Here is a 71,646-nt window from a genome sequence, read left to right on the forward strand (position 1 = left end):
TGAAGTACTAAAGACAAGATTTAATACAATTATGAAAAGGCAGAAACTTATAAATTCAAAATTTTAGTAACTCAGGCAGTGAAATTTCATCTTAGGCCATCCACACAAGTTTTACATAGCTCCTCTAAAAGCTGCTAAAACCACCCCCCTGCAACCCTCTTTAAAAAGAATCCCATCTTTAACACCATGTAGAGTTAATGCTGCCTTTTACTCTTCTACTTCAGCACTTGTTTCTTTGAGTGAACTGCTCTGTTTGTGGATAAATGCAGCAGCTTTTGATTCCAATTCTCCCAGCTGTTCAAATGAAGAGACACATTGATCTTGATCTTTTGTACTATGGGACAGCTTGCCCATCTTCTCCCGAATGCGTTGAGAACATCGTAGTGGGGTTACAATTTTCAGATCCTCAGCACTGGTGTCATTTGCCTCATGGTGCATCTTCACACTTAGGAAGAGAGGGGGGAAAAAAACCAAGAAATCACTAATCCTAGGCACACCATCATACATATTACCTCTGTAGCATCTAGCAGCAAGTCATGATTCCTATTCAACTCTTTCCTATTCCTATAGCCAAAGGAAGCAGTGAAACAGTCTATAGTTAAAAACCAGATGTATAACTCTTCTTAGGAAAAATATTTTCATCTAGAGGACCTCCTGAAAAATTTCCAAAGGTAGCTTTCCCCCCACATTTCATCAGGCAGGAACTATTACTCCCCCTGTAGGGATAGCAGACAGCTGCCAGGAGTCCAGCTTAAGCAGGTGCCAAAGCCGAGCACAACTTTGAGTCTATATTAAAAAAACCCTTGTGGCAAAAAAAAAAAAAAAGGAATTTAAATGTTACCTGTTTTGTCTTGATTACTACCCAGATTTTTGCCTCAAGATAATCTTTGCCGGACTGTTACATCTTCAGCAGTTCTGTGTTGTATGACATTCAACCACGTGTACATTTGAGAAGGGGAGGACTGGGGACACCTACTTTCTCTTTACCTAGCTCAGTGCAGAGCCGCTACTGGCATGTGGGCTCTGGGAGGGGATCTGAAACCTTGAATGTATTCTCTGCAGCAAAGATGTTTGATGACTCTAAAGTAAGCCATACAAAAAGCAAACCAGTTTGCTAGAGGGATTTATTTTTTAAAAAAATGCTTCTTTCTGAAGGAAGAAGGAATCCTATAAAATAAGTTAAAAGTTCTTTAACAGTCATCATTATTGTCCCCAGACACGACAAACTTTCCATAGTTACCTGAAGTAATATTACCTTTCTAAGTGTGGTGTGGTAGGTGGATTGTATCTCATGAAAGATGATGTGTCGTTCTCCTTTTCAGGAGAATGAACCATTTGGGGTGTATCTTTTACCCCACCCTCATTGTGCTCTTCTATTTCACACTTTCCTCTCTTCTTTGTACGTTCTTTAGACTTGTGCTTTTTATTCTTTTTTGGCAAGATCTCTTTGTTTGGTTTCAAGTCTAAATCAGTTTCTTCTTTTTTGATCACTTCATTGCTAGTCAACTTCTTGTCATCGGTCTCTGCTTTTTGGTCATCAGAACAGAAGTCCTTCAAGGCCTCCTGAACCTGTTCTACAGATGAATTTGGTTCCTTGCTGACGTCCATTACCTCACTTAAAGGAGCTTCTGTCACAGTTCCCACTAAAATTATCAAAGAAAGTAAAGCTGTGTTTAGTTACAAAAAGAGAAGTTTATATTTAGAGGTCTCTCAAATCTTAAAGCTTTACAGGAGAAGAGTTAAGCGTGCATTGAGTCTGAGCCACAGCAATTCAAGTTACTAATAATTATGGTCATCTTCAAGAACCTGCAACTTGAAAATTTGGGCAAAGTACATCCTGAGAAGCCATTCTTTTCCTTCCTAAGCTCAGTAGCCCTGAACAAGTACTTCACTTAGTTTCTGGGATGAAATATTTGTCAGGTTATGTTATATTGCACAGAAATGTATATGGCTAGTCTGCTTCCTTTAATTGGCACTATGCCACAACACAACTATGCACCTGTTAATGAACAAACGAATTTGTGTCAAGAAGCAATTGTGTCAGAGGCTCAAGATTTTTTTATTTTGCTCTTTATTATGCTTAAATAGCAAGACAATATTATACTTAACTCTATCAAAGGGAAGTTTGAGTATGAAACCTGCACTACTCATTTTAACATGCCCACAATTGAAAATGTCTAGTCAAGATTGTTTTCAAAGAAAACTGAATACAAAATGATCAGAGACGTGTCCATGAAATATAATTTCATGTAGGTACAAATAATAAAACAGGTAGTTTTTGTTGCCTGTCAAGCCAGACAATAAACTGGAATACAGCAGTCAGACTTACCATCCTCAGACTTGAAAAGGCTGTCAGCATTTTTCATAGTATCTATTAGCATGTGCCGTAGTTCATCTTTAGGCTAGAAAAGAGTTGTATTGTTTTAGAAGAGAAATTCAGAGTTAAACATCATTTCAGCTTATTTGGTATAACAGTTACAGGGAAAGAGGCACAGGCCAAGTCAGAAGACTTGCACTAGGGCTGTATTTAATGCCCTGAAAACATTGCGGATATTGAAGCACAGGAATTAGTTTTACTTCTATTGATGGACTTAAATTCTGTTCCGGGTTTCTAGTGATACTAGAAGTCTCAGTCCTTAATTTCTTCTAGGCAGAACATCATATAGCATTTTTATGGTACTATTACTTTCAAGAAGAAAGGTTTAAGTATCTATAGTGGTCACAGAACAAACCAAATGCAATTTTTAATCTCCCAGTAGGTCACTTGGCTTACTACCAGAGGATTTATTAGCATCAGAAAGACTTCTGTTCTATATACCGTATTTTCCTGCCTTTATGCTTGTGAATACCAAGCTTCTAGACAAGCTGCTCACCATTGCTCCTGCCAAAATGGCCTCCTCATAGACAGCAATGAGCTTTTCAAGAGGGCCCATCTGTTCAAGACGCATACAGCAGATCCAGTATTTTGCAAGCTTTTTAGCTCCAGGAATGTTCTGTGTCAGATCTTCCAACATGGCACGCACCTCGTTGCCTTGACATCCCTAAAGTCAACACAAGAGCAGAGATGTGAATGCAGTGAACATTTTGAAGTGCTGTATCTTAGCTGGGTCTGAGCCAGAAACCAAATAATTTTTTCTCTCTTTGGAGAGTAAGCCTGAAAGTTGAAGATAGCAAATAGCTCTGAGACTGACCTACGAACTTGAGAACGGTCATTCACCTATAATGAGAATTATACAGTATTGTAGTTAGAAGGGACAGTGGAATGCATAGATATTTTCACAAGTCCAAGCGAGTTTCTGCACATGCAAACTTGTTTTAGATTATTTCATAGCTACTCTCATTACATTATAGCTAATCTATAATAATTACATTGTCTAATTTAATTGTGTAGTTCAGTAAATTAGTGAAGCTTAAGTGTGAACTAATTTCTTCAGGTGTCAGCAAAAAGCTATGATATTGCTTAATTTGGGGAGCAATTAGACCCATGTCTGATTGACAGGTCCAGTATGCCCATAGGATTTGCATGTTGTAGGGACACATGATTAGCACTCGGTAAGCAAGGGACTGAATACCTGTTCAGTTAACTGCAGACATTCAGCAAGAGTCTTGTTGAGCTTTTCACTGTGTAATATATGCTGTAAAGAATCAGCAGAAGAGAACTTCTTTTCTTCACTTTTAGACTGGGTTCCCAGAAACACAGATAGAGGGGGTCTCCTCATCACTTTTCCTCTAGACGCCCTCCACTCATCCAGGCGAGCTCTGCATTAAAAATATTATCAGCTGAAGTGACAGATGTTTTTAGTCTTTACATTGACTGATACTGACATGGGAAAGTCATACAAAGACATACTTTCCAGATCGTCCTCAAGTCCTCTCCTTTTGATCCTAAAAGGAATGCTGCTGTCATTTAGACCTGCATGGAAGTTTTGGAACCATGCATATCACTATCTGATTTAGGTATCCAAATTCAGATAAAGGGCTCAAAACCCTTCAATCTCTCCCTTTACAGCAGCAACAAGACACTCAGGCTACATGACATACACACACCCTTTTTTTTCAGGGGAGGGTAAAAAATGCTTCCAATTTATTTATCTGTGCCACCCCTCTCTCTCCCCTATCCCATTTCAAAGCAAAAAACTTGAAGCTGTCTCTACAGACAAAGCACAGAGAGCAGTCCAGAACAATCCTATCACTGCTTTTAGAATCTGAAACTAGTGTAAGTCAGTCTTTACATATATATTTTGTTTCAATCCCTAGACCACCAGTTTTTAGTAAACATGGCTTTCTACAAGAAACTCTACCAAGAATATTTTAAGTTATGAATTCCATCACATAAACTGCATTCACCAAGCTGAAAAATGTAATTGCCAAGTGCTGTCCCTCAGTCCACAAACATGTTCATTTCTATACGCATCCTGCATCATCCTTTAAAGCAGCAGCATGCACGTGCAATTCACTTACAGATTTATCTGCCATGCCTAAGGCTATCACAACACTTTGCCTAAAAAAAAAAAAAAAAGAGAGTCCAAGCAATGTAAATCTTCTATTTATAACCACACAGGATGGGCTTCTAACCTGAAGAGCTGCTGCTGATTTCTCAGTATTAAGTCTACAGTTTTAGTCTGGGAATCAAGTTCAAACACTCGGTTCTCATTTTTCAGCACATCTACAGCAAGAAATAGATCATAGTAGATATTCCTGGAAGGAAGGCCCAAATACCTCCCAAGATCAAACTACAACCATGAGTAATTCAGTTACCTTCTCTCTTCTGCTGTCTCTTTCTGTAGAGCAGGTTTCCTGTTGTCATTAGTTTTAGAATCATGTCCTGATTTTGTGCTGTGAACAACAGAAATTGGTTTTGCTGAAGCTTCTGGTCTTGCAGTCACACATTTCTTCACTCCTAGAGCTCTGTGGTCAGATTTGTCAGAAGCTGCCTTCAGTGGCTGTGGCCCCCTACCACCAGTCTTTTTTTGGACTATCATTTTCTTTGGTGGTACAGTAGATGTCAGTTGCCATTTCTTCAGGCTGGAATCTGTAACTGCAGCCTTGTCAGACGGTTTGCTCTGGAATGGGAGGACACCGTTTGGTTTTGTGGAGTTAGGGTAGTTTGTGACTTTGATAACTCTACACCTGTTTGTGGACAAAGAACTTGCTGCTGGTTTGGTGGCAGAAGAAAGTAATTTCTTGTCTGGCAGAGAACCCTTTTCCCCCTCACCTTTTGGTGCTTTTCGGAAGGAGTTTATCTTGGACTGGATAACCTTGCCACGATATGTACCAAGAACTGGTTTCTTTGGGAGGCCAGTACTTGACTTCTGTTTTTCCACAATCAATTGCTTCTCTTTTGCGTTTCTTATTTGCAAGAAGGACTTGCTAAGTGACACTTGCCGAGACTTTATTTCAGTGACTTCATCCTTGGAATCATGATCTTCAGGATTGTAGTTTGTGCCTGATACAGAACTTGTCAGTGTTACTGTGGAAGAGTTTAAAATAACATTTTCTCCCAAGTTTCCACTTGACTGGTCCCACAACAGTTTGTTAGCATTCTCTTTATTTTCCTGAAATCAAAAACATATCCATGGAGATGTTAGAAGTGCATTCATGCTGCCTGTTACTTGTTTCCAAAGAGGCTTTCACTCATTTACAGGACTAGTGTGATTAACAGTAAAAGACATTTTAAAAGTATCTACAAAAGTTGTGTATATACACAGAGTAGGATATTTGTCAACTGTTACTGCAGAATTCCGATTTTTTTAAGAAAATCCAGTAAGGATTATTTAAACTCCGCCTTGGAGGTAAGAAGGCCTAACCTGAAGGCTACGCCCCTTATACAGAAACAAAACTCTTAAAGCAACTGCTGGCTTTCACCTGCTAAAAATCACCTTCCTAGGAGAGCCATAAAGTAGAAACTTGCTTTAGACAGTATATAGTCAAAAGCAGTATCTCAGTTTCCATCACTTGGCAGCAGGACCTTTCCTCCACTTAGCGAGGACAGCCTACTAACATAAGTTGGTGAGCAATGCCCTTAATGCTCTAAGCAGTACAACCATGAGCATTTTAAATCAGAAAAATGACACAAAACAATACAGGGAAAAGTTTTCCCTTGAACTCTTGATTAGGTTTAAGCATCTACTTCTGATTACATTAGATTTGCCAGCACCACCATACATTCAAGTTAGTTTTCTTAGTAATTTTAGGGTTTCTTCCAAGGAACAGTTACTGGATTTTTTTGTTAGAATAAGAGTTTTCACAAGCAGCTGGAAGGGGACACAGCCAGGACCACTAACCCAAACTAGTCAGGAGGGCTTTCCATACCATACGGCATCATGTCCAGAATATAAGGGGAGCCAGCTTGGGAGGAGCAGCAACTCAGGGACAGGCTGAGTACCCAGTAACATTGAGCAAGTTGCGCTGTATATCACCTGCTTTGTATATTATTTTGTAATCTGTTATTATTTTCCTCTTCCTTTGCTGTCCCAGTAAATTGTCCTTATCCCAAACCACAAGTTTTACATTTTTCTTGCAATTCTCCTCCTCATCCCACCGAGGGGCACAAAAGGGTAAGTGAGCAGCTGCATGGCACTGAGCTGCTGACTGGGCCTAAAACACAACAGTCCCTTTTGGCACCCAGTACGGGGCTTGAAGCATTGAGATAATGACAGATCTGACCACAGCATATGTAAACAAATTGTTATATGACCTTATTATATTAATTAAACAGATACCAGTCCGATGGTGCTTTGTTCACATGGCTGTGGTATGTAGATCCTTACTTGCTGTATGTATTGCCTGCAGGGCTGTTTATTACCTCAGGATTCTCATTTTGCTGTACTTTGTAATACTGACTTAAGATAGGATAACATCACTGACCTGACATGAGTAAAATGAAGAATTCTCTGCTCTGGCAAAAGACCTTGCTCAGATTTTAAATAACTTCCCTGAAGACTGAAAATACATCCAAGAAATTCAGAGTCTCAAGAAACATTGTTAAGTTTTAACCATTATTTCAGCAATAATGATATCCTCTGTAACCCCCTCTCCAGTCAGGTACCAGCTGAGTATCAGTATTGTCTGTTATATACAGTAAGGCAACAGCTCCCTAAAAAGCCTATATATTAAGCAGTCACTGACTAAAGTTTTAACAGACTGCACCTGCAACCTTCTAAAGCTCTGAAAATCACGTAAATTCAATACAGTTTGAGTGGAATGTTTCAGCCACAGAAACTGAGTGACATGAGTATTTCAGTGTCAGTCAAAAACTTACCATTCCTGGCTTTGGATGTGTTGATTGCTGCGTTTTGTCTTGCAGTTTATTCCTAGTCACTCTCCTAGTTCTGCTGCTGCTTAAAAAAAATAATAAATAGAAGACATCTTAAATGATTCTGCAACTTAACAGAGTATATTTTTTAGAGTAAGTTCACATGGTTCAGGACACAGTTTGCAGGCTGAATTCACACTGAAGTATTTCTATTCAGCTTGTACTCTTCCTTCAGAAAAAATACCCAAACAGCTGAGCAACCAATGGTCAGGGCCCAGGCTGTGAAACATCACTTCTTGTGCCATAGAGCTGGCCAGCAGAAGGGATGAAAAAAGAACAGACCCTATTTACTGCAGGGGCCATTTAAGGATGAGCATCGACCTGTCTGGCCTGATGCAGCTGCTACAGAAGGTCAAGTTTGTACATGCTGCAGGTGAGCAGGAAGGGGGAGTGACGCTAGGGGCTGCAGCTCAGCTAGTACAATCATCAGAGGCAAGTCTGAACAAAAATACATAGTTCCCACCCCCTGACAGGTTACAGAACCTACAGGCACCAGAGCTGGCATCAGACTACCCAGTGAGTAACCAAACCACCAAGACCAGTATTGTCTCCTAGCAACCATAAAAACATATTGACAGTTCAGAAGAAAAACATCTGTTTAAAGTTACAAATGCAAATTATTCCTCAAATGCTTCATGATGCATTATTTGAAAAGTGTAGGAGGCACCATTGGATGTTAATGTGGAATTAACATTCTAGTTACCAACTGGTATCTTTGCATTAGATGATTGCCTGGATGCTAGCTGGGTTTAAAAAGGAGATACATTAGTGAAAATAAAGATATATTAGTAACTACAGGCTGCTAGAAAAAGCAGTCCATGTCACGCAGACCTTCCTTCCCCTCTCATTTTGGCTAGTCTAGAAAGAAAATGAGCACCAAACCCAGGACACCTCCACATCACCTGTGAGAGAGTCAGCTTGGAACAGCAATAGTTTCACAGAAGGGAAATATCTGCAAAATTAAAACATTAACTACAGACTCCATGGCTCCAAACAGTGAGTGAACTGAAGACTATGAAAAGCCCTGGAATTGAATATCCAGAGAAGAAACTAAGCTAGGAAAAGTAAAGATGATCAAATGCTAATTTAACAGCATTGCTGCAATGAAAGTAGCTGGCACTGATTGTCTAACACAAAATAGCTTTCTACAACATAAAAACACTTGCCTTTGGCTACCACACAAACCAAGTCTTTGACAAATTGTTTTTGTCTTTTATGTATATTTTATATTGAAAGCTCATTGTTCCATTAGATCTCTGCTCTTGAGCACGGGACCACGCACCTCAACTACACAAAATGGTAAGCAAGGCATCCCATTTAGATGGGAACAATTTTCAGACTGGAAATTACCACTTATAAAAACATTAAGGTGACAAAGACACCATGAACTAATGTTAGAGCTAGAACCCTCTGCAGTCCTTCACACCACTGACCTCCCTAGAGAACCGTCTGTTGCTTATTGGAAGGTCTCACACTGAATGCTCAGGCTTTAAACAGCAGGAAGATTTAATTACAAGTCGATAAAAACCAGCACTACTGGAAATTACCACTTATAAAAACATTAAGGTGACAAAGACACCATGAACTAATGTTAGAGCTAGAACCCTCTGCAGTCCTTCACACCACTGACCTCCCTAGAGAACCGTCTGTTGCTTATTGGAAGGTCTCACACTGAATGCTCAGGCTTTAAACAGCAGGAAGATTTAATTACAAGTCGATAAAAACCAGCACTACTAATGGCCAATAGGTGCCCACATTCTGTTTACAGACTGTTATGCCTACCTCCTGGCCATCACATAGGCTGCTGGGGTTTAGTACAGTGCATTTGCTTTCAGCCGAAATTAATCAATTAGTGAGAATACAATGAAGCCAGATCATAGAATCATAGAATGGTCTGGGTTGGAAGGGACCCCAAGGATCATAGAGCTCCAACCCCCCTGCCACAGGCAGGGACACCAACCTCCAGGCCTGCATCTACACAAGGCTGACCAGGGCCCCATCCAACCTGGCCTTGAACACCTCCAGGGACGGAGAATCCACTACCTCTCTGGGCAGCCTGTTCCAGCACCTCACCACTCTTTCTGTAAAAAACTTCCCCCTAATATCTAATCTAAACCTTCCCTCCTTTAGCTTTAGTCCATTCCCCCTTGTCCTGCCATTATCTGCTCTTTTAAAAAGTCGAATCCCCTCCTGCCTATAAGCTCCCTTCAGGTACTGGAAGGCTGCAATGAGGTCCCCCCGCAGCCTTCTCTTCTCCAGGCTGAACAAGCCCAGTTCCCTCAGCCTCTCTTTGTAGGGCAGGTGCTCCAGCCCTCTATTCATCCTTGTGGCCCTCCTCTGAACCCTCTCCAACAGTTCCACATCCTTCTTGTATTGAGGGCCCCAGATCTGGACACAGTACTCCAGATGGGGCCTCACGAGGGCAGAGGAGAGAGGGACAATCCCCTCCCTGTCCCTGCTGGCCACTCCTCTCCTGATGGAGCCCAGGATACCATTGGCCCTACGAGCTGCAAGAGCACACTGCTGGCTCATGTCAAGCTTCTCATCCACTATAATCCCCAAGTCCTTCTCAGCAGGGCTACTCTCAAGAAGCTCTTCTCCCAGTCTGTATCTGTGTCTGGGATTCTTCCAGCCCAAGTGCAACACCTTACACTTGGCAGTGTTGAACCTCATTAGGTTCCCTCAGGCCCATCTTTCTAGCCTGTCAAGATCCCTCTGGATGGCTTCTTTTCCTTCTGGGGTGTTGACCACACCACTCAGCTTGGTGTCATCCGCAAACTTGCTGAGGGTGCACTCAATTCCATCATCGATGTCATTGATAAAGTTGTTAAAGAGCAGCGGTCCCAAGACAGACCCTTGGGGGACACCGCTTGTCACCGGCCTCCACCTGGACATAGACCCATTGACCACCACCCTTTGGCTACGGTCTGTTAACCAGTTTCTTATCCAGTGGACGGTCCACCCATCAAATCCACCTCTCTCCAATTTAGAGATAAGGATGTGGTGGGGGACTGTGTCAAAGGCCTTGCACAAGATCAAGTGGATTGTGAGCACACACAGTACAGCCCGAGTTGAAAAAGGGGGGGTAAAGAGTTATTTGTAGAAGGAAGGTTACAGAGGCAAACAGCAAAGTGACACCTAAAATAAGAGTTCTGCTATGAAGGTGTCCTGTCCCATCTCAGTCTCTAGAGGGGCAGATAATGCACTTCATGAACTGTATCTATCATTTGCTTAACAAAACCTTTCAGCATTTGCTGACAATAAAAGGACTTCAGGAAAGCCATGTGATCACTGGTCTCACTGCATGGTCTCACCTTTCAGCTGAGGTCCTCTAAAAGAAGTACTGTTTATGTCTTAGCCACCAACTATGTATGGGCCATTCCAAAGGAGAGTTTGGAGAAGAGGAGGCTGAAGGGTGACCTTATTAACGTTTACAAATATGTAAAGAGTGAGAGTCAGGAGGATGGAGTCTCTTTTCAGTGATGGCCAGCGATAGGACAAGGGGCAACGGGTGCAAGCTGGAGCACAGGAAGTTCCACGTGAATATAAGGAGGAACTTTTTCACTGTGAGGGTGACAGAGCACTGGCACAGGCTGCCCAGAGAGGCTGTGGAGTCTCCTTCTCTGGAGACATTCAGAACCGGCCTGGATGAGTTCCTGTGTGATTTAGTGTAGGTGACCCTACTCTGGCAGGGGAGTTGAACTAGATGATCTTCCAAGGTCCCTTCAAACCCCTAATATTCTGTGAATATGAGCCATAGCAGAAACACTACCTGACTGGTGCCTGGTTTTCTTCAGACAGCATGCCAGAGAATGTCTTTTTTCTTGACAGATATTCTTCAACTTTTTGTCGTCTTTGCTCTAGTGGGTTTAAAAAAAAAAAAAAGAAGACATTACATTTACAGCTAAAAGACTAATACCAGACAAACTTTGTCTTTTATAAAAAAGAAAAAGGAAGTGCAATTAGAAAAACATAAAGACATCACGAACACATCATGAAACATAGACACTGAATTAAGAAAGCCTTTAGCTTAACATTGGAGTCTCTTGATAACTTACACGTTCTCTCATTTTTTGCAAAAGCCTATATTTAACAGGAGAGTGAATGTAATTTCACAGCTGTACAAGATGGCTGTTTTGCTGCATTAAGCTAAAACAGGATTTTTGTAGTGAAAAAAAATTAGGCTCTTTATTTTACTCTCTGGATGCCTGTCCTGTATTTCACACACTTACTGTCGGTATAGCAAACACACTTTTCACTTGTGACAGTAGAAAGGTACATATAGTACACATGAAAAACACCACGCACATGAACCCACATGGCCATCTGTAAAATCATTTGCTTCTCTTCCATTGGCACTTGGGTGTTCGCACAAGTGTCAGACCAACAGGAATGGTAATAACAGCACAAAGTGATCGTGCTGAGCCAGCTGTCACTGTCTTAATACAGAAAGTCATTCCAAAACAAGGTATTATTTCCCACATTTCCACTGACTGACTGCACACCAGAGACTTCTGTCCTTCATAGATCAACAACGTAGTTCTTTTACAGAAGCCTTTTCTTATTCCAGTATGGAGCTGGTAAACTTGGCTTGCTGGAGGCAGCTGGGATAAGATGGTCCTGCCACCCAAAACAAACTCAAGCATCCAAACAGGTGCTCAAGTCAGTTAAGAGTCGAGTCTGTTTCACATGCAATGGGGTGTGACAGCAAGAAGTTAAAGTGACATCTTTGCAAAGAGATTCAGAGGGGGATTCAGGTTTTATATGCAAGTCCATTGAATGATCCTGGTTATGATGGAGGATGGGGCAGGAGTTCCAGAAGGCTGCAAAAGAGCTGTTAATCTAAATCAAAGATGTCACTGTGGTTACTTACCTCATTCTGGGTACAACTTTTTACCCTGGAGAGTATGCAATCAGGTGCTTATGTTTTTTGGGGGATTAATATTCAGATCCCCAAAGGCAGTAACAGTCTAGCAGTCTCTTCTGGATTCATTTCAGTAAAGCAGAAGAGTTCTTTAGCTTTTGTATTTTGTCTTATCCATTGTTCTTGATTCACACTTCAGAAATCTGTACGAGGTCCAGCAACACATTCCCTCAACGTTAAGACTCTTCTGCATTACTGAAATTCACTGTAGCCACAGAACCACCTCCTAGTACGGGAGGAACTGGAAAACAAGCTCTCTCTCGTGCACTGACACACCAAGGCCAAAAGACGAGGCCAGCAGAGCAGATCAAGACCCATGCTTGCTATGCTTCCCTTCGGATACGGTGCCCTTTCAGCACAGGTGTCAAAGCCCACCCTGAGAGCCAGCGCACACCCCCTGCTTCCGAAGGGGTGCGCCCTAGAGGCCTGCCCGCCGAGAGATGCCACACAGCAGCGAGCAGCTCAGCGTGCGTCCGATAGCCCCCCGGGCACCTCCCGCTTCGGGAACTCAGGTCTCACCCACGCCAAACTGCGAAGCCCCAGCAAAGCAGTTCAGCTCGCTTAACTCGCAGCAGCCAGGCCGGTCCGAAAGCGATGAGCAGGAGGGTACAGGCCTAGGTGGGATGCTCTTCAGTTAAGGCGCGCCTTTCATCGCGAAGAAAGGCTTGCACGCCGGCAGCCCTGCCTGGGCGGGCGGGAGCGCACCGACCCCAGCCCTGGCACCCAGGGTAGCGCCTCATCGACCCGCTCGCACCGGTCAGAAGCTCCATACTGGGCGCTGCCGCGGATACCACCCCGAAAGCGGAGCCGCTTGCCTTCACCTCCCGCTCCCCAGGAGGAACGGCCGGCTCCCCTCTCCCACCCGCTCCTCCCTTACCCGCCGCGGCCTCAACCGGAGCTATGCGGGGCGGCAGGGACAAACGGCCACCACAGCCAGCCCCGCGCGGCTGCGAAGGGAGAGCGGCTCAGCCCCTGGGAGCTCTGCGCCCCGGTACCCGCCCCGCAGCCTCACCTCGGTACACCGGGTCGGACCTGCGGCTAGCGGGGAGCCGGAGCGAGGAGCGCAAGGCCATAACCGCCCGGAGCACGCAGGGGGTCGAGATGGCGGTTTGAATCACCCGTCGCACAGCGCCTCGCTGATTGGCCCTGCCGCGGGACTTGAACTGGCCAATGGCGAGCGGGGGGGCGGTGCCGGGTGCGCCTGGCGCGGCGGTCGGGCCTGCAGGGGGCGCGTGGAGGTGTCGGGTGGGTGAGTGGGTGGAGCGGGCGTTGGCGCGAGAGGCGGAGCAGAGGCTCCGGCCGCCGCGGGAAGATGGCGGCTGTTCCTCGAGGGTGCCGCTAGGGGGCGCGGGACGGCCGTGGATGGGACCTGCTCTGCCGGCGGCTGCGTGTGGGGAGCGGCGGCTGCGGCCTGTTCAGCCGGCGGCGGCGGCGCGGGAGGGGAAAGGGCTGCGCGCCGGCCATGGACAGGTTCGCGTGGACCAGCGGGTTGTTGGAGCTGGGGGAGACGCTGGTGGTCCAGCAGCGCGGCGTGCGTCTCTACGACGGGGAGGAGAAGGTGATGGGAGCGGCCCTGCCTGGGGCCTGGTGGCGCGGCGGGGGGAGCCGGCGGGAGGGAGGGAAGGGGAAAGGGCCCCGTGCGGCAGGACCTGGCTATGGGTGGTACCGGGCGGAGGGGAGAGGGGAGGGTGCGAAGGGGCCCGGTCTGCAGGCGGAGCACCCATCGGAGGCGCGGGAGGACGGGTACGTTGTGCTCCAGAGTCTGGCGGGGTTTGGCTCTTTCAGGAGATCGTTGGGGAAGGGATACGATGCGGGACCGAGAAGGGCCCTGGGCGGTGTGTGCCACACGGGGGGAGAGCTGGCAGCCCTGTGGGGCCTGTGTAGCTGGTGTCTCTGTCGTGAAGCTTGATGTGCGCTGCCGGGGCTGTCACCGTCTTCCTGTCCAGGACTGAGCACTTCCCCCGCCTTCTCCACACAGCCAGCTGACCTCGTTTGGTGTCGGGTACAGGGCACGCCATACAGTACACACTGGAGTCACCCTGGGAGCTGTACAATGCCCTCTTGCTCGGGTCCCTAACGGTGCTGTCTTGACTTCTGATCATATTTGGGCCTACTCACTGCTTTCCTTCACTGCTGGAGTAACTCTCCATCTCTGTTTTTAACATGCTACACTCATAAAAAAGCTGTGAAAACCTGCCTCAAGTTTCACAAGTAGGAAGCAATTTGCTAACACAGATTTTCCACATACTGACTGCTGCCAAATCAATACAAAACTTTTTAACAGTAAGATGGATCAATGGATTTCTTTGCTTCTTTGAATAACTTTAACTTTTGTTGTCAGCAAACGGCATTCCAAAGCAAATAGCCTTGTTTAAAATATGATATTTATGAATGTTTGTGTATCTTGTACAGCACATGGTGGGAGGATCCTTCAGGATTTCCTGGGGGAAAGTTTATACAGTTGAAAAAGGAAGTTTTATATATCCATCTAATCTTTTGTACTCATTTTCTCTGTTGTTTCCAAAACTTTATTTATTGTGTTTTCTGAAAAAAAAGGGGGTTCTCAAAATATTGATTTGTTGAATCTGATTGTGGTAATGTGTAATGTTCCCAAGATCAGTATTTATGCAACTTACTGGTTAAATTTTTTTGTTGATCTGTTTTATTTTTCCTGTCTAGGTGAAATTTGATAGTGGAGTGTTACTGCTTAGTACACACAGACTAATCTGGAGGGATCAGAAGAACCATGTAAGTCCTGCTTTTGTCTCTTACACCATTCACTTACAAATTCCATAATAAGCAATAGGTAGCTTGACACAAAAAGATGGCACACAGAAGGAGATTTTTCTTTCTTTTATGTGTGTTGTGTTTTATAAGTATAATCCATTTTTGGGGCTCACAGTATAAAGAAAATTACAGACAGGAATGTTCTTTCATCCAATTCTACTTTAATAAAATACTTGTGTGAAGATGAGGAGGGATGGGAATGAGTCATATAAACATTGCTTTTCAGTGGCACAAGAATACAGGAGAAGAGTCTGGTTTGTGCACTAAAAACCACAAGTTTTGAGGCTGAAGTGGAATGTGTCAGACAAATTACAGTGTGAACTCCTCTCCCATGCTCCTTGTCTACCAAGACCTTCTCTTGCTTACTGTTTTCAAGTCCAAGTTGCCCTGTCTTCTCCCACAGTATAGTCCCAGACCATGATTTGATAATAGGTTGTGTTTGGTGGCCGTATGGTTTTGTCTTACCATCCCAACTGCCCATTCCTGTGCTGAACCATCCCTTCTATAGCCAGAACATTTGTCTGTACTGCTGTGGAGAACTGAGCTGGAGGTTAAGTGGCAGTGTCAGAACTCCTGTGTAAGTAATGCTGCTGCTGGATGCTTTGTGTCATCAGGCCACAGCCTGAGATTGCACACGAGAAGGGGGTGAGAAAGAAGACAAACACAAAGCTCTAAGCATAGACTGTGACAACAGGCACCACTTTCTTGCTGCAGTTGAAGGAGGAGTCCTCCTCAGAACCAGGGTGGATTATCTTATTTTGGACACAATCTTTTAGAAATTTAGCCCTGGAAGCCAAAGTTTTCCAAAAGCACGTGCAGATGCCAACTTTTCAAAGGCCTGTTATATCCCACTGGACTCGTTCTGCACAAGGATAGCTGAAGCACCTATTGCACCCAAAGACTATTCACTATCACACCCTTGCTCCAAAGCAGGGAGTTACTAAGAGCTTTCTGAAGGTATGGCCACCAAGAATGTTTGTAATTTGGCAAACCAATATATTTTTTCTTTAGGAATTTTTTTCAGAAACAGCAGAACTATTTTTAGTATCAAATTTCAAGTTGTTTTGGGAGCTGGTCCCCAGGATGGGGTTACTGTTGAAGAAGTCAGGTTGATTGTCTAGGTCAAGAGCTATTCTGTATAAATTAACATTTTTTTGGTCACAATCAGCCTGAAATAATTTAACTGGACTGAAGTGTCTGTGTTAATCATTTCATACTTCTTCATCAGCATCTTGTTTTGAGAGGTGGGCACATATTGCAACATGCACTGCCTTTAAGCTTCCTGCTTGGACTTTTTGCTTGCTTGGACTGACGTTAAGCATTATGTCTTCAGCAAGTCTCACAACTTCCCATACCCCTATTCTCTCCTTCCCAACAAAAGGATTACATTTGTCTCTTTTCCTCAACTTGTCCCCCTGCTCCTAGGCCACGTGGTTTCTTTTGCTTTCCAAAGATCACTGAATTTGTTAAATCAGCAAAGAAAAACCTTGGAGAATGAGAAAAAAAGTTTTACTAAAGTAACTCAGCAACGATTCTGGCAGGCTCCAGGCTTGATTAAGAGAAGGGGCAGAAACATATGGCCAGGAGATTGGCAAATATCATCCAGTTCTGATCGGGGGATATAAATATAAATAACTTTCTTAGTGTAGTAACTAGAACTGATTCTTTGTCAAGCCTTTAGGACTGAGACTTGGGGAGCACAGCGCCCTTGTATTTTCAGGATGACTTGCTGGCTAAGCTCAGCTGCAATATAACAACAGCCTTGGAACCGTTAGCCAGCTTGCCTGGAATGCACTTGTAGAGACTCCCTATGTATTGGGTACTTGTCACTAGTTTAACATACCAAACCTTTTTACACAAACAGCTGTAAACTGCAGTCAAACAGTATAGAAAGCACAGTGATTTACAAAAGGGAAAACATCCTTCTCTTAAGTTATTGCATAGCTAGATTTGTACAACCTTTCAAATCCTAAAATCAGAATCAGCCATAATGTGAGCATGAGATATTAGAAATTATCCAATAAATTCACATCTGTCTTTTTGTACCCCTTCCTCTTGCTTCTTTCACCACGAAGGAGTGATTCTAAGCCCTGGTGCTTACAGTAACCTCATAACTTTCTAACTCTGAACGAAATGAATCAATCATTTTGGCAGTGTACCTGCAATTTATAGTTGGACTCTTTTGTCATTTTCAGTATTTTTTATCATTTTTTTTTTTACAGAAGTACCATTTTGCCTGTATTTAAAGTGTCCAGCACTAAGTGGGCATTTCACAAACAGTAACCTGTCCTATGTAACAGCTGCAGAATCTGAAGCCACAGAATAATCTAGGTTGTATGAAGAGCTTTTAGAACAGGAAGAACAGACCATGATTTTTCCCAATGAGGGATTTACTCATTAGTCAGAGTTCCTGCATGTGTACCTCCCTAATCTTCAATTTAATGAGTATTTAATCATTTTATGCCAAGTGGAACAATTTTGGTGGTGGGGATGGAGAAAGCCCGGTAACAGTGTTCATTGTAAGGTGGTGTTAGGCACGCCCTCTTGGCAGATATAAGAGAGGTCCAAAGAGGGAATGTAACCCATGTTTCCTGTGTTCTGGGTGACTGTCAATCACTGTGCAGTAGACCAACATTCACCAAAGGACACTCACCAAAACAAGGCCAGGCACCTTAGATGCCTCGAATTTCTCCCTTGAGCAATTTCTCTCTCAAATGCAAATAGGAAAAGTTTAGCCTGATTAATCTCCCACAGATGGATGCAGTCTTGTTTATTGCTCTGCTTTGTTTTGTCTAAAGCACAGTCTAAAAAATGTGTGTCGAGATGCATCAACTGCTGGATTGAGTCCTTAGATGTAGGATAGATGGAGAAATTCCTATTCCTCTCAGTCTAGTTTTGCAGACATTCAACACGTAGGCTGGTGCTTTAGGATATTGGTTTAGCTCCCAAAGTAACATCAGTACGAAAATGCTAAGATCCTGTGAGCATTGTGTACCTACAGGGATGTGCTACAGTAGTGTGCAAATTTTAGTGTTTAAATTTTAAACTTAGATACTAAAGATTTGTTAAATTCCCCAGTCCTCCTGTGACACTAGCCTGAGGTGTCTAAAGTTGACACATTGACACTTGTTTTTTTTTATTATCTAGAACTCAGTTTCAACTTTGTTTCGTTTTCTACTTACATTTCTCTTTAATAGATTGTTTCTGTTGTTGCCATCGTGTTCCACTGGGAGTGCCTCAGGCAGCACCTGTAGAACGCTTGGCTTTAAAGAGTGAATAGTGAGGATGTGGCTGTAATTTCACTTGTGTTTGCATTGATTATTCCAGGAGTGCTGCATTGCTGTACCTCTGTCTCAGGTCGTCTTTATTGAAGAGCAAGCAGCTGGGATAGGAAAAAGGTATGCTGGTGGTCATTATCTTTTTCAGATGGGTCGTTTGCCCCATAGGTACCCAAGATTATGTATTAATTCATGGTAGCTTCCATTAGCAAGCCAAGTTTCCAGAGTGACAGCCACAAGGACCTGCTTTCCTCACTTCAGGTCAAATGTGGAAGAGTCATGAGAAAGCAGGGATTGATGTGATTTGTTAAATAACTGTCTTGCAATCATGAGACAAGTACATATTCTAGCTTGCTGTTCTCATTTGATTAGTCATAAATGATAACAGTGATTTTGCTGGATCTAAATTTGAAAGCTAATTTTAGTCTTTCATGCCACAGAACTGATTTGGGATAGAAACTCTGCCAGATCCCCTATTATATAACTTTAATTGACCATATGATTGATTTGGAGCATGCAAATGCTAATGATGGTTAGAGGGAACTCAAATGTTTCCACTCACTTGAATAACTAATTCGGTATGGTATGTGTATGAAGAGGTTTCACAGGAAAAAGAGGGGGGAAAATTAACTGGAGAAATACATATAGTTGACATCTGTTTGCAGCTGAAAGTCAGATGGGTAAGGTAATATGCCAGGGGTATCCAGAAGAAATCTGGTAATTCACTAATGCTGAAGAAGTCATATAAATGAAGACCTATGGAAAAAGTATCAGTAAACTGAAACAGGAATGACAGACCTGTGGTCACACCGTGACAGCAGTCTTTCATGTTCCTAAAATAACATTATCTCAAGGCTTGTTTTGGTGGTAGGTGTCATTCTAGACAGTTATTTCCATGTATCTTACCTTTGAATGTTGGTTTTGGACAAATTCACCTACAGTGTTCATGAGTGACAATACACAAGTGGAATAGATTAAACATAATATTGAGGCCTTTTGGTTTCCTGTAACAGAGATAGTGTATTTTGGCAGTGGTTATTGCAAGTCAAAAGCCAAATCAGGTGACTACTTGACAACTAGTTTATATCTCAATTAAAAAAAACTTTTAGAAATTATTGCTTGAAATGTTAGATTTTGTTCATTTTTTAAGAATTTATGGTGAGTACATTTCAAATTTGTGAGGTGTTGCTGTTTTAGAGGTTATGGTAGTTTTTATGCAAGATCATCTATAATATTGAGTCAAAATACTTAAATGATGTAAGAAGTAAAGCATCATTTTATGTACTATAGCTCTTACATGAGCTGAAGTTAATGCAGGTTTTGATTAAATGGTTAACTTTGATTTTTAGTAACAATTTTTTTTAGGTATTACAGAAAGTTACCTCTTCTCTTTCCTTAACTTTTTCTTAGTGCCAAAATAGTAGTTCATCTTCATCCTGCTTCTTCAAACAAAGAGCCTGGTCCATTCCAAAGCAGCAAATACTCCTACATCAAACTTTCTTTCAAAGAACATGGGCAGATTGAGGTAAGTTTCATACCATGCAAGCCCAGCATATCAGATCTTTGGACATGCCGTTCCTCTCTTGTTGATGTAGTGATAGTTTTCCATGATCTTTCCATGTTTACTTTTGAGGTGGAGCTTTTCTGATACATCCTTTTTGAAGACAAAACACTGTGAGCCTTCAGGGCTCTATACTTAGGTTAAGGAAGGCAAATAGAGTTCCAAAAATGTCAGGAGGCTTTGTCTTTATTTTAATAGTTTTAATATAATCTTATACTTCCTTTTTGTAATCTTTTAAATTGAACACAGGACTTTCCAAGATGACATCTCTGAAACCTGTTATATGTTTAACAGGGTGAAAAATGGTTCTTTGTAGCTAACAAAGATTGAACAGGAATCAAGCAACTGAATCCTAATAATCTCTCTAATTTTATTGCTGAATGGTTTTTTTTGTCCCAGAGGTTTGTTGCATTTTATGCTTTACAGATATTTTTAGTACCTACACCAAATCTCAAAGGCTTTGCACATTCTAAAAACACACCATGTTTTTTTAGAATAAGGCTTATCCTAAAACACAATTTGCATTCTGTGAAGAAATATTGCAGTATAAGATCCTCACGTGAAGACACTGCAAACTTTAACTGAAAAATGAAAAAAGCTCTACCTGTTCACTGAAAACAGTGCCTAGTTATAACTGAATAGGTAATTGTAACCTTATTTATTTTAATGCTTGTGTCTGAGAATCAAAATTACTATTCTTACTGGTTAAACAACGTATCCGTTACACTCCAGATCTTTTCTTTATGACTTCAGAATGCTCTCCTGTGGACTTTGAACAACCATAAGAATGGGATAAGTTTTCTTTCTGGTCAGTGATAACTACTTAACTAATGGAATGTTCCATTATTAGCAATAAACAAATCATGTAATTGATCTATGTGATTGTCTTTTCATCAATCCAATGACTACTGATATATTTTCCTTCCTTTTAAGAGCATGACTTTGAGCAAACCTTGACATTTTTAACTTTAGCATGTGTTGGAACATTCTGAACATCTGAAAAAAAACCACTGAAGTACTCAGGCAAGTTGAACTAGTAACTACATGGCTCCTCCTCTAATGCACATGTTCTTGAAGATTGGACATTAAGAGTCCAGATAATGAATGTTGTACTGTGGATGTGTTACCATGCTTTTCTTACAGTGAAGTTTGTTTCATCTACCATCAAGATGCTAAAAATACCCAGAGGTACTCTGCACAGTTCATGAAACATCTGTTGTCACTCTTTAATGTTTGCAGTTCTATAGACGGTTATCAGAAGAAATCCAACAAAGGAGATGGGAGAACATGCCTACTGGTCAGGCCATTCAAGTTAACAAGGATCCACGGGTATGTGCAGAGCTTCTTACATCCTTCTGTATGTCCCATGTCACTTTGGTTAGCTTAAGGACAGAATCCCTAAGTTATCTCTTGTCCCTTTTCTTGCTGCCCCCACATGGCATGCCTGTCTAGCCAATCCTGTGGGCATGTGTAGGAATTCAGCTTTACTTGGCCTGTTTCTTCCCTGGCACAAATTAGTTTCTCCTTTGTAGTTTTCACCTAATAGAGAACCCTGTGGCTCCACTTCTTTGAGTTTGTTTAGGCTTCAATAGTTGATAATGAGCACCATTTTTTTATGGAGTCAGACAACACACACTCACATATATAATTATACACATATTTATATGTGTAGATAAATATTTCTATCTAATTTTACTCAGCATGAGAGATACAGCAGGATTTTGGGTCTTAATAGTGATTTCTGTTCAGGGGTTTTTTGTGCCTGGAAGTCAAGTATATATCATGTAACTTGCAACTGCTTGGAACTTGTATGTTTATTTAAATGTATGTTCTAAATGGACAGTTGTTACAGAGAATCTCTTTGTCCTATGTTAGATTTCCTTCATCTGTCTGCATAATTCTAGGTTATAAACCCTGAGAAACATGTGGATGTTTCTCCCTGTGAATATGTTGAACATGTAGCACTGTGTATTAAATAGGGTCATTTAAACCTTGTTCCATGTCAAATCATGTGTGTCGTCCTTTGTAAATGTAGTACCTATAAACATAGTTGCGTTTGATGGACTAATGGGGAAGCCTGTACTCTGCATCAGGAACCACTTAATGAAAATGCCTTACCTCTGTTCTTACTCTTGACTCCCAGCAAATCATTGACAGAGGTGCTAAGCACTTAGGTACCAGTCTTTCTAAAACACTTACACATTTCCACGATGTTCATGTGGGCTTGGGAGGCTTTAATTGGGGTGAGCTGGAATGCTCAGTATGGATCAAGTTATCGAGCATCTTCATAGTTACAGCTTCAATACAATAAGCTTATTATCAGTCTACTACAATAAATTCATGTGTGCCTTACACTTCTTTTATTTTTTGACACTGGTTTAAAAAAATATTTTGAAGCAATATATGAAATACTGTATGTATGGTATCAGTTCTTTGGAGGAACATTTCCTGTCTTTTAATGTAAGTTTTTTTGCACAGAGAGGCAGATGAGAAAACTTAGCATTTCCTATTTTGATTCCTTTCATTATTTTCTTTTGCAGGCAGGAAGAATAAGGGCTGTAGGAATTGTAGGGATCGAAAGGAAATTGGAGGAAAAAAGAAAAGAGACTGACAAAAACATTTCCGAGGTAAATATTACTGAAGTTTCAGGGCCAAGCACCTGTCTGAGCTATTTACATTCATTCACACTTTCTTTTAGGAGCATCTGAGACTATTCATTGTTTCTGCTGAGAAGTCTGTTTTGATAAGGAGTGTATAATTTGCAGTTAATTACTTTGTTTAACTGTCTTTTCAATATATGTAAAGGTACATAATTTAAACAGTTCCTTTCAAGAATACTTTTCTTTGCAACTAACAGTGTGTATTTATAAAATGTATTTATAAAATTAATCTTGGTAGAATTTGAAATCTGAATTCAGTGACTTAACACCAGGAAACAGAACACAAAGGCATCTGCAGAAAGCAACTATTACGAGTCTTGGGGGGGGCTCTTCCTTTTTTTTTTTTACAGCTAATTTTTATATTAATTGAAAATTTTTTATATATTAAGAATACACTGATCCTAGTGTCTGCACATAACTGTGGTGAAGTTAGGTTTTCATCTTACAAATAGTCAGTTTTTTAGGCGTATAGTAAAATGTTCTGCAGTCCAGGCATCAGCAAGATGTTACAAGTATCTTTGCAGGAACCTGGGCTAGATGGAGACTGTCCTTTTCTCCAGAAACAGCCCAGCAGGTGAATGACAGATACCAATACAGAGGCAGTTATTGCTATATACCTGGGAGCATTATCCTCAAAAATAGTCTGGTTCTGTTTTGGTAATGGAGATTACCAGAAGAGTACTCATAATGTATATGCAAGAGATTTGGTCTTGTGGCAGAGCTTTGTGGGATTCAGTGTGCCACAGCAAAAAAGGCATTCACTGCTCTGGTATGTACAAGAAAATTACCGTTCCTCTGGAGGCCACAGGCAGTTTCACCTACTGGCAGCATGAAACTTTTTGCTTTCTGCTTGTGAGGAACGTAATGAATGAAGTTGTGTGCGTAGTTCAAAAGGTATTGTGGCTACATGCATGTGTATATAGTTCAAAAGGTATTGTCTGGTTATTTTTTCCTTTAGTAGTTTTGTGAGAGAGTGAAAGAAATCCATTTATATGTGTTGTATGAACAGAGGAAAACCATGACTTGTAAAATCCTGCCTTCCTCCAGCTTTAAATGTTATAAATGACTTAATTTAAAAAATGGTGCCCTGGCTTCCAGGAAAAGGCTTCCTGCATCTGCTGTTCCCTGCTGATAAGAATCCAGTTCTTTAGCCTTTGTTTATCTGAGGAAGTTCCTGTTAGGTGTGTGCACATTCCCCTTTGTTTCCAGGCCTGCCCTCTGTGAGTCAGGCAGAGGAGGAGTCAGACACAGCATGCTGTTTATGTAGCTAAATCAAGGGTTTTTTTGATGAATGATGTTTTCATGCAGGTTATTGAGATTAGTAATAAGCTGTAAAAGGCCTTGTTAGAAAAGTTTTTGTTGATATCATATACAAGTACAGAAGAAGGGCTTTGATTTATGCTAGAGATTGGGAAATCTATTGTAAATTTTTGAATTTGGAGATTAGGAAGTAAGAAGAAATATTCCAAAGAGAAGCTTTTGTTCTGATAGTGGTAGATTATTTTTATATGGTGGTGTGTTTTCTTTTCTCCCCTTGGAACCAAGTTTTGGTCCATGTACTTTTGGATACCTAACTTAGGTACCAAGTGTAAAAGAGATTAGACTTTTCCAGTCAGAGGAGAAATACTGGCACCATTAGGAGAGATTCAGATGAAAAGCAAATGCTCTCTCTTCCTAGAGGCATCCTTCTCTTCTTTGTGTGTTGAATCTCAGACCAATAAACTTTGAAATAAAGTACCTAAATGTAGATGGGAACAATTGGGTCTTCCTGCACAAATTCTGCTAAAATGTGTTTTTGTAGTTGAGTGTTAGTCAGAGTAAGCTGAGAATCACATAGAAGCAATGACTAGAAGCTGTAGGCAAGATGTATCTCTGGTCACTTGATATACTCTAACTAAACAAACCCTCTTGTGACTAGAAGAATTGTCTGCTGGTGTTAGGCAAGTTTTCACTGAAAAGGTTCAGGAATTTTGCTCACATCACCTGTTCAAAAAAGGTTGTTTGAGAAGGTTGGCTGCTCAGGCACAGTGTTGTGTGTTTGAGAGAAGCGGGTAAGGAGGCTGAGAGTGTGATCCTGAGAGTTGCTTTACAATGTAGTTCCATTAATACAGTTGCAAACACTTGTATATTTTTAACATTAATTTTTTAATGCTAGCTGGCTAGCATTACTAAAACTTCTGAATTTCATTAAACCTTAAGCATTTTTTAAAATATGTTTTATTTTAGTGTAAAAATACCCTTTTTTTGGTTGTTGTAGGATTGTTGTATTTGAGGCTGTAGCAGTTTACTGAGCTTAGTAGATTTGATATAATTGTGGTTCTATGGTGGATGCCCAGTTTATTTCATGTTTTTTTGTGGAGACAAAATAAAAAGTCTAGAAAAGACTAGAAAAAATGTTTGGCACAAATACTTTTTTTCCCTTTTTCTAGCCGGTGTTTTGGGTTTTAGGTCCAACAACAATAGAGTTTTCAGAGGATGCTTTTAATCTAGTTTTTATCTTAATTTATTTAAATCTGATCGTTTGTCTCATGAACCTTGTTTTCTTTTTTAAACTGTTTTTTGTTTATTATGGTACCACCACTGTCCCTATGTATGATACTTAAATGAAGAGATGTTCCCTCACATTTTCAGAGGTTTTTTTCTCTGAAGTTACAGATACATATGAAAGCACATACCCTCTTTCTTGCTTTTTGAAATGACTATTTTTTACTAGCAAATTAACATCTACTGGTGAAAGTAAAACTCATCTTGCCAGGCAGAATACACCTGTAGCTTTTCAGCTGGCTTGCTGCTGGCCAGAAACAATAGATCTCTTTGAGTGAGGGGTAACTGTTGGAAGAAAACCTACCATTTCCAACAAGAAACCTTCTCCCAGCTTTTTGGAGACCATAACAAACTTGGACAGTTTAATGTTTTCTGGGCTTCAGGATCTTATTGTTCCTTCCTACCATATGGATTTCAGAAGTACTGAACTAGTGTTCACATACTAGAAAAGCCTGCAGTTCTTTGATTCATTTCTTCATTCTTTGTTGTTTATGGATTGCACAATTAAAACCTGACATACACCAGATATATCGACCAATTATATAGAAGAGCTCACGTTATAACACACCAATCTAATGGGATAAGCAGCTCTCACCAGTAGTCTGGATGGATGGACAAAGGCAGCCCACTATATCTATGAAGCTGAACCCTGTAATTATACTGATCTGCAATATCTGCTCTTTATTTCAGGCTTTTGAGGACCTTAGCAAACTAATGGAGAAGGTATGACATGTGTCATTTATCCAGGTAGACTTATGCCTGTTTTCTCAGTTTTGAGCATGTTTTCTCTGTTAAGCTGAAAGTTGACTTACCTATGTGGCTTTCTTGATAGGCTAAGGAAATGGTGGAGTTATCCAAGTCAATAGCTAATAAGATTAAAGAAAAACAAGGTGACATCACTGAGGATGAGGTAAATTAATTTTGTTTTTAAAGTCAACAGAAACGTTGCTGTGCAATGCAAAAAGCTGTTCAATTAATACATGTAATGTTAATAAAAAACACTACATGGTTGGGTTTTTTGTGTTGTATTTCTACAGAAGGTAAAGGAAAGTTACTTATTTGGTGTTAGCTTTCCTTTTTGCCCCTTCTTAAAAGCAAAGTTTTAATGCCTTTGAGTAAATTTTTGGGGTTTTGACCAGCAGAGCTCAAAAACAAATTGTATTGAGCCTTGGCTTCTCTTTGCTAGTAACTGACTTTATTGGCAGCAAACTGAATGCATTTATTTGCCCAAACTGCCTTGTTGTAATAAAATCAAGGACACTTAAAAAACCAGAATCTTCAGTAACTGATGTGCTTTTAAACTTACTTCTTTATCTTAGACTATTAGGTTCAAGTCCTATCTCCTGAGTATGGGTATAGCTAATCCAGTTACTAGGGAAACATACGGATCTGGAACACATTACCACATGCAACTGGCGAAGCAGCTAGCTGGGATACTGCAGACACCCTTGGAGGTAAAGTACTTCATCTTGCACCAGCATCTTCCCTGTGTTGCTCTAACTGTGCCTTGGCTGTAGGACTGTGAAAGTCCTTTTCTTTTGAAAGTCTCAGATTCAGCAGTACAGCCTCTTATTAAGCAGTTACAGAAGGAATATACATGCTCTTTCTGAATAGGAAATTTTAAATGTGTGTAAGAATTTTTCTTTAGAGTAATGGTGTCTCAGCTTCTGAGTTGTGAATTCTCAGTGATATTTAGAAAATCACATTAGCAGTCTTTCTTCTGTTTGAACAGTCCTATATATGCCCTTTACCACAGAGTATTGCTTTTTTAAAGAAAGACTGAAACAATGCTGGCTTTGAAAATATTGAAAATAAAAGCAGTCAGTCTTTAAACTGCTTAAAAATGGCATATTTTGCAAATATAGCATGGAGTTGTTATATAGATTCATACTCATACCCCCATCCTTAGTAACAGCTCATCTTTTTATTTATCTGAACCTGTTAGAGAAGTGAGGATTCTCAACAAAAAGTTAGGTTTCAGGGTGAAACTTAGAAGGCCATGTGTCTAGCAAAAGGCATATATTACATTACAGTATTTTTCTGAAAGCTGTGTGCTACCTAGTATGATCAGAATGGAAAACTGAGGGTGTCTGAAAAGTAAAAGTGGTAAATTGATTGATAGGATTAATATATTTATCTTCCTTGTTCCTGTGATTTATTCTGCTTTAAAATCCAAGTGTTTCACAGTCTTTGGATGTAGTATCAGAGGCTTGCATTTTATAATTATTAGAGAAAGATATAACCTAACAACTTAGCACTCACATACACGGTATTGCCTGGGTAGTTTTTTTCATTGAAGCCCATGATTTAGCTCCTCTGTTTTACATGTTTAATTAGTCATACTGTGTTTATTAGATTAATGCCATTTCTCTTACCAGTCTTGTGCTTAACACAGGAGCGGGGAGGGATCATGTCACTCACAGAAGTGTACTGTCTGGTAAATCGTGCACGAGGATTAGAGGTGAGGATTCTTTTCTAATAAATGACTTACAAAGTTTTATAAGGTAATTAAAGAAACAGCATTAAAATGTTCCCTGCCAGTTGCTCACTCTACCTGTCTAATAGCATCAACTGATGAGCCCTTTGTTAAAATTAGGAATTTTTACCTTTTTTTCCTTTCTTCTCCTTTCTTGTAATGTTTATGCATCCTGTACAAGTTGTGAATAATACGTGCTTTTTATAATACCATATAAAAGGGAAAACCTCTCCTTATCTGGAAAGAAAACTGCAAGTACAGAGAACACTAAAGAATGGTGAATGTTAGTTCGGGATTTGTTTTCTGGTTTTTTACAAAATACGTCAATTCTTTCTGTAAATAGGGCAAGAATGATTATTATAGAACACATAGCAAGGGAACAGAAAGGGGCATAGAAGCCAAGAAAACAGACTGGACAATAGAGAGGAAGAAAATTAACAATGTTATGTAGCCTGGTGTATTTTACAGCTGTAGTTATTATAACTGTTTGTTTTGATGTTGTGCTGTATACTTGAAATGGAAGCTGCAAATAAATATGTTTTATTATTTTAATAGTTGCTGTCACCAGAAGATTTAGTAAATGCTTGTAAGATGCTGGAGTCACTGAAATTACCACTAAGGTAAGAGCTTTACAGATGGATTTATAAAACAGGGCAGTCACCAGCCAGACTGTCCTGCTTGGATGACTTAATACCTGCAGTAGATTGGTTTTTTTTTTTCCTTAAGCAAAGTCATCCTTTGCTTGAAGGATGCTGCTGCAGGCACCAGCATCCACTCCACATTAAAAGATGAATATTTAACCATGGTTCACTTTCCTGGGAAGACAATATCCTTTTCACTTCAAATAGAAATTTTTTTTTCAGACTGTGAGTAGTGTTTAACCAAGCTCAAACATATGCCCTCCCTTTTCATTCTCTTCAAATTCTGAAGATGCTTTTAAGGCTCAGTTCATTTTACAGAGCTCAGAACTTTGGGATTGGTTGTTTGGGTTTTTTTCCCCTTTTGTTATGTGGTTATAGGTGTGGATGCATCAAAAACGTGACTGTAAGTGATGTGCATAGGGTTTTTAGTTACTTTGAGTCTCTTGGTTTTAGGCTTCGGATATTTGACAGTGGTGTGATGGTGATTGAACTCCAGTCTCATAACGAAGAGGAAATGGTAGCTTCTGCTTTAGAGACAGTAAGTGTACTTCATTTCCTTCAGTGTTCTGACCATGTTGGAGAAACTTAAATACATTAGGTATAAAAACCTAAGGTACAGGATTTCCTTTTGAGATTTTGAGATACAAAATAGTCCATTTCTAAATCTTCTCACAGAAATACTTAAATAGCACTTTTCATCTTCAAAGTACTGTGCAGGCAATAATCTTAGTCATTGCGTTCTCTTTAAGGGATAAATCGCTTTTCCAAATCTTTTCAGACTTTGTTAACCTCCAACCTTCCTCCACATCTTTTGTGGTGTAGGATGAAACTCATGGCATGTATTAAGCATGAAGTGGACTTCAGACACTGTACACAACGTGCTTGAAGGCAGTGAATGCTTTAAATGTTGATATAGGCAGTTGTTTGGTTTGGGTTTATTTCATAAGCTAGCACATTTTCTGTGTAACATCTTGTGCTGCGTTTGCCACTGTGAAGAGCACTCAGGCATAGAGTAGTGCATGTAGAGTTAAGCTAGCTTCAGCAGGGGAAAAAATATAAATTGCTCAGTGTGGTAAGCCTTCATGGTCTTACTACCCCGGTCTCTAAAGTCCTGCTTTCCCATCATTATATGATGCATTTTCCTGTGTCTTTTGTGGTGGGATTTATTTTTTTGTTTGTTCACAAAGTTGAGTAAAGGCTGATTCAGTGTATCCAAAGTTAAACTCCGGAGAAGACTTTGACTTGGGCAGTCAAGAAAAAAATAGAGCTAAACCAGACACCTTTGCACTTATGATATAAAGCAGACTCTTCAGGTCTTTTTGCATGATAGTTACTGTATGGCTTTCTCTCATCAAAAAAGAGAAATGTATATAGCTGTCTGAAAGATTCAACCCTAAATTATCAAAACTAAAATGCTTAAATCTTTCAATATGCTAATCCTTTCCAGTTAGTTCCTTATATTTACAAGAAAAAACACCTCGTCCTTTTTAGGACTTTTTTTCTGATTATTTTTGGTTTCTGATTATTTTGTTGCCTTCAGTAAGAGTGCTTATCTCCTTGCAAGAAAAGGAAAAATCTTTTTTGATAACAAATGAGGTCAACTGCAACAGATGGCACATTTATTACTGAAGTGCCGCTTTCTTTTTCTTCCATAATGTGAGACTTTGACTCCGTAGAAAAATGCAAGGGGAGGCTTGGAATGAGGCAGGCTCGCCCGTAAGGGTAAGGGAAGATGAGATCAGACTTGAGGCCAAAAGCACCCTCTTCTTCATGTATTATGTACAGTAATGTGAAACTTCAGAGAAGAAGGTAAAGGAAGTCACAGGGTTTCAGAGAGGAGAGAGAGAGGGGGTTTTGAATAGCTGGCGAAGACAGGAAAGGACACGGAAGTCAAAGGAACACAAAATCACCGTTCAAGAGAGTAGTGGTTTAGGAGGAAGGATAATTAATCACCTACATGTGCATTACATTGTATAGCTGACTTCCATCCCTCAGATTTGATCACTTAGCTTCAGAAAATCTGAAATTAAGACGAATTTCATCTTGAGTTTCTGTAAAAAGACTACTACCGAGAAGGACACAGAACAGACTGCTCCCCACCCAGTTATGTGGGAAGCAGGAAATGGCAACTGCATCTGGATTTACAAGTTTGCTGGAATCTGAAGCAATGGCAAAATGAAAGAATTATTAATTTGTAGGGTAATAAAACATGTTTATTTGGGGAAAATCAATCCAGTAATAAGTCTAGACTTCATATCTAATATTTTAAACATCCACATGACCAACCTGTGTGAGAAAGTTTCATTTTATCATGTATTAACTAGTGTGGTTGGGACAATGGGGCCAAAGTTTTGAGTCTCAAGACTGAACCTGTCTTTAGTGTCAGCTGAATGCAGTGGTGACGGCTTTTACTGATCCCTCTAGTATGCTGTAACGTAGGGTGGAGTACTACGGTGTCGGCATTTTTCTGCAGGCAGTGGGGATGTTTTAAACCCCATTAAATTCTCCACTTTTATCTGAGATAACTTAAATTTCTAAATTGATGACCTGCACTGAACAGGTCTTTAATTTCCTCACTTAGGCCTCACTGTTTGCAGAATCACTTAGTGTAGTTGGGCTGTGTAAATACTGATTGTGACAGTACACTGCTGACTGAGCTATTCTGATTTTTCCACTCATTTTGTCCCAAGGCATCTTTTAAAAAACGCAGAAGGAAAGGGTACCATGTGATTTTTTTTTTTTTTTTTTTACAGACTTAACTCTTTACTGTGTTCTGGTTTTATACTTGGCAATTTTCTCAGGACACAGAAAAGGCATTTTCAAGGGGAAACACTCAAATTACTTGTACTTTTTTAAAATTCAAACTAGTTGTTGTCACAGGGGATTTGCTACCAGTTTATCACTTCACAAGTCCAGAGCTGATTCAGTCAGTGGTTGAGAGAACGTCATTGTTCTTTTGATGCCATAGTTTGTTTATTTGTGTGTGGGTTTTTTTGACAGGTGTCTGAAAAGGGTTCTCTCACAGCTGATGAGTTTGCTAAGCTGGTGGGGATGTCTGTTCTCTTAGCCAAAGAAAGGTAAGCAATAATTGCTGTGTTTAACACCGTCATTATCATGGTGTCCCCAAGTAATACAGTGTCTTCTTCTGCTTTTCTCTAGGCTGCTTCTTGCTGAAAAGATGGGCCATCTTTGCAGAGATGATTCAGTGGAAGGCTTGAGGTTCTACCCGAATTTATTTCTTACACAAAGTTAATGCAGTTTGTCTACAGATTGTTGTGTAAGAGTTGAACAAGAGGGCAGAGGGCAGAATGCTTCCAAAAACTGACTTTAAAATTTTTATTTTGTTAGTCAACTGCAACAGTGATGAACATTGCAATGCTTCACAGTTCTCAGGTATCTCAAGTGCTGAATCCTCTTACGTGGAACTGAAAGGAAATAGGAATCACTAAGTCAGAAGCATCTTAATTGTCTCAAGCCAGCTAGCTCACGTTTCAAGTTGTATTTGATGTGCTCTGTAGTTTCTCCTTTCAAGAGAAGTCAGATGAAGATTCCACACAAGCAAAAGCGGAAAGAATCTCCCTGTAGTCTGCCACAAGGGTGGGCACCCAGCAGACAGGTTACTGCATACTCCAATTTCAGCTTGTTTATGTCAGGAGCAACAAAGCAGACAGATGTATCCGTAGCGATAAGGAAAGCGACTTTGGTGTTACTGAGGTATAAGGAGCAAACCAGTGTAGAATGACCCCTTCTCCCTGAAGTGATCAACAGTTTTCTAAGAGAGGATCTTGGGGTTCTTGTACTTTGAGACAGAAAGAACCGGCTGCAGGAGAGATTAACTTGTGTGAATCTAGAGAACATGGTATTTATTTTGTCATGTCTTATTCGAGTACCTCAGCAAGAAGCATTGTTAGCTCAGACTTCCTCCCTTCTCTTTCCCTGCCATCTTCCTTCCTGTCTCATTATGTTGCACTTTGGATGCCTTTTCTCTGTCTTCTCTTTATGTAGCCGAGTGTAGTAGCTGCCTGCCGCTCTACCAGACTCAGCTCTGCTGTGCTTGGTTTTTATCTTGTACTTCTAATGAAAGATCGTTTGGTTTGTTTCATCGGCCTATTATCTGTTTTGGAGAGAGGGTTCATTTGCTTACACCTTGTATGTGAAAATTACATGCTTTCAGTATTGAAGGGAGGAAGAAGACTATCACCCTGTGTTTAATAGTCAGGAGGCAGCATACTGTTTGGTATTCCTTGCCCTGTGTTCACACTGAATGGGATTTGATAGTCTTGGTTTTCCTAACTCCAGTGGAGTTGTTACATTACTTTAAGATCTGTTGTCATGGTAATAATGGAAAGGGGTTGGTTATGATCCAGGTCGCTTAAATTTTTGGTATTTTTGAGGTGACCAGTTTTACTACATAACAACATTCAAGGTATGAGCAAGAACAACATAGGTAGCTGTTGTGTTTTTAATGGCCAAATCAACATTGCAAAAAAGGAAAAAGGGGGCTTTTAAGAACCTGAAAATATTTTCCAAACTATTTCAGTGTTACCATAGCTTAGACAAGGGTTAAGAGCCTGCCAATAAGCAGTTCAGGGCAGAGATCCCTACAGTGATGACACTTTGGGTTTATAAGATGCTCATTTAGATCCAAGGAATTGTGTTCTCTTACCCTTGTCACAAAGAAACGTTTGTGCAGTGCTTTCCTTAGGGCAGTCTTCATCTGTTTATGAAAGGTGCTACAACAGTTGTATTTGACATAGCTGAAGGAACCAGTTCTGCACTGTTCTTACTACGTTACCCATCTAGTATCACCTCTTCAGGAGCCTTATGGCTTGCTGCTTTTCTTCACCCTCCCCTCAGCCCACAGAAGAGACCCGTGCGAGGTGTGCCAAGCAGTGCACATCTAAAGAGGGACTGAGGAGGCAGCTGGTTTGTCACAGCGGTTTCTTCTGCCCGATAACCCAGACCTCAGTCAGGGGTGACCAGCGGTTTATGGGCTTGAACCTGTCCCCACAAGGTGGCATGTCTTCTGCAGAAAGAGCCAAACCAGAAAGGAAATGCCAAGTGTAAACTCTCAGCCTCCCTTGGTCCAACCCTGAGTATTTCATTATCTTAATTAAGCAATAACAATACAGCCTGTGTGGAATTATGGTACCTTCTCGAGCTTTTCTTTCTCAAGATTTTTCCTAGACTTCTTTTTTTTCTATGAGGAAGAGATCTATATGGTAGATTGTACAGCTGGTTTTGAATTTAAACATACACATGAGAGAATGACTACTAGAAAGTAATAAAAATTAAAAGATTTTCTTAAATAGACTGTTCTGTTGGTTTGTTGGGGCTTTTTCCTAAATGTTTTGGGCAGCTTCAAAATACTTCACACATCAAAATCTTGTGGTTCCATGGGGCAGGTTTATAAAGCACATCACGCTTCTGCTTTTGTACCTGAAAGGGTATAAGACAGTTTTGCTTTTAAATTAAAAGGCAGAATTAACTGTGATTGGAGTGCTCTGGTTGTGTTGCAAAGCAGCCTGTGACCCATCCCAGGCCAGAACTGCAAAACTGTAGATGCCTACAGAAGCACCGGTTTCGTGAGGGAGCCAGTCTGACTCCGAGCCAGGTGTATATCCTATGCCAGCTTTGGAAAGGCATTTGACACATGGGAATGTGTTTTCCCAGGTGAAAGCCAACAGAACTTGTGACTGATACTATGCTGAGAGCCAGCTGTCAGGAGAACAAATGGAGTGATGTATTCACAGGTGCATGGTATCATGGTAGTACCTCACACTCTCCTGAACTGTCATTGACCAGTCCCGTTTCCAGTGGTACTACCAGCAAAAACTTCACCAACTATTGAGGTAGAGAGGAGAGTGGAGGAGATGCCAACCTCACTGATCATTCTAGTTTAATAGAGAAGGTCCTGTATGAACGTAATTTCCTTTCATGTTTAGATTATTCCTAGAATATCTGTATCATGATGCATATCTCCTTTTGCCAGGGCTGCCAAATTACACAGTTTGTAACAAAGGTCTGTTTAAAAAGTGCTTGTTTACTTATGGACCAGTCTTAAATTATGATTATGTTTTTCATTTGAAAACATGGGCCTTTTTATACCTCTGACAGGAAAAGAACGCTGCTCAGGACCCTGTACATCTTTTCCGTTTCTCCTTTGCCTTTGTTTTCAGGAACATTATAGTCAGCCTATGGAAACAGGGATCTAATCTGAGCCGTATTTCTGAAGTGCATTGTTTTTCTCTGAAGCATACGTAGGTATGTGTATTTGGAAGCCTTTAGAAGTGTAGCTTTAATCACTACTGGTTGCATGTGGCAACTTCTCAACACTCAGTTCTTCTAACAGGACTTTTAGACTTTGTCCAAAGAGCCTGACTGCGCCTGTTGTAAAATCAGTGGAAATACTGTCACCAAATTCATGAGGACAGTAGTGGGAGACAGCAGAAGCCTTTTGCCAGCACCAGAAGTTTCTGTTTCCTCAAGCCTGGGGGGCTCTCATTTGCAACCAGACAATTTCAGAATGCCCACTGAAAATGCAGGAATGGCCAACTCAACTTTTATTTGTGGATTTGATAAGAAATTGGGGTTTTGGGGGGAGGAACCCCCGCTTCAGTGTCGTTTTTTCTGAGTTAGATTCACAATCTGACAATGACATTGCTTCTCCTATTCTAGCAATTCCCATTTCATCCTAATTCTCAGCGCTGCAGGCATTCACCTGAAATGCAAGACACTAGTTCCAGGTCATTTTCTGCCAGGAAGACTTCAACTATCATTTTGTTCTCCCAAGGATGAACTGCAAGTAAGAGGATATTCTGGGCATGTCTGTTGGCAACATTCACCTTTATTTTAAGGAAATGCTTACATACTTTTTGGAGCAGAAGTCCGAGTGTCATACATCCCAGGTAGTTCTCCAAGCCAGCAGGCTTGAGAGTCATTTTTCTTTGTGGTTGAGAATTATTCAAGTATTATTCAAGTACTAAACATGAAAGCAAAAACTTCAGGAGTGATTAACGAATCAATTCCAGAAAACCCCACAGCCTGCTAGCTAGCACACACTTGTAGGAGGCAGACCTGACAGAAACCATTCTGCTTCACATCTCTTCTCCACACTAAAGACCAGGGAGGATCTTGGGTCTCCAGCTTTCCCACTGGACTTTGAATGCCATGACTCCAAATTCCCACTGATGGAAGAGCACATTAAACCCTGCTCTGCCCTGCTCACAGCAACAATGGACAGCAAGGTCAAGGTAAAAGGGCTGGTACTGCTGGAACAGTCGCAGCAGTTTTGTGAATCTAGTGCTGCTTTGAGCATAAGGCCTCAGACTATTTAGATGTTTTGCATTGTTTTGTTCAATTCAAAGTATTTTATGTACTTGGAGGGTTTCACTTAGCTGATGATGAATTATCATCAAAATGATCTCACAGAGTAAGGGGCTGATATAATCTGAACACTCTTTCACTGTATTTTGTAAGTCAGCAGTCAAATGAGTACTTGTGTCCTTTCCTTCATACATGCAGAACACTCCCAGAAACTCAAAGACAGGACTCCTTACTCTCTTTTAACCAAAAAATTTGCAGGGGGATACATGCTGCACCAAGTTCTCTGGTTCTGCAGAGAACAATAAAGGCAGCGCAGTTGCACACAACCAATCTGTGTCCATTGCTGATACGGCATTTGTACTGTGGCTATTTGATGTTTCACTTCATGCAGGTAGAATTCTTTCCAAGTGTTGCCTAAATATAACAATATTTGACATGGCATATGAGAAATGTCTGTTCTTTCAGCCAAACTCAGCAGTTGTGTGTGTGTGTGTGTGGTATAATTCCCCTGAGCTTCACTTCCACATGGAATGGAGAATTTGAGGTGTGTCCATAAACTCCAAAAACACTCTGGTTTGATCCACCCATTAAATGAGAATGGCAAAACTCCCACCAACCTCAACCCCAACCTTTGTTAGCACTATCAAACGCTGACAGTTAACAGCTCTGAAAATGGGTGTGTTAGGTATGGCTGAGCCCTGACAGCAAGAAGGAAGAGCTTTAAAAGATGTTTAAGATCACAAAGTGTTTTGGTCTCTCCGGTAGAACTACTGAGCTAAGCACAACTGTTGCAGAGTGGCTGTTTCTGATCTTTCTATGTTCCTATTGTTTTTTTCAACAGTGTTTTGGGAAAGCCCGAGATAAGGATAGCTTTCCTTTATTCCACTGGGACTCAAGCTATTTATAGGTCACAAGGCCAGAAGAGACTGTTATGACCGTCTCGCTTGACCTCTTGGGTTACAGAAGCTGTAGGATTTCCCTTTCTTAGTTTGTGTTTGAAGTAGAACTGGTTTAGGAACAACAAGGGAGTGCAGCTTGTGGGAAATCCCACAGCAGCTCTTCTTGGCAAATTTTTCCAATGACTATTACCTGTTGTAAAACTGTTTTCTGTGTGGGTAATCTCTTCTGGGTTTTTTTTTCAGCTTCAGCTGCTAGTTATGGACCTGTGTTTATTAAGTCCTCCCTTATGGGCGAGTTCCCTTCATGCCAGGTGTCCTGGACTGTAACTGTTCCTTAAATGGATAAATCATCTGGAGTCCTTCTGCCCACCACATTGTCCTATTTTCTGCTCTTCCTGAGGTTTTCCATAGTTACCTAATAACCGCCTTAAACTGTGAACAGCAGCAGTGGACCAAGAAAAACTATTGTAAAAGTCCTAATTACAGAGGTAATTTGTTCCCCTGGTTTTTATACTCCCAGCCACTGCATATAGACTGCCTGCCCACGCTATCAAACGTCAGCTTGAACCTGTGTTTGTGCTCAGTTCGCTCCCCATCCACACAGCTCCCATGCAAATGTGACTTAGATGTCAGACATCTGCTGGACTCTTGTTCCTGTGGGTATCTTAAGAAAGAGGGAAAGTGGGGTGTGAGGGTGGTCTCCTCTAAAACTGCACTGGGCAAAGTGCACAGGAGCCTGGTGGGCATCCCACGCTTGGCTGTTCCAAAGCACAGAATAAAAACTACAGGCACAAACCACAGTGGCTATTAACCCACAGCAGAAATGGAAAGGTTCAAGGTTTCATCTGATGATTAAGTCTGCCCAAGGGTTTACAGGTGCTTTCCTGCAGATTTGCTTCTTCCAGAGCTGTCCTTCATGCTGTGATAGTGAGATTATTTCTCATAGTGACAGATGAATTTCACTTGATCATCTTTTCATTTTTATATGAAAGCTAACTACTCCCTCCCTGATTTTCCTACAAGTTTTGTGTTTCCTGATAGCAATTTGATCAAGATCACATTTCTTGTGCTTAGTCGTAACCGTTCAGGTGGGATAGTGGCAAAAGACTTGTAAAAGTAAAGTGACATCTTCTTCTGCTCAAAACCTGTGGCAGCAGCATGAACCAACTGATGTGACAGCAGGAGCTCAAGATTAGCTAACAGCTAACTCAGTGCACTCCCCAGATCTTTGTAAAGTAATGAGTACCCAGGAGGGAGCTGCACATCCTATAAAGCATGCCCTGCAGTCTTTGTTGCCAGATATGTAATTTGGGGGGGATTATATTAAAATACATATTGTTTGCTAAAGCCCAGCTTACTCAGAGATGCAGTTTACTCAGTGGTAGGGGCCTGCCTTCAGGGTTTACCATTCTCCCAATTTGTGTGTTACCTGAAAACTTGAGCAGAGATGATGTTACATCCTCTTTTAAGTCTCTAGGAAAAGTTTTAAATTGCTAAAGCCTAATCCATGCTTAAATCTTTAGGTAAATACATCCTGCATGAAGATGACACATGAGAATGACATTTTGAGACCAATTAGTCAACATTAATCCTTTTAATGCACGCTGTGCTCATTTTGCAGAAGTGTCCTTGGTGGAAATGTCAGGGGTTATTAAGCCAAATATTCTATGGGAACATAAAGCGTTACCACGTTATGACATTGCTACATTTACCTAAAACACCTCTGTCAAATGGCACTGTGATGGTGCTCTCCCTTTTTGTTATCAGCTTTTCCATCCCTGGGTATGGAATAAGGGCAAGGCTGACAGGTCTGTACCAGCCTGGGCTGCTCTCACTTTACAAACCAACAAAACCACTGATAACCCACACCTCAGTATTCATCCAGTGGTCTGTAACCTCTACAGCATCTTCAGACTGACTGACTGGAAAAAACAAGGTTACAAGTTGTTGGATGCAAGTTTATCCAGAGCTGCTGATCTTAAGTTAACTGGAGCTGCTCTTTACATTCTCAGACTTGCCTTAGAACTGAAAGTATTTTGTTGCCACCCTGGAATATGGCTCTGTTTTCCACCCCAAAACAGAGCAGAAATACTTGGTGAACATCTGTGTTTCTTTTGCCTTCCAAGTCACAAGTCAAATTTTTCACATAGCAGTAGATCAGTAGAATAGCTACTATTGTTTTGTTTCAAACAGATATTAAAATCAGAAGAATAACACTCGACATCTCTGGCTGCAGATCTCAACTTCTTTGCCACCTTTATGCCTACCTTTTTCCAACTTACTAATTTAATTATGCTTTACCTTTCTTCTACTTATTAATTTAAATGCCTTCTGTAGCTAAATTATCAGTATTCTTGTCACTTCTCCACACAAGACTGGAGGTTTTTTCCAGCCAGTGCAGCTTTTCTTTTTATTTTTTTTTGATAGCTTGAGAATTTTTTTTAACAATGCAGAGGTATCATTTCCAAAAGGAGACATTTTGGTTTTCCTCCCATTTCCAGCTTTCTGAAGCTTCCCCCTACACCACCAAATATTTACATTACTGGTTTTGCCCTTACCTTGTTCATCCATAACAGATGACTAGCTTGTATCCCAGCCAGCACTACTTTGGGGGGTTTCACAATTAATTCTTCTTTGCCAGTGCGGATGAGGGCAAATAGAGATTTCTCTTGCTTGAACGCTCCTCTTCCTGAGTCAGGATATTGCCACCCCTCCCATTAGGAAGCTTGAGGTCATTTTAGTATCAGCAACAGGAGGCTTTTAGCATATTTTGCACAGGCAGAAATCACACACAGTGTTGCATCTCTCCTCCCTTACGCAGCGCAGAGGGAATTTGATAGCCAGCCATTCTGCTTTCACACCTGGTGGTCTGTAGTCAATATGTGCTACTACATGATCTTGGGTTTATGCCAACAGGAAGGGAAAAAAAAAAAAAAAAAGAAGACATTTTCTTCCCAACCCAACTGTGCTGGCAGGAGAGAGAGACACAAACCGACCCACTACCTTACGCCCACTGAAAACCACTAGCACAGCCATTGTGGCTGTGGTTTGTGTCGGGTAAAATCAAGCAAATCAGTTTTAGCTCCTAGCTGGAGTCAGCGTAGCTGCTCTGACCAGTATAAGCAGGCAGCAGCTGCCCACAGCCCACCACTACACTTGAAAGTGTTTTCTGCACAGCTGGCAGCAGCTGGAAAACAGGTGATCCCAGTTTTACAGGCTGGGATGCTGTTCCCTGCCTGACCTTTTCATGGCTGCCTTTAACATTTCGGCAACACGGGTCACCTCAGCAGAGCGGCTCAGGTGGGATCCATCCGGCTAGCTGGGGTCTCTGCTCAGGTGGGATCCATCCGGCTAGCTGGGGTCTGTGATCAGGAGGGATCCATCCAGCTAGCTGGGGTCTGTGCTCAGGAGGGATCCATCGAGCTGGCTGGGGTCTGTGCTCAGGAGGGATCCATCCAGCTAGCTGGGGTCTGTGCTCAGGTGGGATCCATTCAGCTAGCTGGGGTCTGTGTTCAGGTGGGATCTGGCTGGCTGGCTGGGGTCTCTGCTCAGGTGGGATCCGTCCAGCTGGCTGGGGTCTGTGCTCAGGTGGGATCCATCCGCATGCTGCCCGCTTGTTTATCACACCGGCGGCTGGCACTACAGATCAGCAATTAAAGGTCACTCTCCCTTTGTGTCCTTCCATGTCTGAATTCATTTTGGTCTCAACATTATGGTGGTGGGCTAAATGAATGTTCAGCTGCTCCCTCTTTCTCCTGTCCCTTCTGTTATTAGTTTCTCACCCTCCAGGGAGTGCAAGGAACCTGGCATTTCATCCGCCGCTAGCCAGATGCCTCAGAGACCTGCTCCACTGAGGTATTTTAATGAAAAATATGTTCCTGATGAAATTTTGGTGGCACATTAACAAAGGCAGATCTTAGTGCTTTGCATCACAGCAGGTGTGTTATGTGCAAACATAATCCAGTGTGCTTCAAAGGGTTTAATAATGTAGCCTGTGTATTTATCCCGTGCTCATCCTCCTGTTATCTGGGGCCTTTACGATTTCTGTCATGTAATCACAGGGGCTGACTTCTGTTTTTTAATCATTACTTTTTGGACTGTGTCCCCATTCGGATATGTTGGTACAAAGGCAAGATGGGTGTAAAAGAAGGCACAGAGGGACCTGAGCTGTAGTCACGGCTTTGTTGCTGGCTTACCAATTTGAGCGTCATCTCGGTGAATCAGTTTAGTCTGGCAGAAGAATGAAGACAAAGCCTTTTTCATCAGGAATGGGAAACACAAAGACCAAAGATCACTCATAACTCATAAATTACTCTAAGGCCATTGGATCAAAGGCTCTATAAAAAGTGCAAAATACTGCACTACGAGTAAAACATCTTTCCACGTGTTCCAGACTCTTCCCTGCTGTGTGGATTTCTTTACTTTCTCCCCTGTATTAGAATGAAGGAATGACATTTTTTTCTTAGCAATTAAATTTTTAAGAAGCTGTGGTCATAGAGGCAAAAAAAGCCTGGCAAAGCACTCACTGGTACAAAGAGTTTTCAGGTGATAAATGGAGGCAGCAACTGCGACTGGAGTTTCAGTCCCAGGACTTCAGCAGGCGTTTCAAAGCAGGGAGCCATTCTCGCACTTCATCACCTCTGATCTTCCCCATCATCTGTAATCTTCATACAGCATTATTTTCTTACCACATGTGATACACTACCTGTTTCGTTCAAACCAAGCCCAGTGCCTCCACTTGTGTCAGCTGGTACCTTATGCAATCGATGTGGAAGGAGCTTCTGGCATGACTGTGTACCTGTGTGCCACAGCACCTGTACGGTGGCACTGCCTGGAGCAGAATCCTTGCTGCCAGACGAGTCACGCGGACCAAGGCCGGGCATGGGAAGCTCCTCAGTGTTCAAAGGAAGGGTTGAGCTACAGTACCATGAGGCATGGAACAGACCACATGGCTGCAGCTGTCTGCTGGCAAAACACAGTGACCTTCACTTATTAGATTGGACACACAAACACAGACACACAAACACACACAGACACACGTGTGTACCCCCTTCTCCAAAAGGTCAAACAAAATCCTACGGACAGCCAAAAACTCAGTGGAGTCAAAAAAACTGTACACATCTCTATTAAAACAAAACAGGAGTGTATTAGGAATTTGGATTGTCCAACTCCAGACACTTAAAATACAGCCTGGAAAATCTGTATGATAAATACTTACTTCACTCTTGGCAGTCCAGAATACTGTCCGAGCTCCCCAGCAAGTGTTTATCCTGCTCTCCGGAAGGTTTGTGACAGTACTGCAGATGGCAGTGTGCCTGCGAAGCGGTACCCACCGCACACCCCAGCCAGCATATGGAAAAGGGTTTTAGCGCAGGCTGATCAGAGCCGAGTGAAAGCGGGAAGGCTGGTGATGACGGCAGGTCCGGGCTCGAGTGGAAACCCTCATCAGCTGCTGGAGCTCCGTGACCTACAATCATATCGATGATGCAAATTAGCTAGGAGCAACGTTTTAGTTCAGTTTTAATTTTGGACACCAGAAGATGGTGATTACTTCCTCTTGGCCCTTTATGTTGTGCCCACGCTCGCTGTAACTGACTTAGGGAGAGCAGGAAGATTCCCTACGTGTAATGCCAGACGATTCAAATGCCCCTTCAAATCCTTTCGTAGCTTTGTGGGTGTATCCATCGGCATGTATTTAAATCACAGACTCCACAACAGGGAAATAAACTTAATCGTGGGCTGAGGTAAATGGATGAGTCTGCTGCACAAAAACAGATGGAAACTTTTCTTTTAAAGAAATCTCTCTGCCAGAGTATAGTTTTACCCAGGCTCAGCAGTCCTTGAATATAATCCATCAACACCAGGCATGACAAATACACATGCATACACAAACTTTGGCTGCAGATGGGCACATTAAGGACTCTGAACTGCTCTTCCCCACTGAAGCGACTATTTGATGCCCTTTCTTCACTGCTGTAAGTTGACTAGAAATTGGCCCCCGCTCTGGCTGTTCTCTTCCCCGTGCAGTGACAAGCGGCTCTAAGGGATGGATGCCTTCACCAACGCCCAGCAAGAGGGGCCTGCTCTTGTGGCGAGGACTGGCTGCCAACCAAGAAGGAAGCTCGAGGAGAGGGGCAAGAGGTGGGGGCAGCCACGCACCTGTGGAGAAACGGCAGTCTGGGCAGCTCTGAAAGCCTGGCCTGCCTCCGAGGGTCTCCTCAACCTCACACCGCCACTCCCCAGCTTCTTCACGACGGAAGACCATGACCACTCACCCTGGGGCAATACAAACCGCACCGCACCGGGAGCCCGCCGGGATCCGGCAGAGCCCTCACCGGGGTTGGCCGCCGGCGACTGAGCCCGGGGCGCACAGCGGGAACGATGCCTGGGCTTCTCTCCCTCCCTCTGCGGGCTGCTGTGGCCGCGTCCTGCCCGGAGGGCCATCTCCCACAGGGGCCGCCACGCCCCGGCGGCGGGGCGTGTGAGGGCGGCGCGGCCTCGGCGGGGCAAGGCAGGGCTGGGCAGGGCAGAGCCTCGCCTCGCCGCGCCTCGCCGCCAGGGGCGCGGGCTTCCCTCGCACGGCGCCCGCCGCCGCCCCGCGCCCCGCTGACAGCCGCCCTGACAGCCGCGCCGCGCCGCCATTTAACCCTCCCCCCGCCGCCGGCCGGGTCGGGCGCTGCCGCTGCCGGAGGTGAGTGAGCGCCCGCCCGCCGCTGAGGGGCAGCTCCGGCGCCGGTTCCTCCGCGGGAAGGATCACGCTTCAGCCTCGTCCCCGCGAACCCGTCCCGCCGGCGGCGCCGGTTGCGGCGGCCGCTTCGCCCGCGCAGGGCAGCGGCGTGGAGGTGAGCGCGGGCCAGGCGGAGTGGGAACCGCGTCCGCTGCCCCGCGGCTCGGCCGCAGGTTCTCCGGGCGCGGGGGCCAGGGGAGTCCCGGGCGTCGCCGAGGCACCGTCCGCGGGGACGCGGGTGGGTCACCCCGCGGCGGCGGTTGCCTCGCCTCTCCTCGCCGCGGGTGACGAGGGGCTCCAGGCGTGGGGGAGCCCCGGGCAGCCTCAGGCTCGCAGTGGGCTGGGTGGCGTCTAGCGGCGCGGACCGCGGTGGGCACAGGCTGGGGTCGCCTACGAGGGTTGGTGACAGGACGGTGCCGTGATCGCCGCAGCGCTGGTTACCCAGGCTTTTGGAAACACGCGTGTGACCTCGGGCTCTGGTTTTGTACTTGTCCCCCGCCTGCGTTTTCCCTGGGATCGCCTCTCCCCGCGAGGCAGGGACCGTCCCGCCCGGGAGCCGGGCTGTTGTCGCACTCCGGCGGTGCAGGTAGCACAGCACTGACGCGTCAGGGACCTGGCTGGTTTTGCCACTCCGAGCCTGTGGTAAGTCGGCTTAATTTTAGCGGGTGTTAGTGTGTTTAGCGAGTCCTGCTTCCAGTCAGTCGCTAGACGAGCCGAAAGCATGTGAGGGTGGGACAGACTCGGTGTAAAGCCTAGGAGGCAGCTTCCCAGTCTCTTCTTCGTGCTGATGCTTCATGATATTCCAGACCTGCTTCTCGGATGTGTTGCTGATTGTTTCAGCTGGGCAATATATGTTCCCCATGCTATGATCTTGCAGGTAAACTTCACTAAAAGGGGAATTCCAGAAACAGTGGTCGCTATATATGTAGGACACACTTTTAAATCTCGAGGGGAAAGAACGGATGACTGCATTCCATCCCTTATGCCATAAGGGGTGATCTAATACATTTAATTCTTTGCATTCATTATTTATTATTGCTTGGGCACTTTCCCAAATCTCCTTACGCTTAATAAACTTATTTTCACTGTACCTTTTCCAAAGTAAATCTCATCCGTATAATTCAGTCTACTGTAGCCCCTGAGGTTTCACCAGACGGATGCTGCTGGCCAGCTAGCTCTTGAATTGCTGAGTTGGTATCAAAAGGAGCTGAGAAATCCCAGGGTTTTGTGAGATCAGACCCCAGATGTTGATGAAAATAGGCTTTACCAGCTAATTATTGGCGCTTTTTTTTTTTCTTGCACACAGAGAATCTGGTGCTGTCAGTTTCAGCCCAGTGAATTTAGATGCATAATTTTAATAAAGCCATTATCTGATAACAATGTGAAATTGTCTGATGTGTAAATAAGAATGAAAGATGCCTTTGAGGATGTCAGCTCTAGCCCCCTGCTGTGGCAGACATCACATACGTATTTCTCCTGCTAAACTCGGTATCTTCTGAGAAGTGGCATATTTTTGGCCCTGACCACTCCGACTGGCCAGCAGTGATTAGATTTTGATAAATTGTGAGGTAGACCTGAGGTGCTCCCTTTTTAATGTCGAAGAGGGAGGATTATATGAGAAGTTCTGAAATTCCCAGCAGGTGGTAACACTTCAATAGCTGCCTAATCCCGCATTGCAATAAGCGAACTCTGGTTGAAAATAATTAATCTCCTTCCTGCCACACAGATAAAGTATCTTAAATTTGCAGAAATGTTGCAGATACACATTTCTTTTTGCTGTCAGTGCTGCCTGGTGTCCCTCAAGTGAAATGTAAGGAGGATTTAGGGACTTCCAGGCTTTTCTGTCTCTAGCCTGTTTTACTGCCAGCTTCTCATGCATAATCAGAATTGTGCAAATTTCAGGTTGCAAATATGACTGGAAAATGTTTACTAATGGGCAGTGATTACGGAAGCTGTTTTTCATAGTGGATTTTTTTCCCCTTTATGTTCTGGCATCATTTTTCTTGTTTTATTTTAAATTGCAACATAAAACTTTGTTTTTTTCTGACAGCATCACTCCAGATCCTACTGGGTCCCTGAGTCTGTTCGCGTGGGGTACATGCTGCTGTTTGGGGAGCACTGGGTGGGGGGGGAGGGGAGGACATGACAGACTGACTCAGAGAGGATCAGTCCTCAGCCTGACACCCCCCCCCCAACTTCTTCCTTCTCCCATCTTGCTCTCATGTGTGCCCTGGGTCACGGGGCTCTCTGTACTGTGGCTGGGTCCACCTTCCCCTGAAGCTGTGGGGTTTGGGGGACAAGGAGGGAGCACATGGAGAGAGATGAACGAGGACAGGCCTCTTCCTGACTCCTGAAGGAAGATGGAGCTAGGGCAGAGGAGGGCTCAGCTCTTGCAGGAGATTTACAGAGAGGGGGACTGAGGGTACCCGTGGCTGGGGTGAAACATGGGATCCATCGATAGCACTCCCCTTTGGGTGAACGAGGCCCTAGAACACAGAGGCTTTGAGTGTCATGAGTTTGTGTTCTCATTAAACTCAGTGCTTGGCCATGGAGTAGCTGATTGATTCCTGATGGCCCTTTCTTAACTGCAGGGCTTGTTTGCCTCTCATCCCCCTTTTGAAGGGGGAGTAGCTGCTGGATGCGATGCTGCTGCAGCTGCTGGAGCTGGAAACTGGTTAGTGGTGCTAAATCAGCAGGTGACAGTGCTCCGAAGAGGTGGCTGGTTTGTGAAGTCTCTTGTCTGTTCTGTGGTCTCTTGGAAAAAATAGTACCAGGAGTCACAAATCCAGTTGGTTTGTGGCTTGTTGTTTTGGTCTTGGGATTATTCTGTTGTTAATAAAACCAAAATACTTGATGATTTTAATGATGTAGAGAATCTATTTGTAGCGACATTATTTGAATAGATTAATGTATGTAGCTTTAATAGTAAATATAACCTATTCTGTCATGTCTTTATTTGAAAAAATAATATTGCAAATAAAATTGTAAATTTCATTTGGTTTGGTTCCTGCCACTGTGGTGCCTGTAAGCCTCACAGTTTGGATTTGTTCTTGTAATACCCCTACCAGATAGTGAAGCACTATTTCCAGGGGAGAGCTATGACACAGGAAAACTAAGTGATGTGACCAAGACCACGCAGGAAATCTGTTGCAGAGCACGGACTTGACACAGGAAAACTTCATTTGTGTTATGCACAAGCCTCTTGGTCTCCATTTCCAAGGTGTTTTATGGCATATCCCCTCCTCATCTGTCATTTCCAGTCTGCTTTGGAGAGGAAGTCTTCCATTTCCAGTCAGCCCATTACACTGTCTCTTGGAAGAAGAAAGCATCTTTTTATGTTGCTGTGCTTCTACAGCGTCTCACACAATAGAGCCTTAGTCCATGCTTGTCCACGAGAGCAATAAATTAAGAAACCCAATTATTCAAAGTCTGATAGCCTTTTCTGTTCCATCATTTTTCATCTCATTAAGTTAATGAACTTGAGGTAGAGGATCTGAATAGGGTAGAGAGTATTTTAGATGTTCTGTCTGCCTAGAAAGGCAAAATTTTATGTGAGTATGAAAAGTGAAAAACTAATAGAATAGAGCAGGGGGCAGGAGGCAAAGATGTGGAGAGCTTTGAAGACCTAAAAAGGAGAAGAAATCTAGAAAGAAGTTGGCTTAGGGAAGACTGAGAGGAGAGGGGAGAAGTCTGAACCGAGCTCAGGTGTCAGCATGAGGCCTGGCCAAAACTGGGGAGAGGTGAAAGGAGGGAAAATTGAGTGGGGGAAGAGGAACGGACCTGTGGGGAAAGGGAGGAGGAGAGGGGTGGATACTACACCAGCTGCAATTCTTGCATTCAAAGCTGCTATTAGAGCTGAGTTAGCAAAGGTGCAAAAGCTCAGGGAGGCTTCATGGAGGCACTTTAATCGGAGCGCTGTTCGGAGGAAGGCCTCTATGGCAGCCAGTGGCCTAAAGGAGCTGTAGGCGAGGTGGGAGGCTCCCGCAGCAAGGCAGTGAGCCCAGGGTGAAGTAGCCTCAGGCTAGGCTTCCAGAGCTACCTGATCTCACTGACTGGAAGTTAGTTTTGGTACCGATTCAAATACTCCAGTTCCAGCCTGGGTGTTGCCCGTGCTGCACGCCGGAGTCTTTTCCCAAGGGAGCCAAGATAACACAGAGGGAAGGGTGAGACAGGGAAGGAGTCTTTGGTCTGACGAATGATCGGCATTACCGCAACACCCAAGGGCTCTGGCGCTGGGCTCCATCCGCGGGCTTGATTAGAAAGACTCCCTGTCCTGAAAGGTCTGTGCTATAAACACAGAGCAGGAGGGATGGGGTGGGAGACAGAGGAGCAGATTAATGCTGCCATTTGCTGACATGCCTGGCAATGGCAGGGACAGAAGTTGGGTCTCCTGTGCCTCCTGACGGCACCCTGTCTCGTGAACCACTCTGCTTTTGCCTGGATCGGGCTGATGTGCACAAATTAAAATGCAAGGTGACTGTCTTGATTGAGAATGTTCTCCCATGCAGGCTTTTTTTCTTTCATCCTGATGATTTATTTTCCTTTCCAGAGCTTCGTTTCCTCTCTGCAGTGTGTCACTCATTAGACTGAGATTAGGATTATTTGAATTTCACCTGTCAGTGTGTGACTCTGAAGAAGTATCTGCAAAAGCCATTGAAAAATACACAGCTAGGAAAGCTAGAAATTGAAAGGACCCATTAAATCATCCAGCTTGATTATGGTTGTGGCCCACAAAGCGTTTTTTCCCCCTCTTTATTTCAGAGCAGTTTACAGCAACACCGCATCACTTCTGCTGTTTCCTTTGAGTAGTTACAATAGAGGCCAAGGCATCTATCACAATTACTTTTTTTTTTTAAATGAAACATGCTTTTTTCCTTCTTGGATTGCTTTGATCCTTCCTTTCGATTAACCGATTAATGATCCATAATGATACATGAAAAGAATTGACGCCCCCAACACGATGCTGTGCCTGCTGCTAGCAGCCAGGGGCAATTGGGGAGCGGCTGCCCGGGGAGCAAGCTGGCTCTCCATCATGCTCTGCTAACAGCCCACCCTGTCTCGAGGCATGAGCTTTGTCTTTCCTGTAATTTACAGCGTACCAAGTGGAATTGGGGAGGTAATGGTATCACTGTCCCTATCTAATTCTTTCTGGAGCCTTGTCAAGTTCGTGGGCCAGATGATGATTATTCCCTTCAGATATGTACAGCTATTATTGTAATAGGCTTTTACTGAGCAAAGCCATGCAGTTAGTCTTTTCTTAGAAATTATTCTCTCCAGCCACTTGGCACAGAACAGTTTAAAAAGCTTTCAAATAACACGTCTGCTGTCTCTTGGTTCAACAAGTCTAGCAGTGTAATTGTTGAAATATCTCATCTGTGATTCCTACAGACATACCTGATCTTTGCTTTCACCTGGGTCCTTCATGCTCTTGTTCGCTCCTAGCTTCTGCCTGCTCTGGTGCCAGACTTCTCTCATAAAATTAGGTTGTAAACTTCATGGAACAGGAGCTTTCTTGCGTGTTTGCGTGACGGCGAGCACAGTAAGACTGACTTGCCAGCGCTCCTGTGCAATACAAAAGAACAATTCTTGTATTTGGAGAATGGTTCTCTTGAGGTCAATCTTCCCTTTTTTGATTCTCCCCTACTTCTGTTTCTGAAGCAAACTGTTGTTTTTGGTGCTATCGTGCTTCCAGCCAGGTTTATGTAATTGGTATGAGACTCATAAAGACTAGTTTAATGTACATAGACACAAAACAGTGAAACTTGCCAAAAGGAATTCAGGGTTTTTTGTTGGCTTAACTAAGGCTGCAAAGAATGTATACTGAAATGGTTGAGGAAAAGGTGGAAGTTAGCACCTTCTCCATCTGATCAGTCTGAGTGACATAAAAGGCAGTTACAGATCTTTTCTAAATCTGGTAAGGTAGCTGAATATATTACTAGATCTGAATAACACAGGCCAATTGAGGACCAGAATGGGAGTTTCCTATGGAGTCTCTTTCATGCTTGGAAGCAGTTGACGGTAAATGATATGAACTGTGAAGCATATTCATAGCTGTAATCTCTCATATCAATATGTGCTGAGTTACATTTTGTATAAAGTACTTATTATTTCATGATTATGAGTCTTAACAGAAGGCACAGACAGCAGCACTTGCTGCAGTGCAAAGGTAAATTGTTGTCCTTGTTCTGGCTCAGGAGCCAGCACTTCTGGTGGGAAAACTTACTGTACAGTAAATTGTAGCTGTGTTTATTCAGATCCATTGATATAGTAATAGTAATTGTTAAGTAAATGGGAGAAAAGTGTTGCTTAATAGTGTGGGGCATTATTTTTTTTACTTGGGGTGTCATTCTTCTTGTATTTTATCAAGCAAAGTCACTACAGCTGTAATTTCTTAACTTTCAGGTGTTCTTGGAAAAAAAGTGCCTGCACTTTGTAGCTGGAGAAGGACATGAGGAGTAAAAGGACCTGGGATCTCACTGGCCAGAATGAAACAGATGCTGAAGGATTTTTCAAATCTATTGTTAGTAGTGCTCTGTGACTACGGTGAGTATTAGAGCTATCAAGGGAAAAATGAGATGTGTATTCGCATGGTGGTTTTGGATGGTGCTGTTTCCAGGTGATCTGTGGAAATTGGATGCCACAGAAGCTACCACTGATATGCACAGAATCTAGTCCAGATCTTACATAATATTAGGTGGAAAATGCTGTTCGTACAAGCTGCCCCTGTAGATCAGAGTGGCAGGAACCTCTCCTGCTGTAAATTTTGTTCAGAGAAATAAACAAGATAAATGAACAGATTTCCGTGGGCACCACTGAGGGACTGGCTGTGTCAGAAGCAGTAACTGGAACGCTGCTCTCTTGTAAGACTGGTATTTCATAATGTTTGATGAACACCATGCAAGATAGATCTGTTTCAGATACCCATACCGGGGTGGGCAGACCTGCACCCTGTGTCCACCTGTTTCGCTCCATTAACTACGAGAGGAATTTACGGTGGATTACGATGTATCTACAGTACAGGCAACCTCCTGTGAATGAGTGGGCCCTACTCTGACGCACCTAAGCTGCCACTTAGAGAACTTCTGAGAAAAACAGAGGTGTTCTTTCCTCTGACCACATAATAAGCCAAAGGAGGGTATTTGTACTCATGCAATTTTAGTCATGTAAAATTAGGCAGCTTGTCAGAGGCAGTCAGTCTTGTTCGAGTAGTCCATGCACAAATCAGCACATATTGCAAGCAGCTCCATCCCATCTGTGGCCTGAGATGTGTGGAATGAAAAAGCACCTTCTTCTCACCATCAGCTGCCGAGGAGAATGGATTGAGAGCAGCCCTGAGGAGAAGGACTTGAGGGTGCTGATCGATAGCAAGCTCAACATGAGCCAGCAGTGTGCAGAGGGCCAACTGAGTCCTGGGCTGCATCGAGAACAGCATGGTGATTCTGCCCCTCTACTCTGCTCTCATGAGACCCTACCTGGAGTACTCCATCCAGCTCTGGGGGGCCCCAGTACAAGAAAAACATGGAACTGTTGGAATGAGTCCAGAGGAGGGACACAAAGATGATCAGGGGGCTGGAGGAGCTCTCCTATGAAGACAGGCTGTGAGAGTTGGGATTGTTCAGTCTGGAGAAGAGAAGGCTCCAGGGAGACCTAATTATGGCCTACCAATACATAAAGGGGTCCTACAGGAAAGTGAGAGACTGTTTACCAGGGAGTGCAGATAGGAAAAGGGGTAATGGCTTCAAGCTGAAAGAGGGTAGGTTTAGATTAGGCATTAGGAAGAAATTCTTCACTATGAGGGTAGTGAGGCACTGGAACAGGTTTCCCAGAGAGGTTGTGACTGCCCCTTCCCTGGAAGTATTTAAGACCAGGTTGGATGGGTCTTTGGGCAACCTAATCTAGTGGAGGGTGTCCCTGCCCATGGCAGGGGGTTGGAACTAGATGATCTTTGAGGTCCCTTCCAACCCAAACCAGCCTGTGTTTCTGTGATTAGGTATCTAAATTCAAGTTAGACAACTGTAAGATGTCTCCAAGCTGAGGGGCATCCTACGCATGGTGCTTACCCTTTTCTGAGGAGGTACTATGTAGGAGGTATGTTTGCAAAGGGAGTTCATTCCTTATTGTACAGTGAATTAGAAATTTTGAAAATGAGACTTTTAATTCCTAAATACTACAGATGTTTTTAAAAATTACATTCCTAACTTAAAAGCAGGTGTTCTGACAGCTGCAGTACGTTGCGAAACCATGCTAAAGGATTAAGCCATGCGCTGCTGAAATGTCTACAGCATGGAAGTAAATGGAAAAATGGTTGTTTAGTGGAATGAGCTGTGGTAACAGGTAGTTCACACACCAAATGGCTGAGTATTTCTTACAAAGGAGGGAAATGGACCAAAAATCTATGCAGTTTGCTCTCTCCTTGTGCAAGTGAGAAAAATGTGATACTAAGTATGCTCAGCTACTCATGCCTCTGTGCTTGCTCCATCTCTACTGTAGAGCAAGGGATCACTAGAAGGTGTAAATAACCTAAACTTGCCATCTTTTAGATGAACTTAATTCCAGTAGAAGTGGAGACACTCACCTATGCTTTTAGTACCATTTCTTCTTTTAATACGACAGAGTTAACTGGCCAAGTTAGGAACACTGTGCTGAGTGGGGAACACAGTGAACACAAGTAGTGAGGTGTGTGATTGCAATATCCACAGATTCTTGGTGAGCCAGTCCTGTAGGCATTCACAACTAGCTGACTCAGAGGTAAAAGCTATTATTCCTGAACTTTATAAAGCGTTGCGCAGCAGTTAACACACGGTGCAGTTAAAGAGCTAAATTTCTGCTGGAAACTTTAGATGTATTTTATTTTGCCTTATTTCCATTTAAAGGGTAGTCCATAATTAGAAAATTACTTCCAAACAGTTCTGCATAGGCACATCTTCTGAGTATCACATGTGTGCATCGTTTTTACATAGTTATTTCACTCATGCACTTCTCTTTTTCAGACCAAGACTACTTTTTAAATGATCCAGTATGCTCTGGAAAATTCCTGTAATGTTAAAAACCCCACTAACACACAGCAAAACAGTATTCTCCTTTCTTATCTTATTTCTAATGTGTTTGTTCTTAGCTCTGTGCTACTGGTGGCTGACAAGCACAGCCCAAGTTGGCCTAAACACAATTAAAAATAAATATCAGAATAGGACCCTGAAATAATTCTTCTTGCTTCTCAGCAAAACCAAGGGTTTTCCTTTTGATCTTCCTAAGCATGAGTTCTTGCAAAGACTTCTCCGGCGGGTTGCTGACGCCACAGCCAGGCTCCATTCACTGGGAGACCATTGTAATGGCAACCAAAAATATACAAATGCTTTGAAAGCAGCCCCTGAGTGGCTGTCTAAACAACTGGGACCAAGTTACCAAGTTTTGGCATGTGGTGCACTCATGCACGCACAGTAGGGCAGCTGAAGGAGCTTGCAGTGGGAACTGGATGCTTCTGACTGGTGCCTTTTGGAACATTGTGGGAAAACCGCTATGTGGGTTGTCCAAGAGTTGCAAAGTTCTTCTGTTATTAACCAAAGATGGGGGGGAAGGGATACTGTGAATTGGGGTGCACTAGCCAGTGCTCTGCAGTGCTGCAACAGCCTGCTCCAGTAACGCTCGCTTTCCTCACTTCCCAAGTGATCCACTTTAGGGTTGGTGGGAGGTACGTGGCAGTCCCCTGGCCTCTCTCCAGTCCTCCCACACACATACACAGTGGTATTAATTCTTCTCATCTGAGCCATTCCAAACAAAAAATAATGCAAGATGGGTGTAAAGCAGAGTAAGGACAGTAGAGCAGTAAATACAAACATCGATGCTTTTTATTACTATCACTTCAATGTTTTTGATGTAAATTTAGAGCATGAAGCTGAAATTTTTCACGCTGGATTTTTGCCATGGTCTGATCTCTTTTTTTTCCCCCATGTAATGTTTCAGTTAAGCTGAATCCAGCCAGTTCCTTTGCAGAGGAACACATCACTTTGCCCGTGTTCAAAGAAACAAAAACCAGCAACTCAGAACTATTTGACTAAGAAGCTGTAACACAGCTCTAGAAACTGTTAGTGCTCTCTGTGGCCTGGGACATACTTTCTGCTATGAAGATCTGCTTAGACTTAATCCAGATCTAAGTCTCTGCAGATGAGTTAGTGAAGTTTTTTTGAAGGGTCAAGCATGGCTCTACTCCTGCTGACTCCTCTTGCCAGCCCCACGCAAGAGGGGCTGTGTGTGTGGTCCAGCCCAGGGCAGCAGAGTTCCCCCACATCTGCAGTATCTGGCACTAGTTTTTTGTCCTGTGCTCTCTGCTGTCATGCTAGCAGTGAGCAAGAGAGGTGGGAACTTGCTGGAGTTAATTGCAGGCCAAAGGAACAAGAGATGCTAGAAGATCCATGAGGCAAAGAGACAAGAACAGGAGTTTGGGGAACCTTGGTACCAGTAACAGAGTTATAGGATGTACCCAAGAGATACTGGCAGTAGGTGATGAAAGGAACAGGACTGTAAAGTTTGGGCAGCCACAGATGACAGAACCAAAACCTGAAGAGGACAATGTGTTGCTGAACAACTCATAGCCATTTTTCACAGGCATTCAGGGTCTGTCTCCTGCTCACTAAATGCCTGAGTTGAGGTGCTATATGCTCACCACAGCTGGGATCCATGGGATCCTGCTTTGGATGTCTCAAGGACCATTGTATTTGAAATCAGGCACTGAGTTTCTTAGGGCATCCACAGTTAGCTGACACTTGATAGTTTTCGCCTCCGTGCCTGTACCTTGGTTCCTAACACACTAAACAAGAATAGTGATATCCTCTCATTTGGAATATTGGAAGAATAAACTCATTAATATTTGTAAGGCACTAATATACTATGATAAGAGCACAATGGAAGAGTCCAAAGGGAAAATGAATAATTCTGTGTTATATGGATAGATTTTGAATCGTGTATGCAGTCAATAATACATGGGACCACCCATGGAAGAATGAGAACAAAAAAGCCCTCTGGTAACAAGCACCATCCATCTGCCAGATGAAGTAGTGTCTTGTGGAAATGCAAATGAAAGACTGAGTTATAGTACATGTATGTAAGAGTATATGCATGATTTATGTGTGCAAGGCTGTGTGTGCCACCTTCATGTGGACTTTATGGACATGGTTGGGGCTGGTTATTTTAAGGATGTGTTATAGCTGGTGGAGAGTAATAGGCTCTTCAGTGTACACTGCACCTCACCCTGATGTAAATGTCTATAGCCAGTCAGATGAATTTCTTCCTGAAAATTTTCCCTGCTGACAGGAAAGTGAACCCAAGGTGACTAACTCAAGTTGAAGCTTGGAGTGGTAGGCATCTAATACTATGTGAGATGAGTCCTGCTGCTCCTGACGGCTGAGTGCTTGCCTTGGCAGTTGCAGTGTTTTTCCAGCAAAGCTTTCTTTGAGGTAGTCTTAAGACATATGTAACAGATTTAACAAGTCAAGGTATTGTTAGTTGATACTACTTATGAAAGGATTGCTTTAACTGAAGCTTTACACTTCTGTAGCACCTTCCATCCAGACTCAGAAGCCCTTTCCCAGACAATTAATTAAATAAAGATGTCTCACAGCACATGCTATATCTGGAATTGATGTATGCAGTTCCCATTTGTCAGATAACCTTTCAGTGCCTGAAATCCTTAAGTTTCAAGCAGTGCAGAAAAGCTGGCTGAGCCGAGAACGGAAACGCGATCCTCCCAATCCATTGCTTTAGATATCATCTATCCCCACTAGTTACAGCATGTCTCAGGATAATTTGGTAACTTGCACAAACATGGTCCTGCAAGAAGTGGATTTGAAAAGACTGTGCCATGTATAATGAAATGATGTCATTTAGACATGTTGCACCACATCCGAGACAAGAAGAAACGCTGCAGTCACCATCACTGTTATTTTCGGCTCTTTCAGTCAAGTGTCTCTGTGATGCAAATGAGCAGAATGAAAGATTCATAAGACAGAGCAAGAGAAGAGGCTTCAAAAAGCATCATGCAGACTTCCTATTTTATTTAATTTGAGGGACATTGCTCATGTTTCTGTATTAAGAAACTACTGTCTTTTTTTTTTTTGTGAATTATAGCTGAAGTGAGTGGAACAACAGCTGGCCACTGTGGACTTTATCAGTAAGAGAAAAAAGTTGAGAAGTTTGAGAATCTATCCTCATAAAATAAGCTTTCTCTGAATCTTTTCTGGGTTAGGTTTTTTGGTGGTTTGTTGGGTTTTCTTTTAAACCACCTTTCTAACCTTCCTGTACATGTTGTTACAGTGAACTTTAAGCTGCTCCAAACCATGTCCCTTTGCAAACGAGAGGTACTGAGCTTTAATTGCTATAGCTGGGACTCTTGTGTGTGTGTGAACTGTTTCACTTCTAAAAGTTTGAGAACCACTTCTTAAATGCCTGCTTTATAACTCTGTTTTCTTCCATAAGATAGATAACCAATCAGTTGTCTTTTAGGTTCTAATACTGTGAAACTGGTTTCCTTTCAGTTCTCGGCGAAGCGGAGTATCTCCTGTTGGAGCGCCCAGGTCATGTAGCCTTCAGCAATGGCACAGTATCGGTGGAGTATCAGTACTACAGTGGTGGTAATGTGACAGCACAGCATCTGTCCATCCTATTGCTGGATGCCAACACCAATGAGATCATTGCAAGAAAACAGCTTCCAGCAAATCAGTCCCAGGGGATGGTAGAGTTTGAGTGTTTCCATTTCAAGAGTGCTGGGGATTTCTTGTTCAGAATGGTCTCTCCAAGCGATAATGGCAGTGCTGCCCAGCGGAGCAGAAGCAGCATGTCCACCCTCCACGTGGAATGGCCTGTATTTCACATTGATTTGAACAAGAGTTCAGAGGTGCTTGGGAGCTCCCTTCGGGTTGGACTTTTTACAAATGAGCAGTTGTGTCCCATGAATGAGACAGTGGCTTCACTGGATGTAATATTCACCAGCACCCTTTATGAATTCGGAAGAGTAAGCTCTGATGAGACTCTGGGCATTAGAACTAGCAAAGGAATCCTGTTGTCCAGGTCCCAGTGGATAGAGTTTGATTGTCCACCTGTTGGTCAAGAAACATACATCACTGTGTTACTGAGATCATTAGAAACACATGCCATCATTGCTTCCACAGGACCTATAGATCTCCTCCACAAATTTGGATACAGACTGGTTGTGGCACCAGAAGCAACATGCAAAACTTTGGTTCAGGTCTTCATAGTCTCACCACCATGCACTTCAGTCAGCGGAAAAGTTGTCGTCTATAAAGAGGCTCTCAAGCATCCCAGTCAAAGAACAAACTGGCTGTATGAAAACACCCTTCACCCTGGAGACAACAGGACAGAATTTAACTGCACTTTGTTTGATGTGGGGAAGAACAAATACTGCTTTGACCTCTTTAATTTCTCGAACCGGAGCCATTTCCCAACAAGAGTCAAGGAGTGTATGACGATCCAGAGGAATATGGGTTCGTACTGATGTTTGTCCTCTTTTAGCCAAAATCAGCATGCTTCCCACCCAACATGGGTAATGATAAATAGGTTTGATTGTGGTGTCCCCTGCTGAATAGCTACTTCTTGGGTCACCTATGCCAGACAAAATAATTTCATATGCGGATGGGAACCAAGACAGAGCAGACTTTTATGCAGAGGCATACACAAAGACATTTGGTAAAAAATGCCACTGAGGTAACTTAAAATTGCACTAAGTTAACACTAACTACCAACCAAAACCATTTGGGGCATTCTGAATGATGTATCTGTCTAGTCCATGTTAAACTGAAACTTGGCCCTTGCAGTGAGGTAAGAAGCTACTGCAGTAGATCTGGCCCACTGGCAACACTAACAGTAAGGTGAGTCTTACCTACCTTCCAAGTGTCTAAAAGCCAAGGGTCCAAAGTTAAGTAGTTGTCTAAATTTTTTAGTCAAGAGACGCATCTCACAGAGGTGATTCATGGGTATAGAAGGTAGATGGGCTGAATCATCACCTGTGTGTCTCTTTCTCTAGCCCATTTGCTGTAGGAGTTTAGAATCCTACCTGTTAGATACACAAATTTTGGTGAGATGAATCAGAACTTGGCCATAGAAGACACTGTCATTTCACTTGGACAGCTTGCAGGTTTTTCAAGCAGCCTTTCAAGACATGTCTCTGCTGCTTTTAAAACAGACCAGGGTGCATTTTCTGTTCCTTGAGGCCACCTGACAGGTCATGGGTCACATTGGTGTAATCCTGGAAAAGATTAGAATCATACAAATGGACAGCTAGGGTCAGTCTATGGTCCATATAGTAGTTTGGGCCATGACCAGGCATGATCTGGGAGAGTGCTGGTTGGACACAACCAGAAACATATCCAGGAGTATGACTGATCATGTTAAGGAGTGATCACAGTTGTGATCACAAGACAGGGTCTGAGCCCAGTCCTCAGCCCTTTTTAAGGAATATCTATACATTCTATTTATATCCATGCATCTTATGCAGATGCAGCTTCAGAGGTGGCAGTCTATGGTTTGGCAGAGTCTACAAATCCTGATAGTATGACACAGCAAGCAGATGAGCCATATGTCCTTCTCATCCCTCATTTGTGGACGGCATGTGCTGTAGTGCACAAGGGGATTGGGGTTGGGTTAGGCTGTGCTGCCTACACCCTGGAATGGAAAAGTACATGTGCTCATTTGGAGCAGGCTTCTGTCCATACGTAATGAATTAGTCTTTCACATACATACAGACATTTCAAAGAGTTTTAAGTTGAAAGGTTTGAGATGTACAATATTTTCTACTCCTCCCCAACCCTGGTCTCCCTGAAAAGGAAGTGCAGGAACTTGAGCCAAAAAAGGGTCATTGTGCTTCATGGGCATGAGGTGCTGACAGGCTGTCTCCTGTTCTTACCTGTGCCCTCAGAGTGGTCCCAAAGAATGTTTATCAATGCAGTGATAGGCACTTTATATCAGAAGAGGTCATCAGGAGACAGGGAGTGCAGGACACGCTCCATAGCACACAGCTCACGCAGTTCAGACACAACCTACCTTAATTAGGTTCCCAGTGTCACGTGGTCTGTCTTTGTACTATTTCCTAAATTCTAACACTGTACTAAAAATGACCTCTGTTTTCACCATATGCCAAACTCAGTTCTCTTTATCTTAACTTCCCATCTGCATTCTCTGTTGGCACTCTCTCTCTTCCTTTGGCATAAGAACGTCTATCTAAAATTGAAAGCACATTATTTTCTTAATGGTGAATAATTCTTAGGGAAAAAGGAAGAGAGAATTCTTTCTCTGTGCTTGGGTGGTACGTTACCCTGATGTAATCTAGCTAATTGCCCTGAGAGATGAATACCTAGGATACGACAATAGATATGTTTCTGTGCCCAGTATTTGACTGTTTTAGTTGATGAGATCCACCTTAAGCAATGACTCCTGGCAATCTGCTTTGTTTCCTTGGGTTCCCTGGTAGCACCATCCTTACAACTGCAGTCGAAAGAATCAGGCTGTGCCTGTGAAGAACAGAGTTAAGTCACTAGCTGCCAAGTTAGAAGTGTCAAATCTGCAGAGCCGATGAAAGCGAAGCCGTGCCATGTCGCCGTAAATAAAACCTCAGCCTGAAATTAATTAGGCTGCAGCACATCTGACTCTGTGCCCGCATCTGTGAGACTTCAAAGCCCCCAGGCAGCAATGGAAAGGAGCAAGGTGTTCTGGGAGGGGTGCTTCCAACTGAGGCCATGACAGGCAGGGCGAACTGGTGCTGCCTTCCATGGCCATCCGCCTCCTGGCTGTTTTGGAATGCCCTCTCCTGGGGTCTGGAGTGTGTCTCCCACGGCTGCAGGGCACTGTGCATAGACCTGGATCCCTGATAGCTGTTCATGTAAAATGTGTGGCTGCTGCACACCCAGTGCCTCCCCACAAGTCACTCATTTTCTGCTTTGGGCTTCCTGAACTCCCATGCCTCAAGGCAAAGAGAGGTGATAAATCCCCTAGTCTGGGCTCCTGGCATGGGTCAGTGCTCGTCATCCAGTTACCTTATTGTTGAGTCCCACAACTAGTCTTTGCACTCATCTGGCACTTATCCTCCAGAGAGTTACCCAGAATTTTGTGGAAGGTGCCACAAAACAGACACCCTTCTGGTAATTTCTCTCAATACTCTGCTCTGATTTTTTTTTTTTTTTAAAGGGAAACTCTCTGTGCTTCACAACTAAAGCTCATCTACCTTCATCCTCTAGTGACTTCTGCTGCTGTCTGCCAGAAGAGACAGCTATTTCTTATCCATTGTCTTCCCCCCACAGAGGCATTTGCACATCCAGCTCATCTCAAGTCCTTCCAGATAATTTCAGTATTCTTTTTAATAAAATGAAAAGATTTAAGTCTTTAGTTGGAAGGCATTTTCTTTAGTATTTTATTAACTTTCTGGCTCTTTTTGGCTCCTTTTTTTTTTTTTTTTAAATGATCCTTTTATTTGATGACAGGGTTACCAGCTCTGGGTGCTGTGTTCTGACGTCCTCCTCACCAGTGCCCCTTGAGCAGCTCCTTGCTGTCGCTCTGCCAATAGCATTAGCTAATTTTTGCTGTAACTTTTACTCTGTAAACTCGTGAGGTGTTTTTCTCTATGACCTTTCGTAATATACCATCCTGCAGGTACAATTTGTATTCCTCCTCCCTACATTTCACATTTTGCTGATACACAATCTACTCTGCTCGAGTTACCCTAACTTAGCAAGTAACCTACATTGCCCATACAGCTGCACTACCTATTTATGTCATCACAGGAGTGACATATTTTCTCAGTAATGGTTTTATATTTATTTTCGTGTCAGCTAGGCAAACACTGTACAGCACTGAGCTGTGCTCTCATCTCTTTGGAATCTCTCCAAATGCATTCCCACTTGGTGATGGTTTTCTGTTGACAATTGCATATAGAATCTGTCACTCAGTTCTTACTTCATTTAGCATGTGCTCTGTTATTACGAAGCAGAGATAACATCTTGCAGAAGATCAAAACTCCTAAATCATTAAAATTGCCTTCATCCAAGCCACAGAATATGAGATAATAGAAGATTATTTTGCAGCACCTGTTTTCCATAGATGGGATATTGGTTATATTCCTGACCCTTCATCAATCCTGCTCTTTACTCCCCATCCCAGACAGGTTTAGTCCAGGCTGTTGAACAGGAATCTGGCTTGTGTCTGGAGTAGGACAGAGAAGGCTCCTGGTGGTCCTCAGTGGGCTAGGACAGCAGATCTTCCAGCCTGGGCCATCAAGTTTATGTTATCTAAGACTGTAAATATATCTATTAAAGGTGAGGAATATGCTTATTAAGTGTGAGCCAGCACTTGTGCAGCTTTCTGTAGACTCCAGCTGGAGAACTTGTGAAAAAATAACAGCAAGATGTGAGTCACTTCATTCATCTCAGTGGGGTGTTAACTGTTTCACACTGGTGACTTAGAAAGCATCATGCAGTTAATTTTTTCCCTGTGTTTGATGGGATTATTTGAATGTCTGAGGTAGGAAACTCTGTTAGATCATCTTACCCAGCAACAGACGCATTGCAGGCTCATTCTCAATGCTTTATCCTGTGCTTTGCTCATCTGGGGTTTAAGTGAGACTTCTGCATTCCTTAGGAGGATGTTCCATGTCCTAGCCTGTATCCCACTTGAAACATGTGGGATGAGACGGATAAAATTAATCAGTAATGCTACAGCATAGAAATGAGCATATTTTCTTCATATTTCTGGTGTTAATTAACTTTCTTTTGCAGTTCTTAGTTAAACACTCCAGAGACCAGTTTCAACTTTGGTGTGAGTCCCCGTGAAGTCTCTTGCACTTGCCGGCAGCAGAGATTAATTTTGTGCATTTGATTTTTGCTAACTGCCCCAAAAATAAAAGCTACCAGGCATAAGAAGTGCAGCTGTTGCCTGCAAAGGGAAAGAGGAAGGTAAGGGAAGACCTTCTGAAGAGAAAAGAGGTCAGTAAGAAAGGAATGAGTGGAGTATCCAGGGGTCAGTCAGGGATATACAACTCCCTGAGTAAGACTGTATGAATCAGACCTGCCTGTCTGTATGAAGATCTGGCAACCAGTTATCTCTGCTGTCTGAATCTGTACCTGACTTGCATGTATTTGGAAACAGGCAGATGCAGGGGATCCAGGTGTGCCAGGACTGCTTTGTGCCCCAGCTGCTTCTCCTGTGTCCTCTTCACACCCCCAGTATTTTAGGAAGAAATCAGGTGTTGGGGACTCACTCAGTGAGATAGCTCTTTGCTTCTGAAAAAACATTTTTAGGCTGTGCCTCTGCAGTTCTTAAAGATGCTGGTTTGTGGGGAAGAGGCTGGAATTTGCCCAGGCAGAGTCTAGGTTTTCTTCCTTTAAAGGGATCCTTGTCCTTTCGTTGTCCAAATTGGAAACCTGTTGGAGCATGCCAGCATTTCAGTGCACCCGGGCTTTTTTTTCCATGGAAATAGAGAAATACGGAATGGGTGAGAAGGGTGTTTTCCCAGGGTTTATCCAAACATTGGTGCAATGTACAATACCCAGTTTCAGGATGTAAAAACTGATCTTGTCTTTCACAGACACCCTGCAGTTCCCCAGGCCACTGTGGGCACTTACATGAGCCTGTAACTAATTAGTGATTTTGTCCCCCATCACTGGTCTTGTTGACATGCTTAGGACCATCATGTGCATCAGGCTGGAAAGATGATGCTGAGCATCCCTCCCTGATGGCATTATTGGATAGCACTGCATGCTCAAAGTCTTATGAACACAAGAATTGGAGGGGAGATTTTTATGCAGAGCAAGAATTAACACAGTTAATTGCATTTATCTTTCATGTTGGCTGATCTGCCAACTGTCAGCTATTTCAAACTAACTCATCAGTTAGATGTCTTCACGTTGATAATTGATTCCTCAATTGTATGTGAAAAAATTCACACTTATTAGAGCTAGTTTGCAGTGCATACCTTCTGGTTTTCCCCCTGGCACTTTGGATCTCTTTAAATGGAGGTTAATCATTTCATTTCCTTGGGGGAGAATAAACTATGCTTCATTTTCTTCTACATTCTGGTAATTGCAGGAGGTTGCAGAGCAAGTTGCAAGAGTTTAAATCTCCCATCTTTCATGGGAGCTGGAGCATTTCCCACTCATCTGCTGCTTAAGGCACATCCCAAAGCTATGGATGCCAAGTGTTTTTGCTAAGGAACTCAGTGCCCTCAGCTGAAGTTGCAGTCAGTGAAAAGTGCCCTGGAGCAACAGGCACATCACAGGTTTGACGTCAAAGTTAGAAGATTACTCATCCTAAATGTTCTTGTACATGTAAGCCCACAGGCATCAATGTGGAGGATGCCAAACGCCCTCCAATATCACCAGTGTTAGCACTGGAGGCAACCAGAACCTTTCTGGGTCTGGCTCTATATGTGACTGTAATTAACAGAAGTTTAAACGAGCAGGGAATGTGGAGAGAAGGCAATGAGCTACCTCACACTCTGGAAATTTTGGCAGGGACTTTGCCAAGCTGCTCAGATAAAGTAGTCTATGAGGAGTGGGGTGCTTCTCGAGCTAGCCTACCTCCCTCTGCCAGTGATGAGGGGTGCTGCTGGAGTCTTTCATGATACTCATAAAAGCAAAAGTATTGTGAGATCCTCAAATACTGTGATAACCATGAAGTCTTTTGGAGGAGGGACCAGCGAGCCCTCAACTGACTATTGATGACAGCCATTTTTAATTGCTGCCCTCACTAGTAGCTCTCTTCACTAGCTGAAGCTGATGTTCTTTTACAACTGTCCAGGCCTGTACCTTTGAAGGATTACTTACCCAACAAACTTCCTCAGTTCCCTGCTCCTTGGTATCGTCTGCATCCCTTTCCTACCAACACCACACACTATCCTGTCTTGCTCAGTTTAACGCTTTACTGGGAACTGGTGGGGCTGCAGACTGGAAGAGGGGTGCTTCCTCCAAGCTCAGCTTGCCTCTGGGCTCCTCTCCCCTGCTGTAGCAGCTTTCCAGAGACAGGGACAGAGGGGTGAAAAGAGAGACGTGCACAAAGTGAAAGACAGACTGGGATTGTGGATATCTCAGTGTTGTGGTGGAGTCAGTGGCGAATAGCTGGGAGGTCACTTGGTGGTGTGTGGGCTTAAAACCGCAGCACCGCGGAGGTGTCTCACCAGGCCCATCTCTGCTCTGCTCTAGGCATGCAGAAAGGTGTCTGTTTGTGCCCACACTCACTTTGCAGCCTTGGCTGACAGCACAAGTGTCACACCCCAAACCTCTGGGCCACATCCTGCAACGCGGGTGCGTACCTGCACGCCGGAGAGCAGCCCCGCTGGCTGTGCTGTGCTGCTCACAGTGACGTTGTTCCTGCTGGCCTGCTCACAAAAATTTGTAGGACAGGGCCCAAAGTCGTTATTTATTTTTGTTTGAGACATTTAAAAATAATAACACACTCTGAACAATGCAGCAACCAAGGTAACATGAAATAATATAACCATTTCCAGTCGTGCAACGCTGTCTAGTCTTCTAACATCATAACTTGTTCACTGATCAGGAGCTCAGTGGCATGCTAGCAGCAGAGCAACTGTAAGAAAATTAAAGACTGTGACCTGTGTTGGCAGTAGCAACACCATAAATAATTTTAAAAAGCAAACTTTTGTACATCTAATCTACATTTTGTGATTTAGTTGATCTTCCACTTTATCTGTGAGCAATAAAATAGAGTAAGTGGTCTATTGTTTTTCTTTCTGGCATATTTCAGGGTCGCTGAGGAGGGTTTCTGGGGTACCTGCACCAGGACTCGTGCACTGGTTTGGAACTTAAAGTTGTGGTCCTGCTTCAGTGTCACGGCTGTCAGATACAGGCAGGAACAGTCCCTTTTTCTCTCTGGGTTCTTGTTGCTGCAAGGTTTGAGGCTTGAACGCTGGATGAGGATGTTGTATAAGCAAAAGAGGGATTTCATTACATGTTAAAAAATTATAATATTTGAGGTAGCATTAGAACCACAGCCTCCCTCCACTTAAAATAAATAAATGAACCTGCAAAATTTCATCTTGAGTTAATTGCCTAACCATAAGCAATAAAGCAATAGGGACCTGTAAGCTGTCAAATGAATGATTCAATAACACGTCTGTGTGCTGAGAAGATAATAAAGAGAGAAACCAATATTGCCGTTTCATTAGGCCTCATAGGCTTATCCTCCTCTCACAATCATATAAATCAGCAGTAACTGCACTTAAGTCAATGAAGTTATCTTGCTGTAAAAGCAGTATTTGACAGGCAGGAATTGGATTAATATATAAATTATGAAGCAATTCCAAAGATTTGTGGATTCATTTCCATTTGCCATTGTTCCAGGAAGGTCCAGCCCAGCATCAGTTAACTGACTGCGGTGTCGCTGAGACGCACTGGAGTGGAAAAAGGAGACAAAAAAAAAGTGGGAACTTTGCCCTGGACTCTGATGGGAACAGGAGCAGGTCCCTGGATGCTGCTTGCTCTTCTGCTGCTGCTGTTTGCCTTGTTTGGTTGTTTATTGTCGACGCTTTTTAAGTAAAAGAAGACAGGTGCCTGTGTCTTTGAAGGTCAGGGAGCAGATGTGTTCCTCATTGCTGTGAGCTTGTGTGTTTGCAGAAACGTGGAGCCCGTGGCAGCCCTGGAGCCCTTGCAGCGTCACCTGTGGGGACGGCGTCCGGGAGCGCTTCCGAGAATGCCTCAGCTCCTTGCCAGCTAAACCAGGCTGCGCGGGATCACCGAGGGAGACTTCCTTGTGCTCGCTGGAGGAGTGTCTGTGTATGTAGCTCTGCTCTCCTCTCCTCTCCCCTGTGGTCGTGTGTCTGCCCTGGAGGAAGCAAAGGGCCTGTTATTACATGGGCTTTGTGAAGTGGAACTGCCTGATCTCTCGGTCATACTGATTTGGGGGGGGGGGGTGGGGTGTCACATTCCTGTGATGGAGTAGGACAGGAGCTGACGTGTTTGTGGAACAGGTGGAGGTAGAGCCCTAAGATTTCTGCATGCTCTGAGTGCCATGGAAGGGGTTTAAAATCTCCAGGATTGCCCAGGGGTGTGGGAGGTCTCCAGGGGAACAGATCTTGGGCTAGCAGAACATGCTCAGTACCAAAGGTCATAGACTCCAGGCAGAGGAAACGTATGAAAAAGTGAAAACCTATTAAAAGAGGTTGGGACTGATGTCAGGGTCTCATTCAGAGAGTTTTTTGAGGTGACAGTGCCAGATTTCCCCCTGCTCCAGCTTGCAGGTGACAGGGCAGGTTGGTCACTGATTGTGAGCAGCAAATGGGTGAAGATACAAGAAACTTGAGTCTCCTGTAAGGTGAGAGAGGGTCACTACAGCCACATGGATGAGGCTGTGCCAGCACCATAATAGGGTGCTTGCAGCCAGCGTGAGGGGCGGGAGAAGTGGTCCCTTTTAACAAGGTGATGGTGCTCAGTCCATGCAAAACTTTTGCTCCTTGCAAACCCCCTGCTGAAAAGGAGGGGACTGATACCAAGGAACCCCAGAGGTCCATCTACTCAGAAACTGGCTGATCCACAAACTCCAATGCCTTCATGTTCCACAGGTGCCACAGCGAGCAGGGATGGGGAAGGAAAGGTGCACAGGAACTGTAGGTTCTCAAGGTGTAATTGAACAGGCTGTATTAATGGATAATTTAAGCCGTTACCAAGTGAGCAATGCCTTACTGGTGCTTTGGCTGCTTCCACACACTTCCTTGTGCTGGCAAAAGTGGAGTGTGGACAACTGGAATGGAGCCAGTTAAAAAATGGACAGTTTGGGGTTGTGGGGAAGTTGTTTGTCACATGGCCACTTCAGTGCTACACTCTTACCCTCTGTTGCCATTATGTTTTCAGTAGCTGGAGCAGGAAGAGGGCAGGATTCCTTTTTTTGCTGGAGGTGTTGGCTTGAACCAGCTTCAGGGTGTTTGTTGAATGAATGCCTTAGAAGTACACAGGCAGGACTGAAATGTATTGTGGGGCACTGTGAGAAATCAGATGGTATTGAACAAAAGTTTGGGTGAAGGGAAAACAGTAAAAATGACGTTACATCAAGCCAGGTGTTGCACTTTATCACTGTTTGCGCAGCACTAGAAATGCTTTACCAGTTTGTTGTTAAGGTGTCTGATGTTGGCAATGACTGGAAGATGCTGGCCCTGTGGGTCTGCTTATTTTGTAGATCTCTGAGTGTAAGCAGAGAAGAACAAGTCAGATGTTTAGAGCTTAAAACTAATGTCCTGCTCTAGGACTAGTTGTCTTCTCTATGCCAAACTCTCAGGCTGCTGTGGGCAGTGATACCACCAGCAAAATGCAGTGGGGTGCTTGGTGTGTTCATAAAGTTGATGCTGAGCTGTACTATACCATGTTTTCTGTTACCTGCTGGAAAGGTATTTCCACAAGCACAGTGCTTGACTTGGCTCCTTGTCTCCCAGTTTCACCCCACTCCTGTGGAGCTGAGCGAGCAGTCCCGGTACACAGAGCTCCCCGGTGTGGGGATCCACGCGTGTGGAGCGTGTGCTGGACACCTGATTTGGGTGTGCACCTGGCTTCACATACATAGAAGTGACAGGCCTGTCAGGTGCTTCTCAGAGGTGCCACTCTTTCCATACAGGTGTGCAACTGTGTAAGGCATACGCTGGTTTCTAGAGAGGTCAGCTGTCCCGTGAATATGCAGTGCACATGGCCATGCAGTGGAGATACTGCCTGATGGTTCAGAGAAGCTTCCAGGGAGGTCTCAGGGTTAATAAAGAGAGTTGGCATACAGAAAACACGTATGACCAGGAGGCCTGCGTCTGCACCTATTGCTGTGGGATTACCTGGAGGAATTACCTCTCTTCTCTCTTGCACATGGTCTCTAATCCTCCTGCTCCTGTGTCAGGCAGCAGACTTCACTGAATCACCTACATGATTTCATCTCATTGACTCTTAGGTTGTTCAAGAAGTGTCTAAGCACTGTGATGGATACAGTGTCCATCTGCTGCCTGATTTCAGACTGGGAGTGTTGCCTTTCCCACCCCACAACTGTCCTCACTTTTCTGGAGCAGGAAAACTTTTTTCCAGCATAACTACGTGTGCAGCCATTAGTCCAGCAGATGGAGCAAATGGCTGAGTAAGTGAAACCAGCTCACAGGCTAGGGGCAGCAGTAGATGAGATGGAAAGAAGCAAACTGAAGTGACTAAGTCCTGTTTTGAACCTCACTGTTTGCTAACTGCTAGCTTTCTCCTCTAAATAATACAGCACAGTGTGCATTACAGAGAGAAAGCAGAGTCTTCAGGAAATAACTGGTGAGCAATGAATGAATTGCTCTGCTGTGATGGGACTGTAATTGCTGGTCCTGCCTTCTCCCCCGAGGTCAGCGTGTTCACTCCCTGACTCAGGCCCCCAAAGCAGCAGTGCCCTATTCTCCAGACATGGGCTGAGTGCATCTTAGGGATTCTCCATAAAAGATTCAGCAGGCAGTGGCCTTGTTCTTTATGCTGATGTTGACCTCTCAGAATGACCTAGAGATGAAGCTTAATCCTTAATTTTTCAGAAGTCTTGGGGCTGTCAGGTAGCCCTGAGTAAAAAAAAATGGGTTTCCTGCCCACCTAGCCCCCTTCACATCTGTTACTGTAGCAGCCTGAGGCCTTCTAGTCTGTGTTTGTCAGTGCATTTGTGCATCCTGCACACAGCTGTGCTACCAGCTCGCTGTTGAATGAGTGGTTTTCTGGATTATGGAAGTACACTGTGGCCACTTCTTCTTGTTCTGCAGGCTCATTCCTGATGGCTGGATAGTCACTGTGGTGCAGGCAGGAGCGCCTGTCAAGCTTTAGCAAAGTAGCTGTCACTCTGATGGAAGGCTGATGAAGGTTCTGGATAAAACTAGGCACGGGGGCAGAGTTGTGAAGTGGTTCAGTTTGAGCTCACAGCTTCATGGCCAGCTCTTCTCAGCTGCAGCTGAGCAGCCTTGTCCTCCAACGGCATATTTATGGCCTTACAGTGCTGGTGTTTGGCCACAAGAAATTGAGGAGTGCTAAAACACACTAAAATTATCTGCTGGACCAATTCATCCACTTTCAGACATGCTGTATTCTGCTCAGGGCTCAGCTGCCAGTAGTGTGGTGCAGTGGGCAGGTGAGACATTTAAATGGGGCAGTGGAAAGCTCAGAGATGTTCACATTGCAGGTTAGAATCATGGAATGTATCAAGTTAGAAGGGACCCATAAGGATCATTTAGTTCAACTCCTTTCTCCTTGCGGGACAACCTCAAACTAAACCATATCACTAAGAGCCTTGTCCAGATGCTCCTTGAACTCCGGCAGGTTTGGTGCTGTGACCACTTCCTCAGGGAGCCTGTTCCAATGATCGACCACCCTCTCAGTGAGTAAGGGTTTGCAGAGTGTTCTTTCCTGTTTGAAGGCCCATCTCCACAGCAGAAGAGTGTCAGTACTAGACTGGCAGAGACACCAGAGCGGTGCCCTTAGTTGGAAGTTTGCTGTGGAGGGGGAGAGTTTCATCTGCTGGGGCTGCAACACCAGGCAGCAGTGGAAGAAGCACCGTCAAAGGGCTGCTTAGAAAAACTTACCCTGCTAGTGCTGCCTCTCTTCCCTTCAAACTCGCTGCAATTCTCACACCCAGTTAAGCTGTCCTAAAAATAATCATAAAGTGACACCTGAAGTACCAGCATGGGATGGGTTATTTTTACCCCTTTTATGGCACTTTTCACCAGGGGATCTTCATAAAGGAGAGCAAATGCTGTTACCCTGTTTTACATGTATTTAGAAGCACCTTATAGAAATGGCAGAACAGACAAAAGTTACGATTACATTTAAAAGGTCCAAGGAGGCCTTGGTTTAAAGAAAGTAGATCTGTTCCTTCCAGTTTGAAGGGATCTGTAGCAAGTCATCTACAACCATGGCACTGAGCTTCCTGTATTGTATTAATTGGTTATTTTTCCTTAGCAGTATAGTTTTGATCCTAAAATACCAAAGGGCTGATGACAGCGTAGCTCTGACAGATGTGCATGCTCTTTGTTACAGCTGTCAAGCCTTCCGTCCCGCCTTCTGCCCAGCCAGGAGAGGACCAGAAAGCAAATAATATAGTCACCATCACAGGTATCTCCTTATGCTTGTTCATCATCTTTGCCACCGTTCTGATCACTCTCTGGAGGAAGCTCTGCAGAGCTCAGAAGTGCAGCACCGCCGTCCGCCGGAACTCCGTCCATTCCCCTGGCTTCCGGAAAAACTCCGACGAGGAGAACATCTGCCAAGGCAACAAGCAGCGGGACAGCTTTGCTGAAGTAGGGGATGCCCCTGTTAACATACCTCTGACTTACAGGCGAAGCCTCCAGTTTGCCCAGGAAGACGATGCCTCTGGAAGTGAGAACTTTCAGCCTAACGCCCAAAAAATAATCCCTCCGATTTTCAGCTACCGCCTCGCACAGCAGCAGCTGAAGGAGATGAAGAAGAAAGGCCTGACTGAGACCACCAAGGTGTACCACGTCTCTCAGAATCCCCTCACGGACACAGTTGTTGGTGCCACCACGATGCTTCCCCTGAGTGGGGAAAACCAAGAGGAGGCAGTGGCGAACAAATTCAGGATCAAATCTCCGTTTCTGGACCAGCCATCCATCCAGCCCAAATTCCCTGGGGAGAGCTCTCACCCTCGCCTGGATTTACCATTCTCGCAGGCCAATCCTGCAATGAGCCCGACCCAAACCTTGGTAAGAAGAGCTCATTTCAAGCACCAGGAGAACAGAGGAGACTTGCCTGAGAGGGGCAGTCACAGAAACCCACAGTTTAGAAGAACAGCCAGTTTCCATGAAACCAAAAAGGCCAGGCCTTTCAGAGAGAGAAGCATGTCCACCCTCACCCCCCGACAGACTCCTCTCTACAACTCCAGGACCAGGACGTGGGACCAGGGTTTGGAGGACAGGACACGGCCAAAATCACGAAATGCTAATCCAACTTGTGAGAAGCTGGAGCAGCCCCACAGCGCTGTGCCAGGGTGTGAACTGCAGGGCCACGGTGCAAAGTGCCATCACAGGGCAGGTCCCCCGGTGAAGAAGCTGGATCTGGTCACTGACCGCCAGCCTGCTGGTCAGGACAAGGCAGCTGATAAAGCTGAGCCCAACCGAAGCAAGAGGGGCCCTTCACCTAACCCCAGAGGCACGTGGCGGAAGGAAACAGGCTCGGCTGTCAAAGATAATTCCCAGAGAGGTCTGAGTGTAAGCCCTGCCCAGTACCGAAAGGACAAGTGCCAGAGCTTCCCCTTGGACCCTGAGTTTGCCTTTTATGACAATACTACTTTTGGCTTAACAGAGGCAGAGCAGCAGATGATTGACCTCCCTGGGTATTTTGGCTCAAATGAAGAGGATGAAACAAGTACTTTAAGTGTTGAGAAGCTGGTGATCTGAGTGACTCTCTGCAGCCCTGCAAGATGGGCGTGCATGGGAGAGCATCTGAGGGGGTCTGTTGGCTTCTGGTGGAAGGAGCAGTGGGAATCACATTCCCTCCACGCGGGGCAGGAGGGAATAATGCCCCAAGTCTGACACATTTCCTTCCTGATCACTGGAAAATGCTTCCATATAATTATTTTTGGTATGTGTGTGTGTAAATTGCACACAAGATACCCTAGGAAAGCATGTGTTCGTGAAGGCATGAACCAGGAGTAGCCAATAGATCTTACTGCATAGAGCAGCCACGTTTTGTGCATCATACACACCGAGTGCCACTGATCCAGCCTTCCTCGCCCTGTGGACAGTGTACTGGTGATGTCCTCAAGCACCCGTTGTCCGCTGTTCTCAACCATCTGTCCTAACTAGTCAATCATTGCCCATTTAGAAAATACAAACCTCAAGTTGTGAGCAGCCTTCATCGGTTTTTGGTAGTTGTTGTTGAACTGTGTTCATTTGTTGTAATCGCTCAAATAAGTTACATGGTGGTGTTTCTTCAAGCTGGTGGTGTGGAAGTGCAAACAATTGATGCTGAATACTTGGAGTGGATCTAAAATCGAGGGGGGCATTTTTCATCATTCAAGATTCTGATATTTTCTTTCTGGCAATATTTATACCAAGAAAACAGAGTAACTTAAAAATATTTGAATTTACAAAATGAGTAGAAAAGGCCATGCTACTGGGAGGAGGAAAAGAAAACTGATCCAGTTTTAGCCCTCAAGAATGTTACTGGAGCATTCAAGTACCTGTAAAAGGCAGTGAGAAAACTATTGTGTCATCCATCTTTTCTATAAACATCTTTGCCTTTAATAAACATTGTCTTTTGTGTGTGTGTAAGTAAATTGACAAGGATGCTAATACAGCAAGTTCAGAATCAATTGTGAACCAGACTGGCAAACACTGCATTTATATGATGAATATTGTTTTGCAGACAAAAAGAAGTAGCAAAATGGCTTGAAGACATGTGTTTTCTGGAGGGAATGGTGAAGTACAAAAGTTAAACATTGTGGGTTTTGCCGTGTTTTAAAACCAGAGATCACAAACTAGTGATTACAGAGTGCTGCAAGTATTCAGA

General features: G+C 43.5%; 3 protein-coding genes across 3 annotated transcripts; 2 read left to right on the top strand and 1 right to left on the bottom strand.

Moving 5' to 3' along the window:
- Nucleotides 1-207: 207 nt before the first annotated feature.
- Nucleotides 208-13,312, bottom strand: CKAP2 (cytoskeleton associated protein 2; the record flags this gene model as incomplete). Its single annotated transcript, XM_084267256.1, has 9 exons — nucleotides 208-445; nucleotides 1,256-1,643; nucleotides 2,330-2,402; nucleotides 2,874-3,041; nucleotides 3,573-3,759; nucleotides 4,759-5,555; nucleotides 7,262-7,337; nucleotides 11,088-11,175; nucleotides 13,252-13,312. The coding sequence occupies 9 exons, from the start codon at nucleotides 13,310-13,312 to the stop codon at nucleotides 208-210; spliced, it is 2,076 nt and encodes a 691-aa protein (XP_084123382.1).
- Nucleotides 13,313-13,701: 389 nt separating this feature from the next.
- On the top strand, nucleotides 13,702-33,453 carry VPS36 (vacuolar protein sorting 36 homolog; the record flags this gene model as incomplete). The annotated part of the gene is made up of 14 exons (XM_084261643.1): nucleotides 13,702-13,797; nucleotides 14,919-14,987; nucleotides 18,354-18,424; nucleotides 19,715-19,829; nucleotides 21,105-21,194; nucleotides 22,406-22,492; nucleotides 25,760-25,792; nucleotides 25,902-25,979; nucleotides 26,389-26,523; nucleotides 27,465-27,530; nucleotides 28,101-28,165; nucleotides 28,640-28,724; nucleotides 31,187-31,263; nucleotides 31,346-33,453. The coding sequence occupies 14 exons, from the start codon at nucleotides 13,702-13,704 to the stop codon at nucleotides 31,437-31,439; spliced, it is 1,161 nt and encodes a 386-aa protein (XP_084117769.1). The 3' UTR covers nucleotides 31,440-33,453.
- Nucleotides 33,454-49,623: 16,170 nt separating this feature from the next.
- On the top strand, nucleotides 49,624-70,532 carry THSD1 (thrombospondin type 1 domain containing 1; the record flags this gene model as incomplete). The annotated part of the gene is made up of 4 exons (XM_084267678.1): nucleotides 49,624-49,681; nucleotides 55,666-56,631; nucleotides 64,762-64,920; nucleotides 69,157-70,532. 4 exons carry the CDS (start codon nucleotides 49,624-49,626, stop codon nucleotides 70,530-70,532), a joined length of 2,559 nt encoding a protein of 852 aa, XP_084123804.1.
- Nucleotides 70,533-71,646: the final 1,114 nt, after the last annotated feature.

The sequence above is a fragment of the Gallinula chloropus genome, assembly GCF_964237585.1.
Source record: "Gallinula chloropus genome assembly, chromosome: 1".
Lineage (NCBI taxonomy): Eukaryota > Metazoa > Chordata > Aves > Gruiformes > Rallidae > Gallinula > Gallinula chloropus.